General features: G+C 43.8%; 1 protein-coding gene and 1 long non-coding RNA gene across 2 annotated transcripts; both read left to right on the forward strand.

The window, feature by feature from the left end:
• The first annotated feature begins 13,028 nt into the window (after positions 1-13,028).
• Positions 13,029-27,468, forward strand: LOC134094507 (uncharacterized). The gene is made up of 13 exons (XM_062548429.1): positions 13,029-13,103; positions 13,557-13,698; positions 14,162-14,170; positions 14,853-18,169; positions 18,505-18,550; positions 19,991-20,105; positions 20,448-21,486; positions 22,342-23,307; positions 23,643-23,688; positions 25,129-25,243; positions 25,586-25,794; positions 26,128-27,327; positions 27,434-27,468. The coding sequence occupies exons 1-13, from the start codon at positions 13,029-13,031 to the stop codon at positions 27,466-27,468; spliced, it is 7,314 nt and encodes a 2,437-aa protein (XP_062404413.1).
• A 2,309-nt stretch (positions 27,469-29,777) lies between these two features.
• LOC134075198 (uncharacterized) lies at positions 29,778-39,621 on the forward strand. Its single transcript, XR_009938027.1, has 4 exons — positions 29,778-29,907; positions 38,674-38,806; positions 38,900-38,980; positions 39,141-39,621. It is a non-coding gene; the product is annotated as an uncharacterized LOC134075198 (long non-coding RNA).
• The last annotated feature ends 32,468 nt before the right edge of the window (positions 39,622-72,089 follow it).

Consider the following 72,089-nt stretch of genomic DNA (forward strand, 5'->3'; position numbering starts at 1 on the left):
GGTAACACTTTACGGTAAGGATAAATGAGTCATCATGAATTCATACATGAATTCTTTCATGATTTATGCATTACTTAATGCCTTAATATCTCATGAATCATCAGGAATTGACATGAGTTCACCATATGTCATTCATGACCTCACGCATAAACAACACATCAACTAAAGCATTAAGTATGGTGGGTACATCACTATGAATTATGGTTTATTAACCATGATCATGTGACCTATTATTTTTTTAATTTGAAATCCCCTTTTTCAAATATAAATAGTAAACTGTAGGTTTAGTGTTACTGCCAATTAGAAACACTAAGATAGATCATGTGTTGCCATATGGCAACACCATGCAAAAGAGGGTTAATGTCACATTGTCACCTCAGATGTCCTTCCTGATTGGAGTGTACAGACCACCATCTGCTAAAGCTGTATTCCTAAAGAAATGACAGGTAATACTTAGGGAATGCAATTTAGGGAAGGAGATTATCATAATGGGTGATTTTAACATCAATTGGGAGGACAAACTGAGTAATAAAGCATTCAAATATACTAGACTAGAATACTGTAATAACCAACTCTTCAAGAACCCAAATAGATCTGGTATTTAGTAATAAATCTGAGAGGGTGACTAGATCCCTTCAATCTGGTTACAGGTCAGTGACCTCAACCTAACCCTTATAGCCAGAAAACTAACAAAAAATGACTCTACTTACGTCCTAACATAAAGACTGGCCAATTCAGAATATCCAAAAGTGATGTAGGTGAATTTGATAATGCCATTAAGAACATCGACTGGAGTGATTTAATATCTGCAACTCTTTTGTAAACATCATGGATGAGGCAAAGGGAAATCATGAACAAATCTGGGATTGTATACATGAGTTAACAGGGAAGGGACACAACAACACAACAACAGAACAAAACAGTTCTCAGAGATCAGTACTGATGGATCTCTGAGTGAGGGAGCAGTAGAAACAGCAGCACTCCTCAACACCCTTTGTTAACTCTGTGAAGATGACTACACATAATAATCAAACCAGTCCTCTAGATCCACCACTGATTCATACCTCACAACCTGTGTTCTCACTGATGGAGGTCTCTGAAACCAATATCACTTTAATTATTAGCGCTATAAAGACGTCTAAATCAAAAGATTTATTTGGATTAGACTTGTCGTACCCGTTCACAAATCAGGAGATACAACCAATGTGAATAACTACAGGCCTATCAGTATTTTACCAGTTATCTCTAAAATTGCTGAGAAATGTGTTGCTGGGTAGCTCACTATGAGACAGCAAATTGCTACTGTGTGGAAAATGTCAAATTAAGATTGGAAAAAGGAGACATTGTTGGAGCTGTGTTCTTAGACCTCAAAAAAGGCCTTTGACACTGTTGATCATCAAATACTCATCCACAAATTTGCTCATTTTAATTTCTCCCCTAATGTTTTAAAATGGATGGAATATAGCCTATTTATCAGGCAGGGTACAGTGTGTAAAGGTGAACGATGAGACATCACCCCCACTGAGCAATGAGCTGGGTGTACCCCAGGGATCTATTCTGGGACCTATTCTGTTCAGTCTATACATAAATTACTTACTTTCTACGGTGGCCCTGAAGTGCAAAACACAACACAAATAAGACAACACAACACAAATAAGACAACACAACACAAAAAGAGAAAACACGGCCCCGAAGTGCACAACACAACGGCAAATCACACAACACAACACAAAAAGAGACAACACAACGACATTAGCCAAAACTCGCTAGCCTGGAAGTGAATGGGGCATGTCCTTTCGCCGCTACAAAACGCTATTTTATTCCTCTTCCACTGTTCCAAACAACATAACACCTACGTGGTAGTGAGTAGAGGGCCCCTAAAGCCAAACAAAGTATCCCCAGGTCTTAATGTGGTCGGATAGAGAGTCCAGAATGAATTTAATCGAGTCAGTACCTTTCCGGAAATGTTGCTGAACTGTTGCTAAAATGTTTCTCAGCTGCAGCAGTGACATTTCCGGAAAGGTACTGGCTTGATTAAATTCATTCTGGACCCTCTATCTGACCACATAAAGACCTTGGGATTAATTTAATTTGAGTCATCCATTCATTTGTATTTTCTCTTGTCTTATAGTGAAAACACCAGATCACTCCCACACCCACCGCAACAATTTGGTACTTGAGAAGGTCAAAAATGTGAAACTTACGCTTCAGTAATCCCTTTAATGATGGCCTAGTATTTTTCTTTCTAAATTCATTTGGTAAAAATCTATGACGGACTATTAGGGCCACACATGAAGAAAACAAATATTTTTGCCAACCGCAAGATATATGGGTCCAGTTTAATTAAGTTTTGCCATCATTAATACCATGTCATCCATCAATGTTAAGAAGGACCTAGTCACCACTTTAGTTGAGGGGCCACAATCATGATGAACTCATGAGGAACTAATGCTTAGTTAATTCCCTAATAACTCAAGAAGGCTTACATGCATGAATTCATGATAACTCATATATAGAAAAAGAAATAATCATGATCATGCTTAATAAGCCATAATTATGAATGACATATGGTGAACTCATGTCAATTTCTGATGATTAATGAGATAATAGGGCATGAAGTAATGCATAAATCATGAATGAATTCATGATGATTCATGTAGGTCTACCCTTACCGTAAAGTATTGCCAAATAAGGTTTCCAAAATCATATCTCTGTTTCATCACCTCGTAACAGGGTGAACAGCACTTCTGCATTCGCATCGCGGCTATATAACCGCACGATGTAAGTTTACCAGATCGGGTAGCGGATCTGTAGTTCGATGGAATGAGACATTAAAAAACTACACACTCTACCTTGTCTGTGGACATTGTTATTTGCTGGATAAAAAAAGAAGTGTGCGTGCAACACAGGAAAAGTGCTTTAGTGTTGCTTTAAGCAAAGTAGAGAGAGAGAGAGAGAGAGAGAGAGAGAGAGAGAGAGAGAGAGAGAGAGAGACTGAGTTCAGTTCACATCAAGAGACAATGGTTAACACTGCTGAAGGGCAGAGCTGCTGTCAGCATTATCTCATGAATTCACTGACTGTCTTCAGTGCTTGGTCAAGCAGGCACTCAAGTTGAGTGACAACAATAGTCCACTGTCTTGAGATGAAATAGTGGACATTGACAACGTTAAAAACAAGTGCGAACTAGAAAAGCACACAGAGAGCACAGATCTCCACCAAGCGAACACATAACTGCCTCCTGGATCAATCATTTCTTGCTTGGGACATTTCAGACCATTTCATCGAAATCCATCCATAACTTTTTGAGTTATCTTGCGAACAAACAAACAAACAAACAAAAACATACCCCGATGAAAACATGAACCTCTGAATGTTCAATTTGCATCCAATTTTGACCAAAGGTCATCCTTTGAGTTGAACCTGGATCAAATGTTAAGTAAGTATAAAATACTACAAAATGAATTAATCTATGGTTCGAATAATACTGGAAGGTTTGTATGAGTTTTTGCGTTGTCAATATGTGCACATTACAGAAATTGTAATGCAGGGACACTTTCATACACCCACACACCACCATCTTACATCTTAATAGAGCAGTTGTCTATCATTGTTTACATTGTTAAATGGATATTCCACCAATTGGGGAATTAAGCTCATTTTCCACCTCCCCTTTAGCAAAACAATTGATATTTACCTTTCCCCCCGTTCATCCAGCCATTCTGCGAGTCTGGCGATACAACTTTTAGCTTCAGTCGATCGATGTGGCAGCTGTGGAGGGGTGAGGATAGGGAATGCTCCTGACCAAGAGGCATCCGAGATGAACCAACTCCTAATGATCCAGCTGGGTGGTCTCGATGAGGAACCATTTTTTATTTGTTTTTCTTTCCCAATTCAAATCTGCAGGTCTTGCTGTTAGAAATGTTGTTGGTTGTCGGATTTTCAAGAATTCTATTATTGTTTAATTCTTTTTAAATGGAGACTGGAACTCAATGAAACAGATGTGAATGCACGAATGACATGATTTGTGACTTTGCGGTTGAACAAACACTGGATACATCCAAAATGGCCTTTAATCCTTCTTCAAAACATTACTCTCCACTCAGTGTTTCTTCACTCATCACTCCCTCCCTCTTGTTCTCTGTCTCCCTATCCCTCTCTGGGCCTCTCTCATTTCGTCTTTTTATATATCCTATCTTCACTGGCGGCGCCAAAGTAACATGAAGTTGGCTCGAGTTTCTCTTCTTTCTTTTTTTACAATACGATACAATGTTATCCAATATTATAGTTATTATGAAAGTAATAATGATTTGGAATAATTGTATTTATATGTTTGAATATGGTTATTGCATCAACCCGCATCGAGGAGAGAGGTTGAGAAGGGGCCACACAGCTTTCTGTATCTCTCTGTCTCTCGTCACCTTATCCAGGGCAACATGTTTTATTTAGCGCCAATCTGCCCGGCCGGGCTAATTCTATTATGCCTACTGATTCAAATCCCTTTATTGACGTGTAGTTAAGACTGATCATGGAATGACCACATGATTGTCCTTTGGCACCTAACGCCAACGTACAAAGGAATGTGTTCTCTCTCTGGCCAGTGGAAAAATCCAGGACCTCACTAATTTGTTAATGCACAACAGGATTTCCAATTAAAAGGGGAACAAAAATATTTGTTTTAACCTAATTGAGATGTTTTTGCTTAAAGAGACCCTATGCAACTTTTTCATGGTCATAAAATTGCTTAGAAATCGTTGTTTTGCTTGACTGACCAGTTTGATTGAAAACAGTCATATTTCCTCCCGTCCCCAGTGTCCCTATTCGCTATTGCAACCTTGCAGTTTGTGCAGGAGGCGATCGCTCCTTGTTTACATCTGGAAGTCTGAGACGCGTAAGGAACAAAAAGAACCACGCTTGCAATTTATATATATATATATATATATATATATATATAAATATACACGCTAAAGCTGTAGGGGAAGCTCTGCAGAGAAATATGCAAGCATAAAACGAGCGAAAACGAAAACCGGAACCGGAGATGAAATCGCCAATCCTGAGTTTCTCTTTAATCTCTGTTGTTTTGTTAAGTAGGAAATGGAGGACTGGAGACCAGTGCTCTCTTTGCGTGCTGCTACATGCTCCCTTTTTAGGTGTATTTCAGAAGGAAAGAAGTCCATGTTCTCTGCCCCGCACCCTTCCTATCTGAAAGGCACACCAACTCCCACATTTTTAATTTCGGAGGCGGCCAGGCATGTTCTCGATTCATTCTCTTTTTATTATTTTGAGCTACAGCTCATTGAAGGACCAGGTCGGCCTTCTAGTTAGCATATTAAAATGAGTGTGATTGTGAGGGAGGGGAGAGGGTGGAGTATAATGCTCCTGCATGTGCGCTTAATTTCACGTTAATCGGGATGTACAAAGGAAAGCTGCGTGGATTGCTGCGTATATACGCATGGTTTCATACATCTGAATTTGTTTGTGCGTACGCTTCTTTCCAGATTTTCGCGTGCGCAATGTTTTAGTAGGAATTCCACTCAAGTCTTTGTACATGAGGCCCCAGGGCGGCTCTTATCGCTCAGGCTTTGCTCAGCTTCCCCTCCCGGCTCATGAGCCGCCAGAGTCAGCTAGTGCTAATCTAATGTCAGCTCTTCAAGTTCAGATCAAGTTGCTGCTGCTGGTTGAACTAAAGGGGCTTTTTTTTGCCTCTTTTTTTGTTCTATTTTTATTTAGTGGAAAAGTACAAAAGTCACCAGGTAAAAGCTTTTGCAACAGGGATATATTCATATTGCCATAATTCATTGAGATCATATTCCAGCAAAACAAAGCAATGATTCTTCCAATGTAATATTTCAGGAAGTGATGTTGTGAGAGGTCTGGCTTCAAGGGGCTATTATGGCAATGGTGTGCATGCTATAACTGGAGAGCGTGACTAAGTCCTGTCCTCCATACAAATGAATGGCTGAGGCTAGGATAGTAAATCCGGCCAATTCATAGTCAACGCCATATTGAACACTGGAGCTCGGATCCAGCGCCAGTCGGCTCTGACCATGCACCAAATTCCAAAGCTGGAAATTATAAAATGTTATTGGACGTTCTGTAAAAATAGAGTCATCCTCCAGGTGGTTGGAAAAGGAAGGATGAAGTCACTATTGCTAGGTTGAGAATAGGACATACCCACCTTAGTAATACTCTTAGGAAAACATCAGAATGGATTGTGCCTTGAATGTCAACAGCCCTACAACATGTTCTGCCTGTGCGAAATACAATGAAGAAAGGCTAGAACTTATCACAGAACTCAGAAAACTGAGTATGGAAGAAGTGTCAGGATAGTATTTTAGAAATGGGGAACGGGGAAGGGAAAGCCCGCCCACCAACATGTGCGCGCACGAGAGCTCGTGCCCAACACGGATTTTCGTGCACGGAGCTGGTTCTAAATGCCCCATGCGGCGCCATACTTGAAAATGGCGTATGCTAACATGCCGAAGCTGATCTACACGGTCTTGGACCCCCTGATGATGTGCGTCTGCCTTGTGTCTAGGTCCCGCCTCCTACTGGATGGTCACCTTGTACTGTCGGTACAAACAAACATGAAAACAGACATTTTCACCGGCAGGCAGCTACCAGCTCTGGGGGCATGAACATGGGGGCTCATGAATTAGCTCATGACTTAGCCGTTGGCTGCAGCAACTCAGGCTAGGTAAAATGAATCCGTTTTTCCAGTACCAACAATGCTCAGTGACCTCGAACAATGGAGATCTATGTGAAAAATCGCTGGAATTCTCCTTTAAAGAGGACATACAGTAGAATAGAATTGAATAGATGACTCGAGTATGGCCCCAGCCGTGGCGCGACTGGCTGGGGCACCTGCACCGCACGCCGGCGACCCGCGTTCGATTCCTGCCCCATGGTCCTTTCCGGATCCCACCCCTACTCTCTCTCCCACTCGCTTCCTGTCTCTCTATACTGTCCTGTCTGATTAAAGGCATAAAAGCCCCAAAAAATATACTTAAAAAAAAGAATGGATGAATTGTGCCGTGTTAAAATAGTAAATATTTAACTTTGATTTATAAAAAATAGACTCAATCGCAATTTGCATTCAATTGCAATTTTCCAAGCCCAATTGCATAAAACCTTATATTTAGGCTGGGTATTGAAATGGTCCTTCTGACTAAATGGCGCCCTCTTTGGCAACCCCAATTGAACTTCAATGGCTTTGCGATTTTTGACATCACAAGTAGGCTTTGTTCTAATTCGCCCATTTTTAAGTGGCTGTTTCTAAGTTCAAGATTTTCATATAAAGGAGGGCACAACCATGCCTCATGTTCATAATAGCTCTTTGGTTATGCACAACCTCTCCTAATTCATCAAAACCAAGACAAAAATGATTTCCATTCTATGTCACCTTTAAAGCGACCAAACACCTCCATGTTTTCCCTATTAAAAAACAGTAACATGAGTAGTCACACGACCAAGTATGGTGAGACAAAATAAAACGTGGCGCATTTCTAAGCTGTTAAGAGGGATACTTGGTCATGTGACTACTCGTGTAACAGTATTTTAATAGGGAAAACATGGAGGTGTTTGGTCACTTCTAACTTCATCTCTGTTTGGATTCGAATGAATGAACTGGGCTAGCTTAGCGCTATCAAAGTAGCGCCGCATGCCATAGCCAGTTTAAGTTAGAGTCACTGTGCCAGACAGCAGCAGATTTATGGTTGTGTGACATGAGGATGATACTGTGTGCTGCGCTGTGTTGTGTTGTGATAACAGTCACAACACAATAAACATTCCCTTCCCTGTTTTGTGATTCACTTGCTATGCTTTACCCTGGTCTTGTTATGGCTCTGCAACCTGGACATCAAACCAGAGCCATACAAGGGGCCTGTCAAAACAGGCCTTCCAGCTGCCATCCTCCTCAGTGCTGGAATAAGCAGCCAGTATCCAGCACCTAAAACACGCGCCTCTGCCAAGCTCGTTAGTCTGGCAAACATGGCGCCAGCCCTGCAGCCTTGTAGTGCCACCACCAATGGGTCTGCCAAACTTTGAGCGACTTGGTCCAAGAAGTATTAAGCGGAGATGAGACACAATGTTTATTGTCCCTCCGTAAATGTGTTTTCACAGGCTACGATGATTGAAAAGTACATCAGCAGAGCACTCGTTGTAGAAGTGGATTAATTCTGTTTGAATTAATTAATTAATTCAGAGTGGGGAAATCATTGGGGGGGAAATCTTGTGTGTGTTTAAGCTACACTGCCAGAACGATTTATTGGCATCTATCACATGGGTCTTGGGTTCTGCTCTCTACATTTCAACAGACACGGTGCCTGTATGTGGGCTGACTTCATGACTGACATGGATGACTCCCTGGATCTCCCCTCTCTTTCTTCCATCCTCTCTCATATATATTTTCTCTCTCTCTCTGTCTCTCTGCAAGCTACTTCTGTAAATATTGCTCTCCACTTTGTCCTTTTCTGATGAAGCTAACATCCTGTTGGAAAAGTGGAGAAGTTACTTTATGAGTGCTGACTGAAGAGGTCTTCCTTGCTTGGCAGGAGGTGACCATCTTTTCCCAGTCTCGAAAACCCATCCTGAAAAAGACTACCGCTTTGTTTTAAAACAAAATAAGATGGATTATTATCATTGTCCCACATGAGAAAAATTGGTCTTGAGGAAAAAAAAGGACCTAGACCTAGGGTCATGGAGCCAGGTTTCAGAACCAGTCAATGTTATACTGTAATCCTTTGCCGCCCAGAAAAGAATAATAATAATCTGTTAAGCTGCAGTAACACAAAATGTTGCTGTTGTTTTTTTTCCCCAACTGACCAGATCTGTCAGCGATCGGAGTTCCCCTGCAGACGCAGCTCACGTTGGTAACCTCCATGTTTTTATCCTGCGTCTGTTTCAAATCTGTGGGGACCAATCACAAACTGGCTTATCCACCTGGATCATTGGTCTGATTAGTTGAAGGACTAGCCATGCGTACAGTCAAAATACAGAATCCACTAGTCAGTAGTTTTAGGCAGTGCACAGCTTAGGGACTCCACGGCTCCTGGTTACTATCCTACGGTATGTAAAGTGATCCAGGCGTCATGTGCTATTTTATTCTTGCACAGCATTATAGATAGAAATGTGTGGTCAACCGCTATAGGCTTACATATATGTTAGCATTCCAGCGGTATTTGAAAATTGGAACTGCATCCAACTGCTATGTTAATAATCTGTTGGTTCTTAGCCCAAAATGACTTACAATGATAATGAATTGTAATACACACACAGACACAGACACAGACACAGACACAGACACAGACACACACACACACACACACACACACACACACACACACACACACACACACACACACACACACACACACACAGTGTTGTGTGTGAATGTATTAATCTGCAAATCTCTTAAACTTCTATTTAGTTGCAAAAAGGACAGACAACATGTTGAAAATAACAAATTTGAATTTGATACCAGGGACGAGGGTTAGAAAATGCTGGAAAAGTTGTGTAATCATAAAGAAAACAATGAGGAATGGTTTACAACTAATTAGGGTGATAATGCAATGGGGAATTTGTGATTTGCACCCCCCAAAATGCCATATTATATTTAATCTTCAGATGAAATGTTATGAACTGCACCAAATTTTATGTGTATAATTAACCTGACATCCTCTGGGAGTATGCCAAGTTTTGTGGAATTTCATCCATGGGGGGCTATAAAATAAATTCATTTATGTGTACATTTAGTGACTGTACAACCATCGGCCTGCAGATGATGCTATTGAGTGAAGGGTTGCTGGATAGGAATGGTTCTGTTACACTCAAACACATACACACATACACACACAGGTATTGTGCGCACACACAAAAACACACACAGATACACGCACATCCACAGATTACACACACACACACACACACAAACACACATGCACGCACACATACACACGCACAGATACACGCACATCCACAGATTCCACACACTCACACACACATATGCATGCACATAAACATACACTCACAGACACACTCTCTCTCTTTCTCTCTCTCTCTTATACACAAAAGCACACTCACACATGCACACAATCATTTATATACACATGAGCTGCAAGAGTAGGAGACATATGTCTTTAAATTGCACAAACAGGATACAGGACAGTTGACAAGCGTAATTTATTTCTGTGGAGAGAATGTGCAGAACATGTGCAGCGGCGGTTAATCTAGTTAGACATTGGGGATCAATAAAGTATCTATCTATCTATCTATCGATCTACATTCTCTGCTATCTGCTTGAGAACGTGTGGGAAAAGATGAGACTGCACACAAGATGAATGATATTACGCATGCATTATACGTGTCAATCGAGTGGTCAACGTAAACAGGTTTCCTATCAGCTTTCGATTTGTTATCGTTGTAACTCAAAGCCCTGTTTCTCTGTCTATGTTTCTCTGCATGTCTATCTTTTCTATTTTTAGTGGCGATTGATTCTACTAGGTTGGCATGTTCAGGATGGGTGCTGAGGAGGCTAAAGGGCCGATCACATTAGAGGCGGCATGCGCTATGAAACCCATTAATTTCAATGGGTTGAGAGCGCAAAAACGGGTCTGCCGCTGTGCTCAGCAAAGCGCAGCGCCGGCGGCATTTTGCCGCTTTGCCGCTGTTGCGTGTACCGCGGTCAAAGTTGAAATATGTTCAACTTTGACTGCGGCGCGCTGTAAGTGAATGGTCTTTTGCGCGGAGCCCAGCAGTAACCATAGAAATAGGAGCGGTAACAGCAACAAAAATCGTAGAACGTTATCTCAACCAAGAGCAACCTAGCGGTGATAGCAGCGCATGCCGTCTATAATGTGATAGGCCCTTAACGCTCCCAGAGTCACCTCCAAATTGTTGGTGATGATAGAATGAGGCCAGAAGGTGTGGATGGTTCTTGTCAACTCTCCCTGCAAGAGCTGGATGCACTCAAAATACTCCTGACAGCCTCACCAGGTTGGCGGCCTGTTTTTACCAGGAAAGGGTGATCAGTTCTTGTTGCATAGCTGTGGTCTTGGTGTCTTGGACCTAGCAGCAGAACTCTGAAGCCCTGCTGAAGCATCATATTACCCAGCCAGCAATATAGATGAGGTCCTCCTCCAGGATGTAGTCACCAACAGTCTACAAAAGTAAGAAATTCAAAGTTACATTGCTTAACATAATGTGTCATGTGACTTATGACTGGTGTGTGTCTTTGCGTGTCTTTGTCTGCTGTTTTGTATATGTAACCGGCAGAGTCACGGTCTGGGTGAAGTTTGTCCCACTGCAGCTACGGTAGCCCGCTGACGTCACTGCACCAGCTAGCCGCTGAGTGGTTCACAACTCATTGGCGGCTAAGTCAGTTTTCATAAAAAGTGTCTACCGTCAGGCTTTGTTATTTCCCTGTTCAGAGTTCTATAGCCTCGTATGGGTACGTGGTTCCCGTGTGCAACCAAGGTATGTGCAAATGTCTATGTCTATTGTAACGAGCTGGTATGTGCAAATGTTATGTGTTGTAGCAAACTGTGTTCAAGAATGTTCATTTAACATGAAGCTCTTGGAACATAGGTTCAGACTGTTTGCCAGACGCTTCCGGGTAGACTTGTGTTCTACCGAAGGTCTTGGGCCAGGCTCCGGTTGGGTATTTGCACAGCAATAACACGCTCCGTCAGAGGTAAATGTTTATTATGTTACCAGGAGAATGTTAGCGTACGTAGCCTAATGCATAACAAACGAGGCTAATGGTGTAGTTCTGATGAATGCATGTCCGTGTTAATTGTCAACTTTTAATGGAAATGTATCTAATGAATATGCTGTGTGTAACAACTGTTATATAGGATTGCGAAGACTGGTGTAAGGCCATTTTCCCACTGTGATTTCTTGTGGTTTCCGAGTCCATTGAGGTAAAAAAGAATTTGTTATACTCTGTGTTGTGCCTTGTCATGCTATAAAAGTATCTGTGTATGAGTATGTCAAGCACCCATTGTAATGATTTCGTGTTTACAGGCAGATTGCTCCTGCTGCTTTGCTTTGCCTAATTTTAATATTGATCGTTTTGCCTTTCATTAAGTTCTTTACTTTCTTTTGTTTAATTACTTTGCCTTGTCCTCCGTCTAGTGCTCCCCCTCCCGACCAACGCGGTATTGGCTGTTCCAATAGAGTACCAAACTATATCTTGTTCCAATTGTGTATTACTGTTCTGGTGGTAACAACCTCCTCCTCCTTGTCCTCCTCCAGAGCATTAGAGCAGCGGCTCATAAGGGAAGTTCCTGGATCCGTCTTTGTGTACTGCACCGCGTATTGTAGTGGTAACCTGCACCTCACAATATTGATTGAATCACTTGCTTGTAGTGGTCGTGCCTATGTGTGTGCGTGTGTGTGTGTGTATGCCATTGACTGTAGGCACCAGAGTCCAGAGCACCGGTGGTGATCTTCACGCTTATTCCGGACAGGTAACCTACCTTGATAGCCTAGCATTATTGTTCTGTTGCCTTGCAATTACATTGTCCCTGGTAGCAGCCAATACCGTGTCTTCCCCTTTAAGCCAATCTGTTTCCTGGCACAAATTGTGCCTCCAGTATGACGGAGTGACTTTTTAAACTGTTATTTATTAATAAAGTACTGTTATTTTTCCACTAAAAGCACGTCTCTGTCCAGTTCATATACTGTGTATTTGGTATGAACCTGTTTGCCTAGATTGGGTATTCAGCAGTTAACGTTTGTATAATATATCTTGGTGTGTGAGGCACCAGGTGGCGTAGTCAGGTCAAAGTTCACAAGGTCACAATTGACGTAGTCGGCAGGACAAATTGTACACAGAGACGTGCTATTCATTTTTTTGGTTATTTCTTTTCTTCCATTTTTTTTGTCAAATTTTTTTTGGGGTTCGAAAGGCATAGTAATAATAGATCAAGGGCAAAGCAGCAGCGGGCACAGCGTGGGACCTAACGGAACAGGAACAACACTGAGGAACCCGCCACCTCTCCAGTAACACAGGCATTGTTCTGCTGCCGTCATGGCTGAAGTGGAACAGCTGAGAGAACAGATCCGTCAGCTACAGGCAGACAATGACCGCCTGCAGCAGCGACCAGTACAGCCACCTAACAACCCTGCTAACCCTGGTTCCAATGAAAGACTGATTTATTTCCCTAGGGAACGGAAGTGCCCTGTATTTCGGGGTAGGGTGGGTATTGGCATTGTTGAGTGGTTGGAAGAGGTGGAGGCTTGTGTACGTACTAGACATTTGGGTGCACTTGACAAAGCTTACTTCATGGTTGATCATCTGGATGGGGAGGCTAAAGATGAGATCCGTTATAGGCCGAGGGCTGACCGGGAAGACCCGGGAAAGATTGCAGATATTCTCAAAGAACTTTATGGGTGTTCTCAGTCTTATGTTGCCTTACAACAAAATTTCTTTTCTAGGAAACAACTAGATGGGGAGTCTTTACAAGAATACTCACATTCTCTTTTTTCTTTGATGGATAAAGTTAAACAGGTCTCCCCTGACTCAGTGCCCCAGTCTGACATGCTTCTCCGTGACCAGTTTGCAGAGCATGTTATCGACTCTGACCTCCGCAGAGAATTGAAGAGACTTGTCCGTCAAACCCCAGGGATGTCCATGCTGGAGGTGCGTGCTGCCGCCATCCAATGGGAGTGTGAGGGCAGGCCCAGTGACTTCAATAGAGGTAGGAGCCATTCAGTTCCCTCTCTTTGCGCTATGCAGTACTCCAAAACTCAGCCAGGCAGTGCCCCACCCCCTGTTAGTATGGCTAGTTCAGAAATGGCAGAGCTAAGGTCCATGTTGCTGAAGCAACAACAACAGATAAACCACTTAACTAGCGCTTTAACTACTTTACAAGGAGCAGCTCGGCCAGCCTACCCCAATCGCCCCTCTCCAGTCAGTCGCCCATCAGCAGTCATTTGTAAGCGATGTTTAAAACCTGGCCATTACGCTCGAGAGTGTGACAATGAGAGAGTCGTAACTTCCAATCACATCTCCCCGGCCCAAGCCCAGTCTAATGTTGTCTCAGTTGCACAGTCGGAAAACTAGCGCCCTTCAGCGTACAGAGCCACACGCTGAGAGGGGATATGACAGGCTCTCAGAATCAGGACACTCTAAACCACCCTGTAACCTCCCTTGTTGCTCAGTGCCCGAAGGTAGCTGTGAGAGTAGGGGGGGTAGTTGTCAATTGTCTTTTAGACACGGGGTCTATGGTATCTACCCTGGTAGAGAGTTTCTTTGTACAACACTTTAAGGATAAACTCAAACAGTGTAATTGGTTGCAGCTCCGGGCTGCAAATGGCCTAGACATTCCCTATACTGGTTATGCTGAACTAACGGTTGAAGTGTTAGGCAAGATAATCCCCCAACGAGGTTGGCTAGTGGTTAAAAACCCCCCAGGTCAGCTCGAGCCCCCTCCTGTTCCCGGGGTGCTTGGAATGAATGTTATTCGTGAATGCTACGCTGAACTATTTGGCCAACATGGTTCTTCTTTGTTTGACCTCCCACCAGTAGTTCATGCCTCACCCCCATGGCGGCACGCCTTACAGCATTGTCATCAGGTCCAGCTCCGCTCTCCTCCACCCAAAGAGGGAGTAGCTAAAGTTAGAGGTAGAAGGCCCATTCATATACCAGGAGGCACTGTAAAGTTGGTGGCTGCCACCTGCTCTCCTCACTTTTGTGATGTTTCTGCTGTCCTGTTGGAACCTGCTAGTGGCTCGTTACCTAGTGGCCTTCTGGTATCACCTGCATTAGTACGCGTAGAACAAGGTACAGCTTTCATCCCTGTAGTCAATGTGGGGTTGACACGTGCTACGTTATACCCTCGTCATTCGCTAGGGTTGCTGGTTCACGCCACTGTTGAGAGTCTCCCTGTGGAGATTTCTGAAGACTCACCAGAAATGGAAGCTGTTGTGGCTAGCATGCAGGCTCCTAATGTAGAAGGTATACCGAAGTCAGCGAGAGAGCAGATACAGGCCCTTGATTTGTCAGTGCTATTAGAGAATGAGCAAGAACAGGTAAGGGCATTCCTGTTAAAACATGAGTCAGTGTTCTCAGCTTTCGAGGGTGACCTTGGCTGTACTAATCTTATCGCCCATGAGATACCCCTGCTGGACGACAAACCAGTCAGGCAACGTTATAGGCGTCTTCCCCCTTCTGATTATGATGCTGTTAAGGCTCATCTGAGACAGTTATTGGACAGTCAGGTCATACGAGAAAGTAGTAGCCCCTATGCCTCTCCCATTGTCATTGTGCGTAAGAAATGTGGTGGCCTGCGTATGTGTGTTGATTACAGGCAGCTCAACAGCAAGACCAGGAAAGACGCCTTCCCTCTTCCCCGCATTGAGGAGTCTGTGGATGCACTATCAGGGGCTCAGTGGTTCTCCACGCTGGACCTGGCTAGTGGGTATAACCAGGTACCTGTTATCGAACAAGACCGCCCAAAGACCGCCTTCTGCACACCCTTTGGGCTATTCGAATTCAACCGCATGGCCTTTGGATTATGTAACGCTCCAAGCACTTTTCAGCGGTTGATGGAGAGAATGTTTGGAGCACAACATTGCCAGTCCCTCTTACTATATCTGGACGATATAATTGTTTTTTCTTCCAGTGTCGAAGAACATGTACACCGTCTGGACCTAGTGTTGAGCCGTCTCTTGAAGGAGGGACTGAAAGCTAAGCTGGAGAAATGTTGTTTTTTCCAGAAGGAAGTCCAGTACCTAGGCCACCTTGTCTCCCGCCATGGCGTGTCCACTGATCCGGCCAAGGTATCCGCAGTGGCTAAGTGGCCCCGTCCCACCACAGTATCCGAGCTGAGGTCTTTCCTTGGTTTTGCAGGGTATTACAGGCGATTTGTGGAGGGCTTTTCCAAGCTGGCCTCTCCCTTAAATCGCCTGGGGGCGGAGCTGGCCGATACCAAGACCCGGAAGGGCAAAGGGCCACGGCTTGATAAAGCGTGGACAGATGCCTGTGAGACCAGCTTCCAGGCATTGAAGCAGAGATTGGTGAGTGCCCCCACGTTGGCGTTTGCTGATTTTAACCTACCTTTTATTCTCGAGGTGGATGCCAGCCACACCGGTCTCGGAGCAGTGCTATCGCAGGAGCAGCAAGGAAAGATCCGGCCAGTCGCTTACGCTAGTCGTAGCCTCAGTCCAGCGGAAAGGAACTATAGTTCGATGAAGCTGGAGTTTCTGGGGATGAAGTGGGCCATGACCAACAAGTTCCGGGAATATCTGTGGGGCCAGCAATGCACCGTCTGGACGGACAATAACCCGCTGAGCCATCTGGGGACTGCCAAGTTGGGGGCGACAGAACAGCGGTGGGAGGCTGAGCTCGCTGCTTTCAATTATACCATTCGGTATCGGCCTGGTCGTACTAACAGGAATGCAGATGCTCTCTCCCGACAACCTACAGGGCCACCGGGACAGACCACCCAGTCCTCCATTCCAGGGACAGCCATACCAGCTCTGGTGCAGCAAGCAGCCAGACACCAAGACCCATCACTGGCGACCCAGATGACGATCTCGGCCTTCCCCTCCCGCACCCCTGAGGATTTAAAAGGGCTGCAGGCAGCAGACCCCACCATCGGGGCCTTCTTGCCATTTTGGCAGGCGCAGAGACTACCTGACCCGGCCGTGCGGAGAACATTGCCTGGCCCTACCCGTGTGCTGCTGCAACAATGGGACCGTGTTGTTGTGGGAGGTGATGGGCTGCTCTATCGCCGAATCTTCCGACCAGATGGGGGTGAAGAGATGCGTCAGCTGCTGTTGCCTGCATGCCTAAAAGAAGAGGTCCTGCAGCAGCTCCACAACGACCATGGCCACCAGGGTATCGAACGTACCACTGATCTGATAAGACTGCGGTGCTACTGGCCAGGAATGGGAGAGGATATAAAGCACTGGTGTCAGAACTGTGAGCGGTGCACCCTTGCGAAGTCTTCGCAGCCCAGACTCCAGGCGCCCATGGGGCACCTCTTAGCATCGCGCCCAAACCAAATATTGGCTGTGGATTTCACCTTCTTGGAGCCTGCAATGGATGGTAGAGAGCAAGTGTTGATCATGACTGATGTGTTCACTAAATTCACACAGGCTGTGCCCACCAGGGACCAGAAGGCAACGACTGTGGCGAACGCCCTCATCCGGGAATGGTTCTTCCGCTTCGGGGTTCCAGCTCGCCTGCACTCCGATCAGGGACGCAGCTTCGAGAACGCCATCATCTACCAGCTGTGTGCCCTGTACGGGATCCAGAAGACCCGGACAACCCCTTACCACCCTCAGGGAAATGGCCAGTGTGAGCGCTTCAACCGCACGATGCATGATCTGCTCCGGACTCTACCCGTGGACCTGAAGCGCCGCTGGCCAGAGCACCTACCCCAGCTAGTGTTTAGTTACAACACTGCTGTCCATCAGTCAACTGGTGAGTCACCATATTACCTGATGTTTGGCCAAGATCCCCAGTTACCCGTGGATTTCCTGCTTGGCAGGGTACAAGAGCCTGAACAGGGACATGTGTGTGAATGGGTCCGAGAGCACCAGCTGCGCCTTAATGTGGCATTCCAGAATGCCGCAGAGCGCTTGCAAGTGGCTGCTTCAAAGAGAAAAGAACGCCATGACCAGAAAATCCAGTGTGAGCCGTTGACAGAAGGTCAGCATGTCTACATCAGAGATCATACAATAAGAGGCCGTTCGAAGATCCAAGATGCCTGGGGCGCCATGGTCCATCAGATCATTCGTGCACCTCCACCTGGTGGGGTAGTGTACTCTGTGGCCCCAACACAAGACTTAAGCAAAGTGCGACAAGTCCATCGAACCATGCTAAAGCCTGCCCACTTGGATCAGGGCCCACCACCACCCGACAGGCCTGTGGAACTGCAGGAAGACACAAGCCAGCCGGACAGTGATGACACCCCTGGTCAATGGCTCCTTGTCCGCTCCCTGGGAGACATTCCACCCACCCAACTTGCCACGACTCCTCCAGTGAATGCCCCCATGCTGGCTTTGCCTGCCTCCACACATGTTGCCCCCACCACAGGCGAGATGCCGGCTGACTTAGTGGCACCCAGGAAAACCGCTCGGACCAATGCAGGAAGACATGCTAACCCACATCACCTTCCAGTATCAGTGGTGAGTACGGCAGATGGGGCTACGAACTCTCAGGTACAGGGGTCTAGTAGTAAAGTGACGACTGTTTTCCGACCTTGGTTCTAGGTTACCTATTTCTATTTTTTCTGTTTCTTTCCTGTTTTTCTTTTTTGTCTGGGGAGGTGGGTTTATGGTCTGTTAAACTTATCGTCGGGACGCCGATAACAAATGGGGGGGGTAGAGTGTAACCGGCAGAGTCACGGTCTGGGTGAAGTTTGTCCCACTGCAGCTACGGTAGCCCGCTGACGTCACTGCACCAGCTAGCCGCTGAGTGGTTCACAACTCATTGGCGGCTAAGTCAGTTTTCATAAAAAGTGTCTACCGTCAGGCTTTGTTATTTCCCTGTTCAGAGTTCTATAGCCTCGTATGGGTACGTGGTTCCCGTGTGCAACCAAGGTATGTGCAAATGTCTATGTCTATTGTAACGAGCTGGTATGTGCAAATGTTATGTGTTGTAGCAAACTGTGTTCAAGAATGTTCATTTAACATGAAGCTCTTGGAACATAGGTTCAGACTGTTTGCCAGACGCTTCCGGGTAGACTTGTGTTCTACCGAAGGTCTTGGGCCAGGCTCCGGTTGGGTATTTGCACAGCAATAACACGCTCCGTCAGAGGTAAATGTTTATTATGTTACCAGGAGAATGTTAGCGTACGTAGCCTAATGCATAACAAACGAGGCTAATGGTGTAGTTCTGATGAATGCATGTCCGTGTTAATTGTCAACTTTTAATGGAAATGTATCTAATGAATATGCTGTGTGTAACAACTGTTATATAGGATTGCGAAGACTGGTGTAAGGCCATTTTCCCAGAAAAAGAGAATGTGAGTATTCTTGTAAAGACTCCCCATCTAGTTGTTTCCTAGAAAAGAAATTTTGTTGTAAGGCAACATAAGACTGAGAACACCCATAAAGTTCTTTGAGAATATCTGCAATCTTTCCCGGGTCTTCCCGGTCAGCCCTCGGCCTATAACGGATCTCATCTTTAGCCTCCCCATCCAGATGATCAACCATGAAGTAAGCTTTGTCAAGTGCACCCAAATGTCTAGTACGTACACAAGCCTCCACCTCTTCCAACCACTCAACAATGCCAATACCCACCCTACCCCGAAATACAGGGCACTTCCGTTCCCTAGGGAAATAAATCAGTCTTTCATTGGAACCAGGGTTAGCAGGGTTGTTAGGTGGCTGTACTGGTCGCTGCTGCAGGCGGTCATTGTCTGCCTGTAGCTGACGGATCTGTTCTCTCAGCTGTTCCACTTCAGCCATGACGGCAGCAGAACAATGCCTGTGTTACTGGAGAGGTGGCGGGTTCCTCAGTGTTGTTCCTGTTCCGTTAGGTTGAAGTGTTAGGCAAGATAATCCCCCAACGAGGTTGGCTAGTGGTTAAAAACCCCCCAGGTCAGCTCGAGCCCCCTCCTGTTCCCGGGGTGCTTGGAATGAATGTTATTCGTGAATGCTACGCTGAACTATTTGGCCAACATGGTTCTTCTTTGTTTGACCTCCCACCAGTAGTTCATGCCTCACCCCCATGGCGGCACGCCTTACAGCATTGTCATCAGGTCCAGCTCCGCTCTCCTCCACCCAAAGAGGGAGTAGCTAAAGTTAGAGGTAGAAGGCCCATTCATATACCAGGAGGCACTGTAAAGTTGGTGGCTGCCACCTGCTCTCCTCACTTTTGTGATGTTTCTGCTGTCCTGTTGGAACCTGCTAGTGGCTCGTTACCTAGTGGCCTTCTGGTATCACCTGCATTAGTACGCGTAGAACAAGGTACAGCTTTCATCCCTGTAGTCAATGTGGGGTTGACACGTGCTACGTTATACCCTCGTCATTCGCTAGGGTTGCTGGTTCACGCCACTGTTGAGAGTCTCCCTGTGGAGATTTCTGAAGACTCACCAGAAATGGAAGCTGTTGTGGCTAGCATGCAGGCTCCTAATGTAGAAGGTATACCGAAGTCAGCGAGAGAGCAGATACAGGCCCTTGATTTGTCAGTGCTATTAGAGAATGAGCAAGAACAGGTAAGGGCATTCCTGTTAAAACATGAGTCAGTGTTCTCAGCTTTCGAGGGTGACCTTGGCTGTACTAATCTTATCGCCCATGAGATACCCCTGCTGGACGACAAACCAGTCAGGCAACGTTATAGGCGTCTTCCCCCTTCTGATTATGATGCTGTTAAGGCTCATCTGAGACAGTTATTGGACAGTCAGGTCATACGAGAAAGTAGTAGCCCCTATGCCTCTCCCATTGTCATTGTGCGTAAGAAATGTGGTGGCCTGCGTATGTGTGTTGATTACAGGCAGCTCAACAGCAAGACCAGGAAAGACGCCTTCCCTCTTCCCCGCATTGAGGAGTCTTTGGATGCACTATCAGGGGCTCAGTGGTTCTCCACGCTGGACCTGGCTAGTGGGTATAACCAGGTACCTGTTATCGAACAAGACCGCCCAAAGACCGCCTTCTGCACACCCTTTGGGCTATTCGAATTCAACCGCATGGCCTTTGGATTATGTAACGCTCCAAGCACTTTTCAGCGGTTGATGGAGAGAATGTTTGGAGCACAACATTGCCAGTCCCTCTTACTATATCTGGACGATATAATTGTTTTTTCTTCCAGTGTCGAAGAACATGTACACCGTCTGGACCTAGTGTTGAGCCGTCTCTTGAAGGAGGGACTGAAAGCTAAGCTGGAGAAATGTTGTTTTTTCCAGAAGGAAGTCCAGTACCTAGGCCACCTTGTCTCCCGCCATGGCGTGTCCACTGATCCGGCCAAGGTATCCGCAGTGGCTAAGTGGCCCCGTCCCACCACAGTATCCGAGCTGAGGTCTTTCCTTGGTTTTGCAGGGTATTACAGGCGATTTGTGGAGGGCTTTTCCAAGCTGGCCTCTCCCTTAAATCGCCTGGGGGCGGAGCTGGCCGATACCAAGACCCGGAAGGGCAAAGGGCCACGGCTTGATAAAGCGTGGACAGATGCCTGTGAGACCAGCTTCCAGGCATTGAAGCAGAGATTGGTGAGTGCCCCCACGTTGGCGTTTGCTGATTTTAACCTACCTTTTATTCTCGAGGTGGATGCCAGCCACACCGGTCTCGGAGCAGTGCTATCGCAGGAGCAGCAAGGAAAGATCCGGCCAGTCGCTTACGCTAGTCGTAGCCTCAGTCCAGCGGAAAGGAACTATAGTTCGATGAAGCTGGAGTTTCTGGGGATGAAGTGGGCCATGACCAACAAGTTCCGGGAATATCTGTGGGGCCAGCAATGCACCGTCTGGACGGACAATAACCCGCTGAGCCATCTGGGGACTGCCAAGTTGGGGGCGACAGAACAGCGGTGGGAGGCTGAGCTCGCTGCTTTCAATTATACCATTCGGTATCGGCCTGGTCGTACTAACAGGAATGCAGATGCTCTCTCCCGACAACCTACAGGGCCACCGGGACAGACCACCCAGTCCTCCATTCCAGGGACAGCCATACCAGCTCTGGTGCAGCAAGCAGCCAGACACCAAGACCCATCACTGGCGACCCAGATGACGATCTCGGCCTTCCCCTCCCGCACCCCTGAGGATTTAAAAGGGCTGCAGGCAGCAGACTCCACCATCGGGGCCTTCTTGCCATTTTGGCAGGCGCAGAGACTACCTGACCCGGCCGTGCGGAGAACATTGCCTGGCCCTACCCGTGTGCTGCTGCAACAATGGGACCGTGTTGTTGTGGGAGGTGATGGGCTGCTCTATCGCCGAATCTTCCGACCAGATGGGGGTGAAGAGATGCGTCAGCTGCTGTTGCCTGCATGCCTAAAAGAAGAGGTCCTGCAGCAGCTCCACAACGACCATGGCCACCAGGGTATCGAACGTACCACTGATCTGATAAGACTGCGGTGCTACTGGCCAGGAATGGGAGAGGATATAAAGCACTGGTGTCAGAACTGTGAGCGGTGCACCCTTGCGAAGTCTTCGCAGCCCAGACTCCAGGCGCCCATGGGGCACCTCTTAGCATCGCGCCCAAACCAAATATTGGCTGTGGATTTCACCTTCTTGGAGCCTGCAATGGATGGTAGAGAGCAAGTGTTGATCATGACTGATGTGTTCACTAAATTCACACAGGCTGTGCCCACCAGGGACCAGAAGGCAACGACTGTGGCGAACGCCCTCATCCGGGAATGGTTCTTCCGCTTCGGGGTTCCAGCTCGCCTGCACTCCGATCAGGGACGCAGCTTCGAGAACGCCATCATCTACCAGCTGTGTGCCCTGTACGGGATCCAGAAGACCCGGACAACCCCTTACCACCCTCAGGGAAATGGCCAGTGTGAGCGCTTCAACCGCACGATGCATGATCTGCTCCGGACTCTACCCGTGGACCTGAAGCGCCGCTGGCCAGAGCACCTACCCCAGCTAGTGTTTAGTTACAACACTGCTGTCCATCAGTCAACTGGTGAGTCACCATATTACCTGATGTTTGGCCAAGATCCCCAGTTACCCGTGGATTTCCTGCTTGGCAGGGTACAAGAGCCTGAACAGGGACATGTGTGTGAATGGGTCCGAGAGCACCAGCTGCGCCTTAATGTGGCATTCCAGAATGCCGCAGAGCGCTTGCAAGTGGCTGCTTCAAAGAGAAAAGAACGCCATGACCAGAAAATCCAGTGTGAGCCGTTGACAGAAGGTCAGCATGTCTACATCAGAGATCATACAATAAGAGGCCGTTCGAAGATCCAAGATGCCTGGGGCGCCATGGTCCATCAGATAATTCGTGCACCTCCACCTGGTGGGGTAGTGTACTCTGTGGCCCCAACACAAGACTTAAGCAAAGTGCGACAAGTCCATCGAACCATGCTAAAGCCTGCCCACTTGGATCAGGGCCCACCACCACCCGACAGGCCTGTGGAACTGCAGGAAGACACAAGCCAGCCGGACAGTGATGACACCCCTGGTCAATGGCTCCTTGTCCGCTCCCTGGGAGACATTCCACCCACCCAACTTGCCACGACTCCTCCAGTGAATGCCCCCATGCTGGCTTTGCCTGCCTCCACACATGTTGCCCCCACCACAGGCGAGATGCCGGCTGACTTAGTGGCACCCAGGAAAACCGCTCGGACCAATGCAGGAAGACATGCTAACCCACATCACCTTCCAGTATCAGTGGTGAGTACGGCAGATGGGGCTACGAACTCTCAGGTACAGGGGTCTAGTAGTAAAGTGACGACTGTTTTCCGACCTTGGTTCTAGGTTACCTATTTCTATTTTTTCTGTTTCTTTCCTGTTTTTCTTTTTTGTCTGGGGAGGTGGGTTTATGGTCTGTTAAACTTATCGTCGGGACGCCGATAACAAATGGGGGGGGTAGAGTGTAACCGGCAGAGTCACGGTCTGGGTGAAGTTTGTCCCACTGCAGCTACGGTAGCCCGCTGACGTCACTGCACCAGCTAGCCGCTGAGTGGTTCACAACTCATTGGCGGCTAAGTCAGTTTTCATAAAAAGTGTCTACCGTCAGGCTTTGTTATTTCCCTGTTCAGAGTTCTATAGCCTCGTATGGGTACGTGGTTCCCGTGTGCAACCAAGGTATGTGCAAATGTCTATGTCTATTGTAACGAGCTGGTATGTGCAAATGTTATGTGTTGTAGCAAACTGTGTTCAAGAATGTTCATTTAACATGAAGCTCTTGGAACATAGGTTCAGACTGTTTGCCAGACGCTTCCGGGTAGACTTGTGTTCTACCGAAGGTCTTGGGCCAGGCTCCGGTTGGGTATTTGCACAGCAATAACACGCTCCGTCAGAGGTAAATGTTTATTATGTTACCAGGAGAATGTTAGCGTACGTAGCCTAATGCATAACAAACGAGGCTAATGGTGTAGTTCTGATGAATGCATGTCCGTGTTAATTGTCAACTTTTAATGGAAATGTATCTAATGAATATGCTGTGTGTAACAACTGTTATATAGGATTGCGAAGACTGGTGTAAGGCCATTTTCCCAGAAAAAGAGAATGTGAGTATTCTTGTAAAGACTCCCCATCTAGTTGTTTCCTAGAAAAGAAATTTTGTTGTAAGGCAACATAAGACTGAGAACACCCATAAAGTTCTTTGAGAATATCTGCAATCTTTCCCGGGTCTTCCCGGTCAGCCCTCGGCCTATAACGGATCTCATCTTTAGCCTCCCCATCCAGATGATCAACCATGAAGTAAGCTTTGTCAAGTGCACCCAAATGTCTAGTACGTACACAAGCCTCCACCTCTTCCAACCACTCAACAATGCCAATACCCACCCTACCCCGAAATACAGGGCACTTCCGTTCCCTAGGGAAATAAATCAGTCTTTCATTGGAACCAGGGTTAGCAGGGTTGTTAGGTGGCTGTACTGGTCGCTGCTGCAGGCGGTCATTGTCTGCCTGTAGCTGACGGATCTGTTCTCTCAGCTGTTCCACTTCAGCCATGACGGCAGCAGAACAATGCCTGTGTTACTGGAGAGGTGGCGGGTTCCTCAGTGTTGTTCCTGTTCCGTTAGGTTGAAGTGTTAGGCAAGATAATCCCCCAACGAGGTTGGCTAGTGGTTAAAAACCCCCCAGGTCAGCTCGAGCCCCCTCCTGTTCCCGGGGTGCTTGGAATGAATGTTATTCGTGAATGCTACGCTGAACTATTTGGCCAACATGGTTCTTCTTTGTTTGACCTCCCACCAGTAGTTCATGCCTCACCCCCATGGCGGCACGCCTTACAGCATTGTCATCAGGTCCAGCTCCGCTCTCCTCCACCCAAAGAGGGAGTAGCTAAAGTTAGAGGTAGAAGGCCCATTCATATACCAGGAGGCACTGTAAAGTTGGTGGCTGCCACCTGCTCTCCTCACTTTTGTGATGTTTCTGCTGTCCTGTTGGAACCTGCTAGTGGCTCGTTACCTAGTGGCCTTCTGGTATCACCTGCATTAGTACGCGTAGAACAAGGTACAGCTTTCATCCCTGTAGTCAATGTGGGGTTGACACGTGCTACGTTATACCCTCGTCATTCGCTAGGGTTGCTGGTTCACGCCACTGTTGAGAGTCTCCCTGTGGAGATTTCTGAAGACTCACCAGAAATGGAAGCTGTTGTGGCTAGCATGCAGGCTCCTAATGTAGAAGGTATACCGAAGTCAGCGAGAGAGCAGATACAGGCCCTTGATTTGTCAGTGCTATTAGAGAATGAGCAAGAACAGGTAAGGGCATTCCTGTTAAAACATGAGTCAGTGTTCTCAGCTTTCGAGGGTGACCTTGGCTGTACTAATCTTATCGCCCATGAGATACCCCTGCTGGACGACAAACCAGTCAGGCAACGTTATAGGCGTCTTCCCCCTTCTGATTATGATGCTGTTAAGGCTCATCTGAGACAGTTATTGGACAGTCAGGTCATACGAGAAAGTAGTAGCCCCTATGCCTCTCCCATTGTCATTGTGCGTAAGAAATGTGGTGGCCTGCGTATGTGTGTTGATTACAGGCAGCTCAACAGCAAGACCAGGAAAGACGCCTTCCCTCTTCCCCGCATTGAGGAGTCTTTGGATGCACTATCAGGGGCTCAGTGGTTCTCCACGCTGGACCTGGCTAGTGGGTATAACCAGGTACCTGTTATCGAACAAGACCGCCCAAAGACCGCCTTCTGCACACCCTTTGGGCTATTCGAATTCAACCGCATGGCCTTTGGATTATGTAACGCTCCAAGCACTTTTCAGCGGTTGATAGAGAGAATGTTTGGAGCACAACATTGCCAGTCCCTCTTACTATATCTGGACGATATAATTGTTTTTTCTTCCAGTGTCGAAGAACATGTACACCGTCTGGACCTAGTGTTGAGCCGTCTCTTGAAGGAGGGACTGAAAGCTAAGCTGGAGAAATGTTGTTTTTTCCAGAAGGAAGTCCAGTACCTAGGCCACCTTGTCTCCCGCCATGGCGTGTCCACTGATCCGGCCAAGGTATCCGCAGTGGCTAAGTGGCCCCGTCCCACCCCAGTATCCGAGCTGAGGTCTTTCCTTGGTTTTGCAGGGTATTACAGGCGATTTGTGGAGGGCTTTTCCAAGCTGGCCTCTCCCTTAAATCGCCTGGGGGCGGAGCTGGCCGATACCAAGACCCGGAAGGGCAAAGGGCCACGGCTTGATAAAGCGTGGACAGATGCCTGTGAGACCAGCTTCCAGGCATTGAAGCAGAGATTGGTGAGTGCCCCCACGTTGGCGTTTGCTGATTTTAACCTACCTTTTATTCTCGAGGTGGATGCCAGCCACACCGGTCTCGGAGCAGTGCTATCGCAGGAGCAGCAAGGAAAGATCCGGCCAGTCGCTTACGCTAGTCGTAGCCTCAGTCCAGCGGAAAGGAACTATAGTTCGATGAAGCTGGAGTTTCTGGGGATGAAGTGGGCCATGACCAACAAGTTCCGGGAATATCTGTGGGGCCAGCAATGCACCGTCTGGACGGACAATAACCCGCTGAGCCATCTGGGGACTGCCAAGTTGGGGGCGACAGAACAGCGGTGGGAGGCTGAGCTCGCTGCTTTCAATTATACCATTCGGTATCGGCCTGGTCGTACTAACAGGAATGCAGATGCTCTCTCCCGACAACCTACAGGGCCACCGGGACAGACCACCCAGTCCTCCATTCCAGGGACAGCCATACCAGCTCTGGTGCAGCAAGCAGCCAGACACCAAGACCCATCACTGGCGACCCAGATGACGATCTCGGCCTTCCCCTCCCGCACCCCTGAGGATTTAAAAGGGCTGCAGGCAGCAGACCCCACCATCGGGGCCTTCTTGCCATTTTGGCAGGCGCAGAGACTACCTGACCCGGCCGTGCGGAGAACATTGCCTGGCCCTACCCGTGTGCTGCTGCAACAATGGGACCGTGTTGTTGTGGGAGGTGATGGGCTGCTCTATCGCCGAATCTTCCGACCAGATGGGGGTGAAGAGATGCGTCAGCTGCTGTTGCCTGCATGCCTAAAAGAAGAGGTCCTGCAGCAGCTCCACAACGACCATGGCCACCAGGGTATCGAACGTACCACTGATCTGATAAGACTGCGGTGCTACTGGCCAGGAATGGGAGAGGATATAAAGCACTGGTGTCAGAACTGTGAGCGGTGCACCCTTGCGAAGTCTTCGCAGCCCAGACTCCAGGCGCCCATGGGGCACCTCTTAGCATCGCGCCCAAACCAAATATTGGCTGTGGATTTCACCTTCTTGGAGCCTGCAATGGATGGTAGAGAGCAAGTGTTGATCATGACTGATTTCTTGTGGTTTCCGAGTCCATTGAGGTAAAAAAGAATTTGTTATACTCTGTGTTGTGCCTTGTCATGCTATAAAAGTATCTGTGTATGAGTATGTCAAGCACCCATTGTAATGATTTCGTGTTTACAGGCAGATTGCTCCTGCTGCTTTGCTTTGCCTAATTTTAATATTGATCGTTTTGCCTTTCATTAAGTTCTTTACTTTCTTTTGTTTAATTACTTTGCCTTGTCCTCCGTCTAGTGCTCCCCCTCCCGACCAACGCGGTATTGGCTGTTCCAATAGAGTACCAAACTATATCTTGTTCCAATTGTGTATTACTGTTCTGGTGGTAACAACCTCCTCCTCCTTGTCCTCCTCCAGAGCATTAGAGCAGCGGCTCATAAGGGAAGTTCCTGGATCCGTCTTTGTGTACTGCACCGCGTATTGTAGTGGTAACCTGCACCTCACAATATTGATTGAATCACTTGCTTGTAGTGGTCGTGCCTATGTGTGTGCGTGTGTGTGTGTGTATGCCATTGACTGTAGGCACCAGAGTCCAGAGCACCGGTGGTGATCTTCACGCTTATTCCGGACAGGTAACCTACCTTGATAGCCTAGCATTATTGTTCTGTTGCCTTGCAATTACATTGTCCCTGGTAGCAGCCAATACCGTGTCTTCCCCTTTAAGCCAATCTGTTTCCTGGCACAAATTGTGCCTCCAGTATGACGGAGTGACTTTTTAAACTGTTATTTATTAATAAAGTACTGTTATTTTTCCACTAAAAGCACGTCTCTGTCCAGTTCATATACTGTGTATTTGGTATGAACCTGTTTGCCTAGATTGGGTATTCAGCAGTTAACGTTTGTATAATATATCTTGGTGTGTGAGGCACCAGGTGGCGTAGTCAGGTCAAAGTTCACAAGGTCACATATAGCACAGATAACCTTCACTCTTAAAACTAATGTGTTGGACACAACACAAACTGTGTTGTCCCTATCTGGACACGGAGATGTGTTATTAAGAAAACAACACAAGTTGTGTTATTTTCACCACATACAGTGACTGTGTAACAAATAACAAAAGCATTGTGTTGGAAACAACTCAGACTGTATTGTCCCTATCTGGACACAGAGATGTGTTAAGAAAACAACACAAGTTATGTTATTTTCAACACATACAGTAATGACTGTGTAACAAATAACAAAAGCATTGTGTTGTCCCTATCTGGACACAGAGATGTGTTGTTTCCAACACATTCATTTTGAGAGTGTTGTCGTCCACACCACTGCTGTCACACGTCTGACACCAGGTCAGTTCAGCCTCCATTGGTTCTGCTGTAGGTGACGGAGGTCAACGAGGTGGTCGGAAACATCAGCGGACCTGTGGTTGCTGTGGTTTCTGAGGTCGAGGGAGTCGCTCCATCAGATGAGGTAGTCAGAAGTGTGACTCCCATCATCCACCTCACAATTAGAAGTGAGCGAAGAGAGGACAGGTATGATACAAGCAAGGTCAAGGTCAAGGTCAAGCAGCCCTATCGATAGTGTGGAAAGCAGTCAGAGAGCTGATAAAGGCTGTTCTTAAGAATCTGATTCCAATATATGCGGTAGCATACCCGTAATTTCCCGACTATTAGCCGCGGCTTATACATTGATTTTGCTAAATTTCTTCAGCTATGAGGTTAATACAGGGGGGCAGTTAATATGATGTTAATATGGTTTTGTTTCTTTTAACTTGCATAAAACACAGTATGAGGGAAATTACTGTATGTCTCATTAGATCCTCCAAAATATCCTCTGCCATTATTTCTACAGCCACCAGACTAGGCGTGCCCAAACATTTGGTTGGTAGTGCATAAATGCAGAAAATATTTAAGCAATTGGGAGTGATCCGAATCACCGTCTGGATGCAGGTGGCGGTTATGTGTTCGCCTGGCAGAGATTTGCGCTCTCTGAGTGTTTAGACAGATAGATAGATAGATACTTTATTGATCCCCAAGGGGAAATTCAAGAATTTAGTTGTACACTGTCATAACTGTGAATGTGACAAATACATTTCTCTGAGTGCTTTTATATAGATAGATACTTTATTGATCCCCAAGGGGAAATTCAAGAATTTAGTTGTCCGCTGTTATAACTGTGAATGTGACAAATACATCTCTCTGAGTCTCTCCCTGGGCCTCCGAATCTGAACCCCTGCCCAGGCATCTGATCCAATAACATAACCTCATGTTGAATTCATATGATTGATCGCCTGTGTCATGGGAGTTGGCTGCTACTACTGTTCTATTGTTTTCAACATGTGTGGGTGAACATACAGTTAACCAGAATCTGTGGGATATTCCGAGTCTAAAAAAAAGAAAAAGAAAGAAAAAAGAGGCTGGCTGATGCAGCTCTAAGGACAACCCTCCTTCTAGTAGTGCTCCACCAGGGAGCTACCCTGCGAACGGCAGTGCCTTCTAGACGGCAACAGTAGTAGTGGCCACTTCAAATCGTGTCTGCATTGCAATGGCATTCACAGCCAAAACACTCAGTCTCCTGATTCTGCTGTTGGTTGTTTTCCATAGAGACCAAGGTAAGGAATGGCTTTTTACATGGATTGATTATTTCAGCATTCTTCAGTTGTGCAGAATATGTGCTGCGAATAGCATAGCAAGGACTTCTGAGTTCGCTGGGACTGGGACTATGATGACAGATGGTCTGTTTACTTCTCTGCTATAAATACTAGGAGTAACAGTATCTGGTGGTCGACACTATACGCAGTCATGTCATGTACATTTACATTGAGTACAAGTGCACAGTTCTGTATAATGTCCCTTTTACTCCCCATTTCTGAAACCTGATAGTCAAATAATTATTTTCAGTGGGTATGTCTCTGCATGCCCCTTTCCTTGCTTTCAAAAGAGGTGTGCATGTACTGTGTGTGGTTGGTGGTCATACTTTTCATTGGCCCTCTGAAAATGACATTCAAAATGGGGAGTAAAGGGGCAAATTCAGAACTGGGTACTGGTGTTCAGTCTTCTCTGTACAGTACATGTTTTCAGGTATGTGTGTGGGCTTTACCAATATGTGCTTGCATTTTCAATAAGTGTTTCCCCAATGATAACAGGAGATTTCTTTCTTTTCTTTTTTTTTTTTTTTTTTTTAAAGGTGTCTAATGTAGAATGCTGTGTATTGCAGTGATTCACAATAAGTGTGTTGCAGAATTGCAAACAATGTGCAAAGCAGAGAATGTGCCTAAGCTATGTTTACAGAGTGTTTAAGGTATGCTAGAAATTTAGGCATTGAGGCTTTGGTCTAAGCATTCGTTTTTATTACAGTGCATGCAAATGCACTGTTCTGTTCTTCCTGGGCTTCTTCTTATTACAGTGCATGAAAATGCACTGTACTGTTCTTCCTAGGCTTCTTCTTCTTCTTCTTCTTATTATTATTATTCCGCTTACCAAATTCATTTTTTCTATTCAGCTTGAACCGTTTAACTTAGAAACTTCATTCAAACGTCGCAACGTAGGTCTTACTGTAAATAGGGGAATGCTGCTATGTATTTTTCAACTTTATAACTTTTAGACTTTTTAAACTATAAATTAAAAACTATTAAAAATGTCCCCATAGACTTAACATTGGCCTCTATGACATCACAATCGGATCATTAAGCAATTAGAATCTTATGCCAGGTGGCCAGCTCCACCTGCAGCAGCTCTCTCTCTCAGGCTTTAAGCATACAATCTCTCTGTGAAGACTACATATCCTGTTGAACACTCTTTCCACAACTGTTTCAAAATAAAAGTCCTCACTGCAATAATACACTATTAAATCATTTAACCATTGAAACTACTCAACTATTTAACTGTTCAACCATTCCAACTGTCGGTTATCTTCAACTATGCCTTCAGTCAACTACATGAGACCTCCATAGAGAGCCGAAGTCACGCCCTTCTACTTCCGGTCTATGGGACCTATTTTACGATTTGTTATGCATGGGAGTCAATGGAGAGATAACAATTATTTTTTGGTCCCGTTCGAGTTGGACCGTGCATTTCACATATGATGTGTGGGAATTTAAAAGATAATTTTTCACATTAATAAAGTTCTGTTTTTCATTAGACTTTAAAAGTTATCTAAGTTTTGTGCAAATCCGTTCAGTGGACTACATTTCTCGTCTCAAACGATGCACGTCACCAACTGAGCCACCAACTAGCAAACGAGAGGCTGGCTAGTTAGCTAGCTATTATGCTAGTTAACGGTTACATCTTGCTGCCAGCTAAGTCACTTAACAGTAGTGTTTGTACAGTCTATGAATGAAATACAACTTATCTGATGTGTTTAATCCTCTGACGCATGATATTTTCAACGGCAAGGGGGAAGCTCAAATAAGACCTGTTGCTGGCGCCCGTGGCTGTGAATTGGTCTAACGTCACTAACGCGACTGATGTGTTTGTAGTCGTTGGAAACACGATCTTTCACAATGTTGTAATTCACTAGTTACAACATACTTTTCAAATGTCTTTACATGAAAAATTGTCATTAAAATTGACAAATATCATATGGGTAATTCAAGGCACAAGACAATCGGGACCAGAAAATAATTTATATTTCTCCATTGACTGCCATTGAAAAAAAATCCAAATATAGGTCCCATGGAGGCAATCGGAAGGGGCGGGACTTCGGCTCTCTATGTACATAGCAACCATTAAAATTAAGCGTTTATGACCGTTTCCATAGCAACCAACATTATTTTACTATAGTAACTTCTTTATTCCTGATAGTGGCAGCCATGGAAACCCTATCAACAAATGTTACAAAATAGAAGTCCTCAGTAGCAAGTTAGCTAGTTAGCATGGTTAGCATAGTTAGCATTGTTAGCATTTTTTAGCATAGCTGCTAGAAATGATTTGCTAAGTTAGCTAATCAACCTAGTTAGCATTGTTGACATAGTTAGCATAGTTACCATTTTTAGCATAACTGCTAGAAATCATCAACTAAGTCAGCTAATCAACCTGGTTAGCATAGTTAGCATGGTTAGCATTGTTAACATTACTGTTAGAAATCATTAGCTAAGTTAGCTAATCAACCTGGTTAGCATTGTTAACATAGTTAGCAGTGCTAACATTGTTAGCATTTTTACCATAACTGCTAGAAATCATTAGCTAAGTTAATGATTACCATAACTTAGCTAATGATAACCAATGGTTATCATTGTTAGCATAGTTAACATCTGTTTACAGCATCTGTTTCTAACATTTGTTAGAAATCATTAGTTAGGTTACAACTGGAATGTTTAAGCTTTAAACTGTCTACCTTCACACTATCAGCTTTCTTTAAACTCTGCAACCACCATGTTTACCCTAGCTACACCTTAGTAACCATATCTACATTATCTATCTATATATTTTTTTTGCATTTTCATGCACTGGTAATTCCTTGGAATTGCATTTCTAGTTATTATTATTCTCCTAACCAGGTCCTATTCAGCTTCAACCGTTTAACGTAGAAACTTGGTTCAAACTTTGTTACGTAGGTCTTGAAAATAAGACTAATTGTATGTATATTCAGTTCTGTAAACTTGATACTTTTTGAAATATTAGCAAAATATTTTTCCCCATTGACTTTTCATAGACCTCTGAAGCTGCCCTGTTTGCCCATATAAGGAGATCCGGGAGTTAATTGAAGCCAACTGCCCATATATGGCAAGCTTTTTTGTAGGCGAACTCGCACTGCACTGCTGATTAAGCTGATTTGCACCTGTGTCAAGAGCCAGCTGCTCAAGGCCCTATCAAGTTTAATTGACAGCCAGTTAAATTGAACCTGCATTATCAGCTCTCTCTGTCTACCCATTCACTCATACACACACACACACCTGACTGCAGCACTTCATATATACCACACTTCTCCATGCACTCCACAACATTCTCACCTTAACCTAACCTCCATTTCACTGCATCATAGAAAGCCATGCTCCTTACATCCACACACACACACACACACACACACACACACACACACACACACACACTCACACGCACTCACACTCAGAGGTGGAAAAGTCAAGCTTCAGAGAGTAAAAGTCCAATCACGTATTGGTTCTATCTGTGCACTTAAACACAGGTGATCTCACCAATTAGCTGCTCTGCCTGGCTGAAGAGTTACTACTGAGAATCAGCTGGTTGGTTGGACTTTTCCACCTCTGCCCCTAAGCCACATACATATAACACACTGCCCCCCCCCTTTCCCTCACCTTCCTCTGTCCACAACTGTTTGTAAATTTAAGTTTGTTTCACATTTTATCTTATGTCTTGCTTTTGCATGCACTGGTAATTTCCTCGAAATTACGTTTTCTAGTTGTCTAAGCAATGGGCAAAAACTGTAAATTGAATGTAAGGAAAAGCTCAGACAGGTAAATATACCAGAAACCAGAATATATTGCACACAACAGTACTCCTGAAAACAAAGTTTTTTTAAAAAAAATTCTTCATTCACACACACACACACACACACACACCACAGTCACTGTGCGCATTAGCAACAAGTGTCTTCAATTTGGAGTCGTTGTGTGTAATAAATGACGCCAGGTGTGTTCATTGTGTTCAGTTATTGCTGACTGTGGCAACCATTTTGCATCACATGAGCTTTCATTTGAGAATATGTTTTGCAACATGTGTTTTAGCAAGGAAAAATGTGCTTAGATTTATGAGAACGGAGGCTTGTGTTTTGTGAATTGTGTTTTCATGTGAAATGTGTTTATGATATTGAAAAATTATGGCTAGATTTAGTGAATGTGTTTAAACAACTGGTCATTTGGTTTAGAGGATTGGCTTTTGTGTTTTAGCATTTGAGAAAAACTGTAATACTAATGACAATAATAATACTGTTTATTCAGAGAAATTTGACTGAGATGACATGCAGAAAATTCTAATATAATTCCCAGTGCACATGAGGTGGGTTAGATACGTAGATATAGATAGATACTTCATTGATCCCCAAGATGTAGGGGCACACCACCGCTCAAATATGCGCCACTTCACAGTATAAAGAGACTGGGTTGATGGCACTCTCACACTTTGTATTGTATTGGGTCTGGCATCCCTGCAGCTAATAACACCAAACTCGTGCATGAGTTGTCATCTACCAATCAGCATGTAGAAACTGGTGCCGGACGTTACAACCATGTAACACCATGTTTTCAAAAATGTTGGCGCCAAATGCCATGCTATCTGGCTAAAGCCAGAGCCATAGAAAGAGAGAGTTGCGACACGCTTTGATGTCGCCGCCACACGATCAAAAGTTCCAAAAAACCTGTGCTGAATGGCTGAATCGCAGGAGGGTGAGATGTACTTCTGGATGCTGGAGGGTGTAATCAATTAACTCATTGGCGACTGACCAAGAGATTGGCTGTTAATAGTTCCAAAACTGCCATAACGCGGAATTAGCCTGGAAAAAACGCTGCCATTTTTTCCTATGGAGGTCTATGGGAGTGTCGCCACTCTGTTTTATCTACCGCTCTGGCTGAAGCTAACCCTCCAAATCCTGACCCCCCCCTGCACACACACACTCTCACTCTCTCTCTCTCTCTCTCTGTTACGAGCATCAGGGAGCTGCTATCAATATGCAGGAGACTCTGGATGTCTAGCTAGATAGAGTGTACACAGAATAGAGTAATGTGTCAGTAAGCAGGCTAATAGACCGTGAGCCAGGGCCTCAAATTATGGAAACCGTTAGGTGGCCGTTACGCTAAGGTGGCAAAGGCTACCATACCTTTTCTGAAAGCCTGGAATCTCAGCTTTTCAATGACGTATGATGGCCATCTGACAAGAGTAGCTGTTTTGAGTTATGACACATAATGTAAACTAAGGTTAAATAAATAATGTGTATAAATCAAGCAGAACACTGGAATATTTTATTTTGTTATGTTTGGTATCATTTTAAAGGGGAGACTCTGAGCTTTCATTTAAATCCTTTTGTGAACATTTTGGATAAGTACAGCCAACCCTGGAGCTCTTCAAACCTTTAATCACACACATTTCCCTACCATTTCCCTGCCATTTTTTGTCTTTTAATCCTGTGGCACCTGGGAGCATCAGAGAAACAAAATCCAAACACTGAAATACTGGCATGACCCTAAGGATTCAGGAAATGTATCATTTACCCATATTATCTGATTTGGAGGGGGTGATTTACAGTCTTGTATCAGAGATGGTGTTTTTTCAAAGACATAAACAGTAGTGTACTATTACCCTTAGGCTAATTTGTTGATATGTCGAGCTGAAAGTCTGAGGTAAATATATTTTAAATAATAATTATTGAATAATTATTGATAATTTTGAAAAAGTTGTTATTCAGCATTCTCAGCATTTTTAGATGGTTAAAAAGGTCCTTAATACATATCCACCACATATCATTTATATCAGGTCCCCACTTTCTTGGAATTTACATTAAAAATGTAATGCCTTGTTCTCAGGCAAGCAAATACACGTATACACAGGCTGCGATACTGTAAGTGCATTTGCAGGCCATGGTAAAGTGTTAGCCCTAAAACTTTTTCAGAAGAATTAAAACTTCTTGAGACCTTTCAGAAGGTTGGGGCAGACTGGGCAATGACACCTGAGTTGTATGCAGCCTTAAAGGAGTTCACATGTCAAATGTACAGCTCCAAGTCCAGAATCACCAACATCAATGAAATGAGGTATGCACTTGTTTTGTGCAAAGAAAGGCGTAGAATCCTGGCAGTTAACTCCATGCTCGGATTCTTTCAGGAAGCACGGTCTCAGAGCTAACTATCAAGGTGCTATCTGGAGAAGATGCCTCGAGAACAACCCTGAAGTTCCTTCCCCAGTTGAGCATGGGTGGTCTAGACTGGACCAAGATGGTGACTTGCAGCTCTCCATAGACTGGTTCAATGTCTCCATTGGTCCACAAGCAGTACTTGAGTTTCTGTCCTGCTCATGCAAGAGGGACTGTGTCACTCCTCATGTCAGTGTGTTGCACTGTATAACAACTTTTTAAAAATTATCTGTATCAATAATTATTATTTCAAATATATTTACCTCAGACTTTCAACTCGACATATCAACAAATTAACCTTAAGGGTAATAGTACACTACTGTTTATATCTTTGAAAAAACGCCATGTCTGATATAAGACGGAAAAAAATCAGATAATATGGGTAAATGATACATTTTCTGAATCCTTAGGGTCATGCCAGTATTCCAGTGTTTGGATGTGTTTGTGTTTCTCTGATGCTCCCAGGTGCCACAGGATTAAAAGACAAAAGATGGCAGGGAAATGGCAGGAAAATGTGTGTGATTAAAGGTTTGAAGAGCTCCAGGGTTGGCTGTACTTATCCAAAATGTTCACAAAAGGATTTAAATGAAAGCTCAGAGTCTCCCCTTTAAAATGATACCAAACATAACAAAATACAATATTTCAGTGTTCTGCTTGATTTATACGCATTATTTCTTCAACCTTAGTTTACATTATGCGTCATAACTCAAAACAGCTACTCTTGTCAGATGGCCATCATACATCATTGAAAAGCTGAGATTCCAGGCTTTCAGAAAAGGTATGGTAGCCTATAGCCCTATTCGCACGGGATTAGTATTACCTGTGGACCTCTGGTCATTTTCAAAATATCGCCCCACCTCTGAGAGACTTGCAGCGCATTCGCACGGGATAAGCAAACTCTGTAAATTACTCTATTTTCACTGACATTACACCCGGATATGTCGTATGCTAACGTCCAAAAACAACGCAGAAAGTAGAAAAGATATGCAATTGCAATAGCAATCACTGAGATGCAGATTCGCACGGGATTAGTATTATCACCGGACGTCTGTGTCTGGCGAAATACAGTAGGTAATTTGCGGCGGAATTTTTACTTTACAAATTACAGACATGGCTCATTCGCACGGGACTAAGATCTTAGGCATTCTCCGCAATTATCACAAATCACCAAAGGTCCACAGGTAATACTAATCCCGTGCGAATAGGGCTTTTGCCACTTTTTCGGTAACGACCAACCCCTCTGGCTCACGGACTATGAGTTACTGGCATCACTGGAAATGAGTGACCCTTACTTTAAGTTGAAAAGGGGACTTTATGTTGGATTGTCAAGTTTCGCTGGGCGCGAAAAGGTTGTTCTTATGTTTCTAAAGGCCTATTCGGACGGGATTAGTTTTATAGGGGGACGTAGAGTAATGCAGGTTTATCATATGACCTCTGTAATATAAATGTCCAATTCGGACGGGACTAGATATCGCTGTCATTTTACTTGACATGGGAGGAGTACCTACGTTTACGTTCTGCCGTCACATCTTCGTCGCCGTGCACGTGATACTTTGCGTCAGGTACGTGCGGCATTTCATTTTCAGATTTGAAAGACTACACAAGTTGGTTAACTAGCAAACGTTAGCTTTATGTTATGCCATACGTAGTTTGAAATGGCTAACAATATCAAGCTATTAGGCAAACTAGCTAACGTCCTATTAGGAGCTGCACTGCATGTTATGTTTTCATTCAGACTATGGTGGAATTGTTTTCAAATCAGGATGTGACGAAATATTACAGACATCTTTACATAGGGTTGCGTTCGCACGGGATTAATGTTACCTAAGGTAATTTCTCCGGACCGTTTTACGGAAGGTAAAAGTGTCTGTAAATGTCACCGACATACTCCGTTATGTTTACTTACATGGCGCGTCCGGACGGGACTACATTACCTGGTAATTATTACTTTACCTGATGTCACCCCATAAAACTAATCCCGTCCGAATAGGCCTTTAATCGGTCATGGATGTGCTTTGAGCGTAACATCCTTAAAATCAATGTCTACATCTGTCATTCCCTTTCAAGGTATACTATGCAGGATTGGCGATTTCATCGCCGGTTTCGCTTTCACTTTTCGTTTTCGCTCGTTTTATGCTTGCATATTTCTCTGCAGAGCTTCCCCTACAGCTTTAGCGTGTATATTTTACAAAACTCCTCAATCGGTCAGTCTGCCGTGCCTTTTCATGAGACTTTACATGACACTTCCTGGAGTAGAGCATGGGTGCGTGCCCGAGGTCTCCTGAAGTTGCAAGCGTGGTTCTACCTCTACAGACCACTAGTGCGGCCGGAAAAAAACACTGTTTGACCGGTAATGACTCATTTAATCATATATAACAGTATGGAACGAATTGATTAACTGAAAAACGTTGCATAGTAAACCTTTAAAAATCACTCCCTCCTACTCAACAGGGTCTCTCTCTGGATGGTTTCTCCTTTGTAGAGAGGCCATAGTGGCATCCATTTGAATTGGACAAATTAAATGATAATAAAATATGGATGCTCTCTCTCTCTCCCACTGTAGTATTGGGTTTGTCGGCCTCCGGGGTTGGCGGCAGCTATTGCAGCTGTGTGAACAACGCCAAAAACTTGCCCTGGGCGAAGATAAGAGAATTCAACCTCACTGACAAAAACGATGTATGCAATACCCAGATAACGTAAGTTTAGTCACTGCAGACTCACAAAGCTTACATGATCAGATGGTCATTGACCCACGTCTTGTCACATTACTCAGTGATTAACCATTTCAGAGTCCGAATGGCGTCTGGAGATATGTTTTGTGTTGATCCCGATCAGCCGCTGGGTAAACACTTTCAAACCTGCTGGAAAAGGTAATCAGTGCTTCTTGACCTGAACTTCACATTACTATTGGTATTTCTTTTGTCATTTAAACAGTAGAAACTCAATTTGAAAATCATTTTTTTTTGCTGAAACATCAAATACTCTGTCAGAATGTTAACTAAAAGTCTATGTTTAATTTTCCTCCTCCAGGATCAAACGTATGGAGATATTAAAACCCCGGTGTCTTTTCAACCAGACGAGAAAAGATTTACGTCCGAAGAAGTTAACAAATGTTGGGGACGTTGGGAAGAAACTACAGAAGAAGAACAAAACATCACACAAGAAATAACATGTAACAGTTTGTTACACCTATTGTTGCAAAAGCTCAACACATCGGTAACACTTTACTTGACGGGTGAGTTCATAACACTCATTCATAGCAGCTGTCATAAACTGCACATAAGAATTCAGGACTGTTTCATGAGACATGACTCAACATTCATACCAAACCTTTCATGAATGTGGAAGACAGAACAACGACAACTTGTCAAAGTAAAAGTCCAATAATTGTAAAGCAGCATTGCCGTTTTTGGTCTAAACCTTAGTTTAATCTTTCTAGCCTTTGTAAATATTTAACGAATATATTATGAAGTCTTTATCGAATGTCACTTTACTATGCAAATTGTGACATATTTGATTTTTTTATTAATCAAAAAGTATTTGCTTGACCACGTTCTGTCTTTTTCGCTGTGGACTAGCCCATTGACTTAGATTTTAGATTAGTTTATTTTGACAAGTTGTCGTCGTTCTGTCTTTCACATTCATGAAAGGTTTGGTTCTGTGAGCCATGTGAATGTAAATGTGAACTCACCCGTCAAGTAAAGTGTTGCCTACAATTCTAGTAATAGGTGTATTATCATATTACATTATTTTTGTAATGGGGGCAAAATGTTTGTTTTGACATTTACATAAAGCTTACAGTATATGAAACATATTTTATTATTATCTATTAAACTATTGCAACTATTCAGTGCAGTATTGCTATCACGATATTAATTTCATCCAAAAATGAATAATTCCGTTCATTGTAACCATAGACTACGCAAACAGGTTTGCAATACTGTCTTTGTGAGCATTCTATTATTATTTTGTGATTTGTACTGTTGTGTTTGTTACAAACAAAATCAGGTAACCATGTACACTGACAAAACAACAACAACAACAACAACAACAAAGCTGAATTTACTTGATCTTATTGTGTAGATTCTGTAGAATGAATGTCTAGTCCAGCATTAGTCTTTATAAAATTGATTCATGCCATGGTTTTCCCAGTTTGATCAAGTAATTCCAATGAAATTGTTTGAATTAGGTTTAAATGAAATACGATTTTAATTCCAACATTGTGTTGGCATGAGAGCAGACATTAGGATGTACAGTAGTAGTATTGCAACATCAATGTCAAAGGAGGATCATTTTGATATTAAAGATTTTATCGAAGTTGGAAACATGAGCCATGGAATTATTGACCTTGTGCATGCATGCTCAATACCTAACGCTATCTTGGTGGGCACATAAATTATTCAGCTGAGAGGTCCACACTCCAGGATTTAAAAGACCGTGGCGCGGGACATGTTTTGAAGGCTCTATATGCGGGAGCAAGCGGGATGAGAGAGGGTGCTGGAGAAACAGATGATTCACTGCACTCCGGCCAATAGACATAACATAGGGGCTGCCGTGGCCTACTGGTTAGGGTTGCCGGTTCGATCCCCGACCAGTCCATGGCTGAAGTGCCCTTGAGCGAGGCACCTACTGTAACCCCTCACTGCTCCCCGAGTGCCGCTGTATGAAGGTAAGTAAGTAAGTTACTTTATTTGTCCCCCAATGGGGCAAAATGGGACACGGACACACACACACACACACACACCACACACACCACACAGTTTAAGAGGTTGCCTACCTTGCAGCCATAGTTAAAAAAAACAATACAAATCAGACAGTGTTCCGAGGGCAGCCGAGCAGATTTTTCATCTTCATGTGTGGGTTCTCTCGGTCAAGATTTATAAAATCTTTGTGTGTACCCTAGGGTTGCCAACTGTTCCGTATAATAAGGAATCGTCCCGTATTTGACACCTAAAAGTCTTGTTCCGTATTGAACTAATACTGAACGCTCTTTGTTCCGTATTTTTGAGAAACTGCTCGATGCACACATACTACAATTAAAAACACACACACAAAAAACTCCCTGACACAACGTGGAGCTTGCTGGTCCGCAAGACATGAAGTGAGGTTCGGTGCTTCACCTGATAATTAGCTGCGCAATTGATCTGCATCAAGCAACCGCGGCCCGACAGAAAAGAAAACAAACGTTTCTGCAATCAGGAGGAAATGCTTGCTAGTTTGATGTGATTAAACATAGTCATACAAATAAGTAGGCCTATGTGGTATGAGTGTTCATTGAATGCATGCATGTGTGCGTTTGCACGACAGAAACTGAAACTACACAATAACGTTGTTGGCAAAGCTCCGCTTCAACCTGTAACAACATTTAACAACGTGGATTCTTGCAACTTCCATGGAAACAGAGCAGAGACTGTACAATACATTGTTTAGCATTGAGTATTGTTTAGTCAAATTTGAATATAGGCTTACATGGTCAAAAGAAAGATCTCCAGATAAGTGATTACGCCTGCTCGGCCGTTTACCATAGACAAAAGTTGGTATTATGTTTCCTTGATCTTTACATTCAGGCATTCAAATGAAATTTCATTATAAAGCATATCATTTTTTTCTCCATTTGCCTACCAGAGTATGATGCTTCCATGAGGGAAACATCCCAAAACAATAGCACCCATATAATCGCTGTTGTTTTCAGAAGGATTTCTCATGCAACCATGCAAAAGCAATGAACTATTGTAAATATATGGCTCATGGGAACACAATGAAATGGTGAAACCAAAGCATATGGGTACAGCCAACGATTGTTAAGGTGGAGCAAGAAAATCACAGTTCTATAGAGTTAGGAATGTGAATTCTGGGCACAGTTTCATGATCCTCTAACCCTTCTGACCATTTCAAGTACATTGTTTGTGTTTTTGAGCATTCCAGTCTGGTGAAAATATATCAAGTGTGCGCCTGTTGTTTATTCCAGTGGCGGACCGTCAGGGCCTTCAAGGCCTTCTCTGAAGGCCTAACTATTTCCAAACGAATGAAAAATACTAGTGTCTTTAATAACATTTTACTTAACCATTTATTATTTGCTCCTGCTTCTCCTTCCCCGATCGTTCTCGACTACTACCGCTGTCGGCTATGTGATTTGATTGACAGACTGTCTGAACAAATAGCGAGAGTGTGCGATATATTTTCATCCAATCCCATGAGTTCCCTTGTTAAGGCCCGCATCAGGCCTTCACAAGGAATCTCTGCGTTTACGGTACCTAAGCAACCATTAGAAATCATATATTTGGATTCGGGTTGATTGATGGCTACATCTGACTAATTAGCCAATCAAATCGACCTATTATGGCGAGGTAGGCAGGTCTGACTGCAGCTAGGCCTGCAATGTTCTAAAAGAATACCCGGAATCGTTCATCACAAATGTTAACGCTGTTTGAGGCGTTCACTGTCTATGGCTTGACGTGAGGAACATCTTGTGCCAGTGTCAGAATCAGACTGGACTTCAATGGATAAATAAATGTGTCATACTGACATGACTATGGTTATAGTTATGAATAGCAAATAAACCATTAAGCAAAAATAATGTAGCTGGACTAGCAGATATCGATAGTGCTACACATAACGTCAGCTATAACTCTGCACGTAGCTGGTCACTATGCAGGAATTGGTAAGTTTTGTTTCATGTTTATTTCATAACATAAGACTTGAAATATATGCTTGTTATCTGGCCCTTTACTATATAACAAACGTGTTTTAGTGCTGCTTGGTTACGACTAGATTGTTAGCTTGGTACGACTAGATTGTATGCTAGCTTGAAGTTGTGTGCGAGTTGATGAGACTTTGGTGAAGCTGTCGGGATCGGCATGTCAAACTGTCATTTGATTCCCTGCCCTCCAAGGTCTGGTTTACTGCCAGTCTACTGCCCTGCTAGTTTAGTCCGACTTTTGATCTCTTTGAGTTTTGTGGAAATTATTGGTGAAATCCGTGGCATGGCCATAACGTGAGCTGGCAATTAATGCATTTTGAAGTAGCCAACAAGCAGTGGCAACATTAGGGCAATACGTTTTGTGACTTCTATGTTTAATATCATGGGTGGAGTGACATTTTCTGTTGAGACATTTCTCATAGTGTACCGTGAAGGTTTGGCAAACACTGTAGCAAAGATACTGACTCAGGGCTCAAAATTAGCACCAGCCATCAGCCAAATGCTGGTAAATTTTTAAGTTGGCTGGTAGATTTCAGACAGTAAAAACATTTTTCCTATTGAATGGCTGGTGGATTTCACCAGTTCATCTGTCTCTGGCTGGTAGATATTCACATTTCAAAAAGTTAATTTTGACCCCTGTACTGACTGTAGGATAGCCTAGCCCTGTAGTTCCACATGACTAGCTTTTGAGTAGCCTAATCGGAGCAGCAGCGAAGCAACCTAAAATAATAGCACCGTACACGCTACAGCTAAATAGAAGAGCTCTAGAAACAGTCTGAAACAAGTAAGCCGATGGCCTAAATATTTCAAGTAGGGCCTAGTCTGCTCAAACCCATGCTGCTGATAAGGATAATGGCCAGGTCCCAATAAAGATGTTATGTTTACCATTAAACAATGCGGAATTCAGCTCGGACGTATTTGTTTATGTAACGAAAATAGTGATACACCGACTCGCGTTAGAAAGAGAAAACGTTTCTCTCCCACTGTGAAATGCAGGGAAATTGCACATTTTAACCTTGTAATGTAAAAAAAATCTGCGGGGGGATCCCCCCGCAACGCCCCCCTAATTTATTTATTTTTTGACAAAAAAATAGTCATTATTGAAGGCCTAATTGCTGAACTCACGGTCCGCCACTGGTTTATTCTAATGCTATTAGCCGGTTGCCATGTGTACACTCTACCTCGACAACACATTCGCTGACCAGCTGAACCAAATCCTGCTATGTAAACTAATGATGATCAGGTGGCGCTGCGGTAACTTAATGAGAGCAGTGACATATGTCTTCCTCCTGTTCTGACCCATCATAATTCATTTTGTGAAGGAAACAAGAAAGGAATGCAATGCCGATCTCATCACCATACAATTTTCAGAATTAAATCATGGGAGTTTTACCGGACTCGAGGCGCACTCCTGTCAAGTAGGTTGTTAACTGTAAGTATGTTAGTCATGGCTCAGGCAAATAGTGACATGAGCCGTGTAAAACCCAACCCAACTACTGTACTTTGCCCCTATACCTAACAGGCAGGGGCTATGTGCGGCGCGGAAGGTTTTGCCGCAGTAATGGACACATACAGTACCGTACAATGCAAACAAGCGTCGTGTTCAGCCAGATTTGCACAGCACTGGAAGTCGACCTAAGGTTGTTTGTACTGTCTTCTAACCATTTCCTGACACCATTGACGCTTTCCGGGTGTTCCATAAATGGAACAGTTACCCCCTACCCTCAATATTCAAAGTAATTTTATGCGTCATATTGTTGTGTAGCTTAGACATATTATCTACCATTTGAAATCCTGGACTGTTGAGAATCCATACACTACAACATCTTTCATTTTAAGTGTAACACACTATTGCACAGGCAGCATTAGACAGGTCATTTGCTCAACTTTTTGGGCCTAGTTTTCTGTCAAAGTTTTCTCAATGGATTCCTGGTCAGAACCCCTATTGAAACAGATTAAGACTTGGGGCATGTTAAATTTTGTCCAAAAATTCAAGATGGCCGCCGTATGGGCAATTCCATATCAGTTGGAACAGGTCCGACACCATGGTCCTCAGTTTTTCCTGATTTTTGGTCAAAATGTTCCTCCATGTCTCATTAGAGGAAAACCAAAATTTTAGCTTGGTATCTTGTTTAGTTTCTGAGATATGGCTCTTCAAATGTGGATAGACGTGTCCTAAAAAAAGGCTGAAAATGCCTGTATTTAATGAGCACCACTTTTTTTTAAACCCCTCTCCTGTCTTAAGCCTACCATATTATTTTCTAAAAATTTGAACACTGGGGCAGTACCCTGTTTAGTTGTCCAATATCAAAAAGGAATTATAGTCCTTCCCACCATTGAAGACTTATTCATCGAAACAAACCCATATTTTTTTTTAAAGCAATGAAAAACAAAAAACCTGTTTTTGTTCTCTTATGGTCATAAATGGATAGCACTCACATTTTTAAAACTTTACATATATATAGTCCATGAGTAAGAGAACATGTTGACAAAAAATTGAGATGGTAAGTTTTCGTATGTCGAGGCTATGGGCCTTCAAAGATGGCCAAAATGGTGTTTTTTCCTAAAAATGCCAATTTCATTGCCTTTTTTCAAGGACAAGATGAAATGCAAATCCAACATTTCTTTTCTCCTGCAATAGTATGCCACTTTGTAGACCATGTGAATGTGGTAGATCCGACCTGTCCATTTTAATATCCCCTCAGTACATGTCTGAAGTTAGAAAAAATGAAAAATTGTCTTGGCTGAAGGAGGTGTTGGTTCGATTTTTATGAACCTCCTAGAAGGACAATATGGGGTTTGACCCCATTTTTTACGCTTGAGGGATCAGATTGCCATCTCGTAAACAGGATAAAAATGTTATATAAATGTTGTATAATAAGAAAATAACTGTTGGATTTGCATTTCATCTTGTCCTTGAAAAAAGGCAATGAAATTGGCATTTTTAGGAAAAAACACCATTTTGGCCATCTTTGAAGGCCCATAGCCCCGAAATACGAAAACTTACCATCTCAATTTTTTTCCAACATGTTATCTTACTCATGGACTATATATATGTAAAGTTTTAAAAATGTGAGTGCTATCCATTCATGACCATAAGAGAACAAAAACAGTTTTTTTGTTTTTCATTGCTTTAAAAAAAATATGGGTTTGTTTCGATGAATAAGTCTTCAATGGTGGGAAGGACTATAATTCCTTTGTGATATTGGACAACTAAACAGGGTACTGCCCCAGTGTTCAAATTTTTAGAAAATAATATGGTAGGCTTAAGACAGGAGAGGGGTTTAAAAAAAGTGGTGCTCATTAAATATAAGGCATTTTCAGCCTTTTTTTAGGACACGTCTATCCACATTTGAAGAGCCATATCTCAGAAACTAAACAAGATACCAAGCTAAAATTTTGGTTTTCCTCTAATGAGACATGGAGGAACATTTTGACCAAAAATCAGGAAAAACTGAGGACCATGGTGTCGGACCTGTTCCAACTGATATGGAATTGCCCATACGGCGGCCATCTTGAATTTTTGGACAAAATTTAACATGCCCCAAGTCTTAATCTGTTTCAATAGGGGTTCTGACCAGGAATCCATTGAGAAAACTTTGACAGAAAACTAGGCCCAAAAAGTTGAGCAAATGACCTGTCTACATACCACACTGTGGTACACTCACAAGTGACAAAGAGCAGGCATGTCAGACGTATTGAGTACAGCCTACGCTTTACGGCTCATTCACACTAGACCCTTTGGTCCGGACCCAAGTGCGTTTGGACTGATGGTTCTTAACTCAACGAGAGTTTTGTTATGTAAGAGCTAGTTTGGATGTTGTCGATATCAAAGAGTGCTGTTAGAATGTAAAGGTCACCCCCTCCCCCACTCTGTGTGTGAACTGTGTGGGGAAACGCCTACTTGAATGACTGCACACTCCTTGCATCTAATGCTGTTTTATTTCCCCTTTCCCATCAGAATCTTTCCCGGGAATCGGGAAATAGTCTTCAGATTAAACCCCACTCTGTACGCATTTGGACAGTCCTTCAACCAATCAGACCAATGATCCATGCATTCTTTTTTTTTGCACGATTTTCTTTTTTAAACCCGGAGCTGCAGGGCAAGATCAAATTGCCAGCAGATCGAGTTGGGTTTCAGTGAAAAAAAAAAAAAAAAATGTTTATCCAATGCGGCTGTTTCAGCGCAGCTGTTCATGAGTTCTTTAGAAAATTATCTGACTGTAAATCTTAATGGGACATACTCAACAATACATTTTCCTGTATGCTCTAGGTCTATAGAACACTGTAAGAGCCCTGTAAGAAAGAGCCTCTCAGTAACCATATCGATAGTGTTGACCGACTGATAGATAGATGAATGTATTGATCCATCCTTGTAGGGCTTTTGATGGTGGTTATTACACTCCAAGGATAACAAATGCCCATAAGGGTTAACAAAGTACATGGCAACTAAGCCTAACAAACGGTCCAGCTGTTGATTGATAGTGGACGATTACACAATGGGCCGTTGAGCTGGTGCATGTCAGTCCCCTTCAAGAGAGAAAACAGCTCTGAGTGGAGATAAGGCTTAACTGGTTAACCGTTGGTCCCTTTAGTCATAAATAACACAATGTATATGTTTCTTTTAAGTACCTACAGTATACCTATCTTTCTAAGTACCTGCAGAAAAAAATATTTAGCTAGAGTCAAATTGACCCCAAGGATACAGGATGTCGGTACGATGTGAAGACCACACAAGGGCTAATATAATACCAGAGAGAGCAGCTATAACAGCTTCAACTCTTCTGGGAAGGCTTTCCACAAGGGTTAAGAATGTGTTTATGGGCATTCATGACTTTATGACCAGAAGCTCATTAGAGACTAGCTCTCAGTCTCCGCTCGCATTCATCCCAGGACTATGTGCAGGCTAGTCAAGTTCAGCCACACCAAACGATGTCATACATGTCAGTATGCACCGCACTTTGTGCACTGGTGCATAGTGATGTGGGAACAGGATGTGCCCATCCCCAAACTGTTCCCACAAAGTTGAGAGAATGGAATTGTCCACAGTCTCTTGGTTAATCCTTTCGCTGGAACTCAGCCAGGCCCAACACACAGGACTCCCTATATGCCATAAAAGGGCAATCAAAAAATAGAAACACTTGCTTGCAAGTGGGTGTTAAAGGGAAAATTCCAACAGACACGCAATTGTGCTGCAGCACAGAGAGAAGAAAATGAATACATTGTTGTTTTAGGGAACAAAAAATGCTGCACTGCAACTACTTTGGCAGTGCATCACATAGAAACTGAATACAACATTGTCATTGCTTTTGGTAACAAATTAATGCTAGTGTAAACATGCCGAATGAAAGATCCTTGCACTACAGTTTTGGAAGTTGTAGCGTGTGTATGTGTGTCTCTCGTCCTCTCTCTGCCCCCCGCCTCTCTCTCTCTCTCTCTCCCTCTCTCTCTCTCAGCAACATTGTTACAGTTTTTCTCAATTGTATACACACAATTTCTGGTACTTGACACACAATTCCTGTAATATGTAACTCATGCACCAACCTCCTGAACCAATTATGCTGAACTATAGGCACAATTTCTGCTTTACACTCAAATTGCAGTTCTATAACACACTTTTTTTTGCAACACTATACACACAATTCTCATGAATACAATATCTTGTTTTCATTCAAATTCTAAAGCTAACTGCCCTACTATGCACACTGATTCATCACATGGACAAACACTTGTCACACAGTTTTACAATTAGCAATCAGAGCTTTAGCATAAAAGGCCAACATGGTGAGCTTCCCTGTTTTGGAGCAATGGATGTTGGAAACAGAGGCAGAGCCAGAGGGGTGAGAATGAGAGGAGGAGGACAGGGAGGACAAGGACGAGGAAGGCAAAGGACAGTGAGTCTCAGATGAAATCCGAGCCACTTTGGTTTGGTCTCACAATGAGAGAGGCTGGGCAAAGAGTGCAGTCAAATTGGAGCAGGTTCACTGTAGGTTGGATTCAACCTCACCATGAGACGAAGGAGGGGAAGAAACATCATCGGCCAGCGTGCCATTATTAGAAGTCCCTGGCCAGCGTGGAGGGAACATCACAATGTGCGCAGCAATAACCCATCATGGTGTTATCCATCACCATGCTACCCTCGGCCCCTACAACACAGCCCATCTGCTAACATTCCTGGACACCCTACACAACACACTCATTCCACCAGACCAGATAGACGGCCCAGAGCAGCTCAGGTATGTTGTCATTTGGGACAACGTAAGTTTCCACCGGGCTGCTTTCGTTCGTAATTGGTTCACTGCCCACCTACGCTTCGCAGTTGAATATCTACCTCCTTACTCTCCGTTTCTGAATCCAATTGAGGAATTTTTTTCTGCCTGGAGATGGAAAGTATATGACAGAAATCCTCAAACCCGCATACCCCTTCTCCAGGCTATGGAAGATGCATGCGGTGAGGTAGGAGTTGATGCCTTTCATGGCTGGATTCGCCATGCTAGGCGCTATTTCCCCCACTGCTTGGCCAGGGAGAACATAGCATGTGATGTGGATGAGGTGCTGTGGCCAGGCCGAAATAGAAGACAGGATGCAGTATAGGTTTTTTTTTTTACTAATTTATTTTTTACTGTAACTGTATACAGTATTCTTCTGTTTTGTATTTAGACCACTGTGTGTGCAACTTTTTTTTTTTAATGAAGCTGTATACAGTACATTCTTCTGTTGTTTTTTTTACTGTATTTGGATCACTGTATGTGCCATTTTTTTGTTGGGATGTATACTGTGTACATTGTTTTTTTGGGGAAAATAAAATATTTTGTTGCTGTGTATTTGTGTATCCTAAAATCAATATTGTCAAATATCTTACAACACACATATATTGTCTGTACTGTAACACTGAACAAAAAAAGGCCTTTGTCATTATGATGAATGGAGGAGTGTTTTCCACTCATCATAGTGTTTTACACTGAGCACATCAGTGTTCAACTGGTCCTTAAATGTCTTGATATATGATGGTTTGTGTGTGTCTCTTGAGAACAAAAGAGCATTTTGAGGAGAAATTACATTGTTTTGAAGGTAAAGTGTCATTTTGCAGGAGAATTGTGGAGTTTTGCCCATTGTGTGTGTTGTTTTGGATTTGTGCGTTGAGTTCTGAGAATATGAGGCATGTTTTCAGAAAATGTGTGTTAACAATCGAGAAAAACTGTAAATGCCTTTCTCGAAGTTGCATGAGAGCTGACCTGTGCCATTGTGCTACTGATGTTACGATAGCCTACTGTGGACATTTGGAGTTGATGATCTAATGTTGCCGTGGACTGCTGTGGACATTTAGAGTGGATGACATACTGTGGGCTACTACGGACATTTAAGAGTTGATGATCTGCGTATTCGAACGGACTTCTAGGCATCTTATTGCTTGCGGTGCCGGGTTATAGCCCCTTCCTTGCATATCACAAACATTTGCTGCAGCACAGAGAGAAGAAAATTAATAGAAAATTAATTGTTGTTTTAGGGGAAAAAAATGCTGCAATGCAACTACTTTGGCAGTGCATCACATAGAAACTAAATACAAAATTGACATTGCTTGACATTTTGACATTGCTTTTGGTAACAAATTAATGCTAGTGTCAATGTCACCAGATTAAAGTGTTAGGGCTGCCCGTGACCAGACAGCAATATATATTTTGACTTATTCAGATTCCAGGTGGTAGGCAGCAATCAATGAGGCAAGAGGATTTGAAATATTACACATTTATTCATGATAAAACGGATAAATAACAATTCATCAGCAGCACAGGTCAAATGTACACTAAACACAACAGCTCGTAAGTGGTCCAACAGCACAATACCGTCCTGAGATCCTCCACCGATCATAGGCCACTCAGCGCTCCTCGATCACCAGCAACGCTGAAACACAATGAGACTTTGGGCAGTGTGGGGAACACCACCATACAAATGCAAGTTACGTCATTGGAAGAAAAAGGAGCTACTCACACATCGCCGGGTGCAGACCAAATCTGCCACCCGGGAATAAAGCTTGTGCGCGTTACAATATCAAAATCACAGGGCCTCTCTTCTGCTGGCGGCTACCTCTGGCTCAGCTACTGCAACTGGTGCAGTTCCTTGCCGGCTGGATCCCCTTGCTCCGAGATAGTTGGCCCTGCAAATATAAGACTTCCCACACACCTGCTCCCACTCATTCAATTAAGCAGGCCCCTATGTTCAATTGAGTCTGTTGAGTTTGTTAATTGATTGGAGCGGCAGTCATGGGAGTATATGAAGTCCACGCGTGAAAACACAGCAACCCAAAATCATAACACAACACAAATATCCAGAAATAATCAAAAAGTGCATTAAGACACAACTGTGAAGACACTACATTTTGCACTGCGTGACATCAACATGCCAAATGAAAGATCCTTGCACTACAGTTTTGGAAGTTAGAATAGAATAGATACTTTTTTGATCCTGTGAGGGAAATTTGTTACTCTGCATTTAACCCAATTTAACCGAATTAGTGAACACACAGTACACAGTGAACACACAGTGAGGTGAATCACACTAACCCAGCGCATTGAGCTGCCTTGCCCAACCAGCGGCGCTCGGGGAGCAGTGAGGGGTTAGGTGCCTTGCTCAAGGGCACTTCAGCTGTGGACTGGTCGGGGATCGAACCGGCAACCCTCCAGTCACAAGCTTGAAGCCCTAGCCAGTAGGCCATGGCTGCCCCTTTTGTAGTGTATGTGTGTGTCTCTCTTTCTCTCTCTCTTTCTCTCTCTGCCCCCCTCTCTCTACCCCCGCCTCTCTCTCTCTCTCTCTCTCTCTGCAAGTGTCAGCAACATTAGGCGCGTTCAAGTTGGCTGCGCAGCACAAAAACTGCGCAGCACAAGATGCACGTGGTTAAAAATCTGTCCACGATGGTCTAGATGGGCGTGTTTTCGACTCGGCAGTCGGTATCACATGGCCTCAACTTATCGCGGGAGCAAGGCGTGGCCAGGCGGCTGCTCCTCAAAAGAGCAGCCGGTCTGGAGGTACTGCGGAGAGCAGCGGAGCCTAGACCCTGCCTTCATGACGTCAGGACTTTGCCCTAATTGGCTTTTACAGCCCTGACGTATGTGCTGGCGTTTAGATGCTTCTTCATATCTACAAGGGCCTGTGCCTCTTTTCTACTCAAATATCACATAGTTTCAGTTAAGTAACAGCCATATGGTTGCACATATGCAATAGTCAACATGAATAAACCAATATTATCCTTCATGTACAACACTCCTGAAAAATATGGTGAATAAATAGCTCATTTCTATCATGGCATTTCTAGCGGTGGTGATAGATGAGTGGTTACCTACACTGACTCTCATGCAGACAGTCAGCGGTTCAAACCCCAAGTATTTCACAAATTAGTCTTTACTGTTTGTAGCTCTTTCCTTTCCTGTGACGATATGAATGAAAATCATTCAAATTGTTTCTAGGTAACTGATGGTCCTGTGGTAGTGAATGAGAATGTCATGCAAGGAACTAGGGTTCAATTCCTGCTCTTCTCCAGCACACTCTATAATACTGTTATTGGATATTGCCTGATATTATTGTTATTGACACATAGTGTATCAAATACAGATTAAAATGAAGTGAAATTGAAATTGATTTGTCTATTTTTCTCAGGCCAAAAAAGGCAACAGCAACACTGTGTTGCACCATAACTTGCATGAACTAGCAGCTGTCCTTTAAGACTGTATTTTAATTCTTAGATTTTAAGATATAAAAGACTAATGGAGATAACTATTTTCTGAAGCTTTTTGTTACATAGGAAAACACAGATAACATAGATTATATGCAGTAGTGTTATAACTATCTTAGGTAGAATAAGTGTCCTTTATCATAACGATAGTAGTAACAAATTGCAGTAATTTCCTCAGCTTCTTCATAGGGTGTCAATTGGAACAGGTGTCATTACTTTCGGCATGTACTTTTTAATTGTAATGGGAACCTTCGGGCCTATATAAAGGGCCACAGAGCCCAAGCCCAACATACAAACATGGAGAAAATTATAGAAATTGAAGATTCCCAAGGGAAAATTTGCCTTAAGGTCTCCAATCACATGGCTGAAAGGATGGCAACAGGTGAGTGAGTCAAACATTTTGTGACAGGATTGTATTTTATTCTAAACAAATCTCAAACTAAAACTGTTCTTGGGCTGATTATTTTAAGATCAATCGTACTTGGTCCAGGTGATGAGGGATGTGCGGTCTCATCAAACAACACAAGGTAAGAAAGTTTCCCTTTGCAGAATATTTCATTGTATTAATAATTATATTGATTTGGCCACTATTGCTTAAGAGAAAGATCACACAGTAATGCAGTTCACTTCCAATAAACAATTACTGCACCTTTTAGTTAAGAACAATGTGCCCCATTCACCAATCTCCTAAACATTTGGTTCCTATTCATTCTTTGGGTTAATTAATAAATCTAACAAATCTGTATTATTGCCAAATTGGCCATGCAACAATCAATTGTTTTGCACATAGAGGCCACTCAAATCAAACCCATTGCTGAGTGTGGTTGATTTTGTTTTTGCCAATTACCACATACAATACCAACAAAACATTGGTAAATACTAACTCTTGGGCATGGTTTCAGAACAGATTTCTTTCTATGAATGTTTGGAGGTTAGTAAGTGGTGGAGTCTGTTTGTTTATCCCTACGCGTTCTGAAATGGAATAACCATCAGCTCACTGTGCAGGTCAAAGCTTTGCAGCCTCAATCATGCCCCAGCCCCAGCCCCAGCCCCACACTGCAGCCTCCATCACACCCCAGCCCCACACTGAAGCACAACCAGGTCCCAGCTCCCACTCCTTTCAGGATCTTCCACCAGGTATACAATAAAAGCTAAAAATAGAGGCAGTACATTGAAATGCAAGCACAAACATGACTAATCTCTCTGTACTCCCATTTACAGGTATAAAACACAAAGCTACCCTCCTTCTTTTATCTCTCCAAAAACAATATCACCATCTTTACTGCTCCAACAAAAATCTTTACCACCACAAGATTCACAAGGGCATGAAAAGGCATGGCTACAACCTCACTCAAGACAGCCTCAAAAAAAAGAATAAGCAACATGCTTGTAACATACAAACGGGCAAAGGACCGAAGCCGCACAACAGGGGAGGCAAGGGTCAGCTGGGAGTACTTCAATGTAAGAAACATGTAATTGTCTTGTCTTTCCTGGTAGTGATAATTGTATAGCCTACATTTGTAGTCATTTTTTTTGGTTATCTAAATCAAAATGCTTTCAATACATTAACAATCAGTTCTATGGTAATATTACTGTACATGCCTTTTGTATGTCCACAGGAAATGGACGATGTGTTTGGAACATCTGGGGTGGGCAGTGTCCCAGAGGGCACCGTGGTGTCAACACCTCTGTTTGCTCCAGCCCCACACTCTGAACACCGTACAACACCAAGCCACACGCTTATGCCAGGCCCATCTCCACAGATGCCACCGGTGCGAGCCCCATCACAGGTGCAAACCCCAGCTCCTCCGCCTTCAGTTTCAGCCTCCTCCACCAGACCAAGGCCAGCGACTCAAGAGCCTTTCCTCAACACCTATGCCACGCACGCCGAGAGGAGGACGGTGGTTCTTGAGTCGCTGGTGCGTCCTGATCTGGAGAGGTGGAGAAGGCTGAAAGAGAGGAGGCGGAGGAGCTTTGAAAAAAAAGTCCTCAGCAAGTTATCTGAGATGACTGACCTAATGAGGCAGATCTCAGAAACTCAAACTAGCATGCTAAATGCACTGAATAATTTAAAAGAATAAAATAATAAAATGTCAATATGGATGTGGAGTGGCCTTTTTTGGCAATATTTTGCATGAACACAGGGTTCTCACTGCATTTTTCTTTCTGTGATAGACTAAAACTAAACTAAAAAAGCAAAATTCCTACATTCCCACGACAATATAATTATTGTCATTAAAACCAATCAATATGTCATTTAAATTTTCACATTTTCTCGTTCCATAATATTCCCTGACTGTGTCCAACACAAAATATATAACATTTCCTGACTGTCATGTCTGGAGTGTATTGAAATGCCATGAGCAAAACCCTGACTTGTGCAGTGGTTGGTCAGTCAGTGTCTAAAACAATTTGACTGTACCTCTAGGGACCACTGTTGCTCCGAGATCCCCTGCTGATTTGGCTTGAATCCAAAATAGTCCAATAACAGTAGTGTAATCACCGTACTGCAACACAGCCTAATTTATTTAGAATAGATTTTGTATTTCAGATTAGCTTGTGTTTCAAGCTGGACTACTGTAATTCTCTGTTAGCTGGCCTACCTGCTTGTGTATTAAGACCACTACAGTTGATTCAGAATGCTGCAGCACGACTGGTCTTCAATCAGCCAAAGAGGACACATGTAACCCCTCTCCTAGTTACTCTCCACTGGCTCCCTATAGTAGCCAGAATTAAATTTAAATCTCTCACTCTGGCCTATAGGACACTGACTGGATCTGCTCCCAGCTACTTCAGTTCTTTAATCACGATGTACATTCCCAACCGCCCATTGCGATCTTCTGAGGAGCGTCTGTTATGTCGACCAACCATACATGCTAGGTCAAATTGTAGATCCTATTCTTCAGTGGTTCCGTGTTGGTGGAATGAGTTGCCCAGTGCTCTCCGTTCCAGCAACAGCTTTGGATCTTTTAAGAGGGGTCTTAAGGCATATTTATTTAATATGCACTTAGTCCTTTGAGTTTGTGATGTGTTATGGTTTGTATAATAGTATTGTTTTGTTATAATTTGTCTATTGATAGAATTTGAAATTTATTTTGCTATTGTCCTTAAATTTAGCCATACCATGCTTTAGTTATTATTATTATATATAATTAACTGAGTGACTTATTTGATTGCTATTCTCATTTCACTGTTTTATTTCTCATTAGGTTAGTGTTTAAAATTGTTTTACTGATAATATTACTATTCTCCCTAGTTTGTAATTGTTCACTGTTAATTTAATTTGTATTGTTATTTATTTGTATGTCGCTTTGGACAAAGGCGTCTGCTAAATAACCATAGCCATAGCCATAGCCATAGCCATAGCTGATGCAAAAGAATGCAATACCTGTGTTTCCCACAACATTTTCTGACCCTTGTGACACTTTCAATATGTTAAGTGTCACAAGTCATATTCTACTTCAGGTGCGCGGTTACAGGTTATAGCAGATGGCATCACACTACCCACTTAAACTAATGTCACTAATCTTATTCAGGTAGTTGTCATTTCAAAGAAATGACACAGCTCCGTTTAAAATGTTACCTAGCTAGGCGGCTAGCTAGCTAGCCAGCAAACAGACAGCTAGCCCCTCAAGGGGAGTACGCCCTCGCTGCATTAATATCAATGGGATACTTGTGGAATGTTATCAATAAATTGGTCATTATGGCTTTCTGGATTTGTTGACGGTATTTTGGAATATTTTGTCATAATCTGTAAGTTGTTCCAATCATTTCAAGCCTAATAGTGTATTTTTTAGTGTATGGATCTGTTAAGAAAATAACTTAATATCAGACCATGCTGCTGTTGGTTACTGTCTGGTTGCTGGCTAGCTAGCCAGCCGCCTATCTAAGGTAACATTTTAAACGGAGCTGTGTCATTCTTTGAAATGACAACTACCTGAATAACATTAGTGACATTAGGTAAAGTGGGTAGTTTATACTCAAGTGAACTTGCAGTTTAAGCGGAGTCTTTCAACTGTTAGTGTCCTAGCAGCGCATAGCTATATTGTCATGGTTACTGCCATTCACTTCCATTGCTTTTTAAGCTAGCGTCCGCTAGCTAGTTAGCTCGGTTCACAGACTTATTCATTCCTTGCCCTATGGAATGATTCATTGGTATCATGCATGATTTTATACAGAAATACTGTAATCTCAATTATGTTTGTATGTTTTGTCAGTTTTGTCTGAGGATGAGAGAGTTTTTTCTGACGCTGAGAAAGTTTTGTCTGAGGATGAGAGAGGTTTTTCCTGACACGGTTTTGTCTGAGAATGACAAAGTTTTTTCCGACGCTGAGAAAGTTTTGTCTGACGATGAGAGAGGTTTTTCTGACACGGTTTTGTCTGAGAATGACAAAGTTGTTTCCGACGCTGAGAACGTTTTGTCTGACGATGAGAGAGGTTTTTCTGACACGGTTTTGTCTGAGAATGACAGAGATTTTTCCGACGCTGAGAAAGTTTTGTCTGAGGATGAGAGAGGCTTTTCTGACAGAGGTTTTTCTGACACCTGAGTCTGAGGATGACTAGATTTTTTCTGACGCTGACACAGTTTTGCCTGAAGATGACAGAGGTTTTTCTGACGCTGAGGCAGTTTTGTCTGAGGATGACGGATGTTTTTCTGAGTCTGACACCTGAGTCTGAGGATGTCCTAAAATGTACACCGTACAGCCGATAAGACAGTTACGAGATTATTGTGTCAATTTCACAATGTAGTATGTACCCCGACAATAGAAAATGTTCATATAAAGGCTTAAAACGCTTCAGCTCTAACGTAATTTGATGTCAAAGTGGCGCTTACGCCCCATAGGATTCAATGGAATGGCCAGCTAGCCACGGTCTTCTCGTTAGCATGGCGGCCGCCATACTGTCTACACTCTCAGAACGTTCGCTGCCCCCTTGCAAACACCACAGCTTCTGCCATTTTCATCACGTGGTTGCGTCTAGACTACAGGAAGTCAAAACTGTCCAACTTCATAGCAGCGTCTGCGTCCCCGCCCCTGCTGCCACCGGCAGCTCTCGTTGCTGCAAAAGGTCAGTTGAACTTGAACACGGCTATTGTTCTTAAAGGGATAATCCGGAGTGAAATGCACTTTAGATAAATTTTTCGGACTATTGGGAGTACATACGTTGAGTTGACACCAAAATCATGTCATTGGGATGTATTTTGAGAAAGTTCGAGTTCACCGTTTTTAGCCAAAACTCGTTAGCCTGGAAGTGATCGGGGCAGGTCCTTTCGCCACTACAAAACGCTATTTTTATACCTCTTCTACTGTTCCAAACAACACTACACTTACGTGGTAGTGAATAGAGGGTCCCTAAAGCCAAACCGAAGTATCCCCACGTCTTTATGTGGTCGGATAGAGAGTCCAGAATGAATTTAATCCGGATTATCCCTTTAAAGAGGAACTATGCAGGATTGGCGATTTCATCTCTGGTTTCGGTTTTCGTTTTCGCTCTCGCTCGTTTTATGCTTGCATTTTCTCTGCAGAGCTTCCACGACTGCTTTAGCGTGTATATTTATACATGTAGGCTATATTCAAATATATCAATTGCAAGCGTGGTTCTTCGTCTCAGACTTCCAGATGTAAACAAGGAGCGATCGTCTCCTGCAGAAAGTTGCATAGGGTCTCTTTAAACATCGCCATGGTACATGTGATCTTGTGACGTGCTGTTCCAATCCCATTCATCCCTACCGGGGCCCATGTGTAAATGTACAAACTCACTCACTTAGCATCTGAGATCAATCTGATCAGCATCTGAGTCTGTGAGTCTTTCAGGCTCTTTAGGGAATCCTTAGTCCTCAGGGCTCACTTTGGGATTCAGACACTGTCAATCATATACTCTACATCATGGAAGTTGGCATCACCATGGAGAGCCAAAGCACAGCGCTGCTTTTCAGTTTCGGTCTTTTGTTTATTTTCACAACCCAATCACACTCATCATGGACATTTGTATAATCATCGAGAGCCACACTGTGGCGCCGACAGGAATGCATGTTATGGGCCCAATCCCAATGTCAGCCCTAAAGACTAGGACTAAGGACTTTTTTTTCTTTTTTTTTTTAATTGATTTTAAACAACCAACATTCTTTCAACACATGTATTCAAATATAACAGAAAGATACAGTTTTTACCCACCTCCCAACAAGGACTCACAGACTTAATTGATTTCAGGTGCTAAGTGAGTGAGTGTGTGAGGCCACATGGGCTCAGATAGGTATTTTGGGATTGGGACAGCACTTCACGAGATCACATGTATAATCATTGAGAGCCACACTCACGCGCCGACAGGCATGCATGTTATGGTGTACCCTACCATCTACAGAACCCTGAGATTAGTTTTGAGGTAGTGAATTAGCTTAACAGTGTGTGCTGATAACCAGCAGAATACAGATAGCCGAGTAAAAGAAAACAAGCAGCCTAGTTGCGTGCCTGTGTGTGTATTATCTCTCCTGCTCAAACAAAATGTGTGCATGTGGATATAATTCGGATTTGAACGTATTTGGCGCAGGTTATTGTTAATGCACTGTCAAAGTATTTGTTCCGGCCAGGGACAAAGTTACAGATGATATAACAATACAGTTCTAAACAGCTGTCAGATGGTCTGCGCTCGTGAAAGTCAAGTCAAGTCAAGTCAGTTTATTTGTATAGAGCATCTCACATGCAGAGTGTGATCCAAAGCGCTTCACACACAAGACACACACACAAGACACACACAAAAGACAAACGATGCCGGACGGCGTGGCGTAGTCGCCAGCGTACTCACGACACCAAGACATAAACAAACAAATGTACAGAATAACAAATGACACATGAATCAAAAGATGTCAGATGAAGCGGCGTAATCGCCAGCATACCCGAAACACCTAACAGTAGACATACAAGATAGACATAAAACAAACAATTAACAATACAATAAATAAATAAGAAACAAAGAAAGAAAAGTCTGTGTTAAATGTGAATACTCGCATTGAATTGCTGTCAGATGGACAACAGAACAGTGATAGCCTATCCGTCTTCTGTAGTACAGTGTAGGCTACATCAACTCAAATATTATGTTAGGTTAAAATGTATGACAACCTAGGAAGAACAATACAGGCGGAGGTCTGTGCTCTCTGAGTGCTTTTCTAGTTGTAGTAAACTTATTATCCTACACTGGTGTTTTACAGTAACTGCTGTTTTCGTATTCATGTCCCAAGAAATCTAGAGTCAGGACAAACTCTGTTATCAACCACACAATGCTAAAGTTCGCCACCTCCACTGCAGTGTGATGATGAGAAGTCAGTCAGCTCAGTGATAATGGTGATAATTACAATGATTCTGATTTCTCAACAACAAAACATATATTTCCAAAACTTCACAACTTGTGATTGCATCAGAGACACACAGGGCCAATTGCTCTGTCAGTTAGCATTGCGCTAGCTTTGCTACGATTTAAAACCGTGCTCCTTAAAACGGAGGTTTTGGAGTTTAACACGCAGCTGCGCACAATGTTTAACGTGATTGCTGTGTCAGAAATGAGACAGGATCAGCTGGTTCCTAATTAAACTGGGGTTAAACTGCCTGGAAGCCGGAAGTACGCTGTTTTGAGTTTTACCCCAGCAGATGCAGTCGTAATTCAACAGTCTTAACGCATATTTTCAGGATTTTGACGGGATATGACTCTTGTGGCTAAATGCGCTCTAAGTGCCAAAACACTTTGGAAATGTACAGTACATTTTAATAAAACGCAAATAATGTTGAAATATATCATGAAATAGTCTAGGCTACTTTTGTGGAAATCTGAATCTGAAATCTTATCCAGTAGGCTATGCTATTTATAACATTAAATCAGTCAATCAATCAATTGTCACGAATTAAATAGAACATTACACGGAGGAGCAAAGATAAGCCTTTTAATCGCCACACTTCAGCCGAACTATGGACAAATTATGCTGGGCACTAAACCCACATTCCATGGCTCCGTGCGCATTCCAGCCTTTACGAATCCATGTGGGACTAGGCTACGTATTTTGTCAGCCTAAACAGGCCTACACCATGGCCAGGCAAAATGCATCTGTGCGTTGTAGGCTACATAATGTCACAACTGTCTTTAATGCCTGTGAAATGCATGTTGGTGCATGTCGGATAGGGGCAGACGTTTTCAAATCATACTGCTCCCCGAGCGCCGCTGGTTGGTTGGTTCTCTCACGGGATGAAAAAAGTACCTATTCTATTCTATTCTATTCTATTCTATTCAGTCATTGAATGAATGAAAGCGCCTCCCGCAAACAGCGAGTGGAAATCCCTTTCAACGACATGAAACGTAATAGTGAACCTTCAAATATAATAATATTTCAGTGCCCATCAGTCTCTACATTTAGCAACATCACCAAACAGTCCAAAAGTAAATTAAACCCCAAACTAAACTGAAAACTACTGCTTTTAATGGCCTACCGGTGCCGCTAACAAAACGCATGTCTCTCTGGTCTCACAATAAAACGCATGTAACAAAAGTTCTTGCCTGGAAGTCTGCCTCAAATAAATGCTTTGCGCAGCCTAAGTAGCCTAAATAAAGACAATAATCGAGGGATGATGGTACGATCTACCGTGCGTTAGGCTATTTTACGAATAGGCCTACTCGTTCTTTGTACATTTGTAGTTAGGCATTTGCCAACTTAAGCAACTGCTATCTTGTAGCCTTTATTGTAGCCTACTGTGTAATAAGTCCAAACTAGCCAACAGTGTGTGTATGTGTCGGTTTATGAAGCGTAAGCTGTCACCTATCTTGCTATCCTGCAAACTGGTTTAGTCTACCGCAAAACCATGTCCTTTCCGAGATTAGACTAACACGCATTAAATGCGCCCTCTAGTGGGTGATTTCAATTTCCTTGAAGACACAGCAATTGAGATCAAGGTAAAACGCAGCAGCAGCTTAAACCACAGGTGCATATGACACAGCAATGGAGCTTAAGTCGTCACGTGACTTCTTGCGTCACCACCGAGTTTAAAACCGTGTTAAACTCCAAACTAGCGACAGAGCAATTGCCCCACAGTGACTGAGTTCTGTTCAGTTGTAATTATCATGATAAACGTTGAGTATCATACACAGGTGTTTTACACGTACTGATGGTTAATTTCATAATATCAGATTTAATATGTGTGATGTGATGAGCACAGGCATACAGAAATGCATGTGATATGATGTTTGTTGTCTATATTTTATTTTTTTGTATACATATTATGCATATTATACATACAATATCTGGTGACGGCAAGTAGGGGAGAGGAAATAAGTTCAAGAGTAAACCTAGAATGCATCATCAGGCTATAGCTCCATCTGCTGGTGATCAACAGTAATGTCACCATCAACATGGAGCAAATAGCCTACCACTGGGAGTACCGATGGTAATTATCCATTTAAATACATTTAGTTCTGTTTGTTGGAAAAACTCATGACTCTTACTGTACACATGATGTAGATTTACATGTTTGCTATGTACTCTGTATTCAAAGCATGTCTTGGAATGCAAAAATGCTAATTTGTCGTGCCAATAATAAAGCTCACTTGAAACTGAGCTCTCGCAACCACACAGGACGCAGGAAAAGGTGAGATTTAAAAGGACCTGAAAGTTAACATGATAGATTCCAATCAGCATTCATTTGAGTCCCTACAGACTGGCGGTTAGTTGCTAAATAGAATGTGATTTAACTTAAGGGTCTTTGAAAACACTGGTCATCATCACACACAGTAGCTGTCCCTTGACACGATAACATTGGATTGGCTGCTGTGCCTTCTCCTTTCTTTTCGTCATTTCTTCATCACTTTCTTTCTTTCTTTCTTTCTTTATCTATTTTGTACAAATTCCTCCAGGATATATCCTCATTCCATCTGAAGGAGCCCTGAGACTTTGATTTGAGGCAGCTGATGCTCAGACCGGGGTGACGTGATTGATCTGACAGGCGAAGGAGGAAGTGGATGTCGGCCGCTGTCAGTGGATTCCATCTCATGCTTCACATGAGACGAAGAAAAGGAGAGAAAAGAGAGGAGGAGTAAGAAGATGAGAAATGAAAGAGTGGAGAGGAGGATGGGGAGAACAGAGGGAGGGCAAGAGGGAGGATAAGGGATGACGAGAAGCAAGGGACAAGGTAATAGAAAGTGAAGCAGGTTAGAAAAGAGGGGGATGAGACTGAAGAACGAGGGAGGAAAGGAGAGGTGTGGAAAGAGAGGCCAGAGGAATAAAGAGGAGAGGAGAGAGAACAGGTGGAATATGAGAGAGAGAATGAGAGACAAAAGGTGGAAGAGAGAGATATAGAGAAGGTGGAATAAGAGGGAAAGAGCCAGTGGAAGAAGAGAGAAAGAACAGGTGAGAAAAGAGATAGAGAGAGAACAGGGGGAATAAGAGGGAAAAAGATAGAGAGAGGACAGGTGGAATAAGAGTGAGAGAAAGAACAGGTGGGAAAAGAGATAGAGAGAGAACAGGGGGAATAAGAGGTAAAAAGATAGAGAGAGAACAGTGGGAAAAAGAGGTAGATACAGTAGATAGAGAGAACAGGGGGAATACGAGGTAGATAGAGAGAGAACGGGGAATAAGAGGTAGATAGATAGAGAGAGAACAGGGGGAATAAGAGGTAGATACAGTAGATAGAGAGAGAGCGGTGGGAATAGAGAGGTGGACAGCCATGGATGAAGATGAATGAAGAGACTGGGGAAAACGTTGGAAAAACAGACAGGACAGAAGCACACATGGAAAAAAAAGGTGGATAGTGAGTGTTAACGATGAAAAGAAAGACAAAGAGAGAATAAGAACGAGAGTCCACAACACGGTTCCCTCTTCTGACGCCTCTGGTCCTGAGTTGGTGTGTGTGTGTGTGTGTGTGTGTGTGTGTGTGTGTGTGTGTGTGTGTGTGTGTGTGTGTGTGTGTGTGTGTGTGTGTGTGTGTGTGTGTGTGTGTGTGTGTGTGTGTGTGTGTGTGTGTGTGTGTGTGTAGATAGTGCGGGCTCTCCCAGTGTGTATATGGGAAGAACGCTCTGTAGTGCGACGTACAAAAGCTCACTGTGATGTTATTGATCAAAAGCCTGTTAGTCGTGTTTGAAGTCAAGCTGGAGTGTTGTTTTGCTGTGCGACAAGTCATAGCCAGTATGATCGCACGCTTTTTCTGTCTCTCTTTTTTCCCTCTGTGGCATACGTTTATAAACACACACACACACACATGCTCGTTTGAACCTGCACAAATGCATGCACATACTGTACACAACAGACACACACACACACACACACACACACACACACAAAGCATTGCAACCTAAGACCATTATAACGAATTACAAAGCCATGCTGGTCTTTCTTCATCAGCAAGTGACATTTCAGTATTGGCTCAAACCTGAAGACATGCAATCAAATGAGAAAAGGAATATCCTTTATGTGAATTCTGAAGATTTGTTTTAATATAAAAAAAGTATCTCGTACATTCAAAAATGTTTCTTTATTTAATAAGTTACCCTTTATGTGCTTATGACATTAACATTATGGTTAATGATAAAAAACAATGTCCTGATGTAACCAGTCCACTAGCCACACATCTCCTATGTCTCTTAAGGCGTCAGTTTTCTACCACACCACAACAGCTGCCCACTGTTACACTAATGCCTGCTAAATCAGATGCACAGAGAAGATTCCCTTCGGTGACAGGTTGCAAAACAACAATCTAGGGGCCCCTCTCGTTTGTCTTTTTATCTATCCTCCCTTCCTTCCTCGGTCCTGGTTCCCACTGATCTAGATAAAGAATGATGGGGTGACAACAACAGGATAGTCTATCCAGTGTTCTTTACAGATCAGTGGGAACGAGCCTGAGGACCGAGGAAGGACGGAAGGAAGGGAGGATAGATAAAAAAGACGACTGAGGTTTGTATATGTCTATACAAAACAAACCATACTGCATAATAATCACTTAATAAACTAAGTGCATGTTGAACAGATATGCCGGTTGGCCTTTTACCCGTCTTGAAAGACCCAAAACGATCACAGTAACAGAGAGCATGGAACCACTAAGGAAGTCTTGAGTTTGAGGGAGTGTGAGTAAGGAATCAAGTTACAATCTGAAGCAGTTCCCAGATCTCCAGATACAGTAAATACAGCTGGACTGTTTAACAAAGTGGCAACTAAGCCTAACAAACGGTCCAGCTGTTGATTGATAGTGGACGATTACACAATGGGCCGTTGAGCTGGTGCATTTCAGTCCCCTTCAAGAGAACAAACAGATCTGAGTGGAGAAAAGGCTTGACTGGGACCGTTGGTCCCTTTAGTCGTAAATAACACAATGTCCATATTTTGCCGTGTGATTTTATGTGTGAGATACAGCCAAACACTCCATAACACCTGTATTCCCCTCTCATCGCAAAAAGATAAACTTCTTGTCATTTCTCTCTATTGTTCAGAGGCACTACAGCGGTACAAAGCAGTCGTTAGATCATGTTTGGGTTTGTTCAACTCGAGAGCCACGAGACACGCGTAGCATGAGTCATCCTTTATCATCAGACAAACAACAAGAACGGCGTGTCCGTTTTAAGCACGTCGGAAAGCATTAATGAGTTTGTCTGCCAGTTTTTTTTTTCCTCAAGAGCCACTTAACTGTCGGCCTTTAATTTTTAAACATTTTGCAGCAAAACCGAACAACCCACGGAGAAAGAGGCGGGGAGAGAGAGAGAGAGAGAGAGAGAGAGAGAGAGAGAGAGAGAGAGACGGGGACTTGTCTTTTTACATTTTATTTTCATGGAGTTATGCGTGGTTGGCTGTGCTTTGAAGTTTATATATAGACGGTGAAAAAGAGAGGAGCCGTCTTCCGCGGCATAATGTTCTCCCGCACAGACTTGTGGGTAGAATCAAAGTTGTTTGAGTACTACTGCCACCGCCTCCTGCGCAGTCGAATGAAACCGCGCTGGTCGTCAGAGGCTCAGGGAGAAGTGGCTTCTTTTTTTTTTTTACAGAAACATATTCTTTATCATTTATAACAAGGGGGAAACAGAGAGAGAGAGAGAGAGAGAGAGAGAGAGAGAGAGAGAGAAGAGGAGGAGGAGGAAGAAGAAAAGCAGCTGTCAGGTGGTGGAGGGAAAGTGGGGGGGGGGGGTGGGGGCAGTGAAAGTGTGGATTGGCCTCAACATGTTTGCAGCTATGCAATATTCATCCAGCTGTCTGTGAAAGCGACACAGCTATAGCCATGCTCTTTGTGTCACAGTGGGGACAGAGCGGGATTGGAGGAGAAAAAAAAACTGGACTCGAATGAAAGGAAACCCGCCCGCTGTCAAGAGACTGACAGAGGAGCGCACCCACGATCGGTCGAAAAACAAACGCGCGACCGACGGAGAAAAAACAAAACAAAACAAAACAAACAAAAAAAATGCGCCGTGTGCCACACAGCCACATGCTACGGTCCTGCTCGAGGCTTCGCCCGCGTCGCGTCTCTGCAAATAAACCTCGCCGCTGCCATCGTCTGCTTCTTTATCTTCCCGAGAGGAGACCCGTGTTTTGCGGCGGCTGTTTGTGTGTTTGTTTTTTTTGCGCTCGTTTTTATTTATTTCATTTCATTTTTCATGTGACACCCGGCGGCTCCGTTTCGAAAGGGGAGGTGGATCCTCGGCGTCCCGCGTTGTCAATCACACGGTTTTTGGCGAGGCCCCATAAATAAAGGATGACAAACGATGCCAGCTACTTTAGATTGTGCAGGGTGCAGCTATTCCGGAGTCCCGTGAGCAAAAAATAAATAATAAATAAATAAAAAATAATAATAAATGAAGAAAAAAAATCCTTCACAGAGCCGCAGATGCCACCGCCGCTGCTGCAGCACTTGTCGATGTAAGAGGAGAGCAGAGGCGGGAGAGCAAGATAATGACATGAACGTCAGAGAGAGAGAGAGACAGAGATAGATAGATAGATAGATAGATAGAGAGAGAGAGAGAGAGTGAGAGAAGACGACCCCATCTTTTTTGTTTCGAGAGAGAGAGAGAGAGAAAACAGGTGGAATAAGAGATAGAGAGAGAGGGAACAGGGGGAATAAGAGACATATAGAGAGAAGAACAAGTCGAGAGAGAGAACAGGGAGGGAGAGCGAGAGTGAGAGAAAGAAAGAAAGAAAGAGAGCGAAAGAGTGTGTCCGTGAGCAAGAGAGGACTGCATCAATCTCTTTTTTGGTTTCGTATTGAGCATGTCTGATAGAAATGAAACGAGACATACTACAGTGCCCGAGTTTCCACAGAACAGCAATGTATGAATACAGTCATTGGTGAATGGAAGCATTGAGTGATACGAAACGACTAAACGCTCAAACCAGCTGAAGTAGGTGGTGTCTTGTCATCCCATACACAACATATCAGTGAGGTGTGTGTGTGTGTGTATCAAAAGGTCAATAGCCAGTCGCTGCGAGGGGAAGCACTCGAAGACAACAACATTATATTTTAACGTCCTCGAAATAAATACGCAGCATGTCCTCAAAAGCAAAAGTGCAACCTTTTTTGTTACGATAACAACTTCCGATGTCAGATTTTGATAACATCTAAACCACAGGTGTCAAACTCAAGGCCCGCGGGCCAGATGCGGCCCGCCACGTCATTTCATATGGCCCGCGAGAGCTTTAAGGGTCTGATACAGTATGTGGCCCGCGAGAGCTTAAAAGGTCCGATACAGTTTTTGCGTATAGGCAATACACTGCAATACAATGCACGCATGTGAGACTGACAGGGAGGCAACATCAACCACCTTCCTCTATTATCAGTGCAACTGGCTACATCAGATGTGATAGCAACGTGTACGTGTGAAAACAAAATAGACCAGTATTCTAAACTATTTTAGCGAACGGAGCGCCTAAATTACGCGCTCGGTTTAGCCTGCCTGTGAAACGCATGATTGTTTGAAGTGCGTGTGGTTCTTTGAGAGGGGAATCGATGTAAGTTGTAAACTACGTGATACGTTTACGTCTACGTTTAAAAGGCATGTATAATTGTGTGTAGTCCTATTATCCAAAAAATCCAGCTCCAAATCCTTGCTAATCGAGCAAGTGATTGTTTGGCCAAAAGCGAAAATAAGCCTATTCTGACCGAGAAGAGGTGCATTCATATCAGGCAAGCAGAGGTATGCTAGAAGTTTTTAGTAATCGCCCTGTTGCTTTGCATTTTCATTTCAGTTTAAAACGAACAACATAGAATCCACACAACACCTTTCAACTTTAAAACTTCAAAGAAAAAGTCCACCGGGACCGTTCGCTTCTACTGTTTGTGTATGGAACGGTGTAGGCTAGTGACGCATTTCATAAGGATGCACTTTTTGACATGACAGTTAGCCTACTTGTTTGCATCACTTGCTAGATGTAAAACTGCATTTCGTTACTGGTATTTCACTCGTGCAATGACAGTAAAGTTGAATATACTCGAATCTAAAAACTCAGAAATATGGAAAAAAAAAGAATCCATGGCATGATCTCTTCCTGACTGACCAGTGACCCTCATTGAAAAGTCAAACTGTATGGAACTGACAGTGGTGTTTTGTTTTTACAAAACATAACAATAATAAAAAAAGAACATGTCATGCTGATACTTTTTGCTCTTCTCGATTTTAGAAGTTTTACCGATGCTAAAGATTTTGTGGCTGGTGCTACAAATCTTAGAAGTTACATCTGGCCCTTTGAGGGCAACCATTGGGCTGATGTGGCCCTCGGTGAAAATGAGTTTGACACCCCTGATCTAAACAATCTTTTAATCGTTGCATTAAAGTGTAACTGCACCCTAAAATATGTTTTTTTTTTAACTGTTGATTGATTGAAATTACTCATAAGTGGTGAACCACACTATTACCAGGGTTAATATGGACAAATATATGGACAAAAATCTAACATTTTGTATTATTTTGCATTAGAGATATACGTAGCTCTCCGCGCCTTCTACAGGTTGAAACATGCCATGGCATTTTGGTGTAGCCCTGCACTTCTCTGGCGACTCTACGTCACCGGGTCGTCACAAATTAGGAATGAAACGCCCCAACACCTGCTGCCCTGATTACCTGTGATAAGCCATGTCTGCAGTGCAGCACTCATTCCCAGATTGACACGAAATCACCAATCGACAATTCAGCTGCAGCAGTGCCCAGTCTATATCAACGCCCCTTACATCTCCGCCCCTCTTCAACCCCTCCCTTCCAAATTTCAGAACGTCCCGCCCACTTTGAAAGCCTTTTTTCAGAAAATGTGAAGTGGGTGGAGTTATGGGGTGAAGTGACTCTTTAAACGAAGGTCGCGTGGCCCTGCACCACACACACACACACACACACACACACACACACAGACAGACAGACAGACAGACAGACAGACAGACAGACAGACAGACAGACAGACAGACAGACAGACACACACACACACACACACACAAAATGTGAAGTGGGTGGAGTTATGGGGTGCAGTTACACTTTAAACCGAAGGTCGCGTGGCCCAGCTAGGAGCCGCGGTGGTCAGCTAAATGAGACCGGCAGCAGGAGCAGGACCTCTGGGGAGACAGGCTGGGACACACAGATGAAGGGGAAGAAAGAGAGGGAGAAATAATAATGGAAGAAAAAAAGCAGAAAGGGCTTAAGTCAAGCCTGTGGAGACGAGTCTGTTGAGTGGAGTGTGGCGCGGGGGATTGTTCATGGTCACTGATTCGGCTCTCTTGAAACTGGGTGTTGGGGCTCATCAAAGGGGGGTTGAGAGACATCAAGCAGCAAGGGCTTACACACGCAAGCACACAAGCACACACACACACACACACACACACACACACGCAAACGCACACACACACACACACACACACACAGACACACACACACACACACACAAACACACTGTGTCTTTCTCAGACAAATGTCCCAAACACGAAGAGATCAGAGACAACAGGTAGATTAATCCCCCACCAAACTGTCTATCCCTCCCTTTCATCTCCAACACAGTGACAACACAGTCTCTCTCTCTCTCTCTTTCTCTCTCTCTCTCCGTCTCTCTCTCTCTTTCTCTGTCTCTCAATTCAACTCAATTCAATTCAATTCAATTCAATTCAAGTGAGTTAAATTGGCATGACAAATCCACATCCACACATACAGTACACACACACGCACAGACACACACACACACACACACACACACACACACACACACACACACTCTAAGAAGAGATGTGTCATTTTGACACACTTATGTGTGTGCTCAGGGACGACACATTTTGTGTCAATTTCAACACAGCAATTGTGTGGCTGGCTTGGTGAAAAACAGAGTTCAGCCATCTCAAAACAACAAACAGAATGTGTATCTACAAAAATATGTAACTTTTTGTTTTTTGTTTGCTTGTTTATATTGTTTTTGTAGCTACACGGAATTAACACAAAATCGTGTCGTCCCTGAGCACACACATTTTGTGTCAAAATGACACATCTCTTCTTAGAGTGCACACACACACACAAATATGCTAACATGCCGAGCAATCTTGTCCATCACCCTACAACTCTCTTTCTAATTCTCTCTATCTGAAGGACACAGACAGGATACACACATCCACTCACACACACACACACACACTGACAGTCTAACAGAGGACAAGTTTCTCCTTCATTTGAATGCTTTGTGAAGAGACTACAGAGACTAGCCAGCACTTGAGTGTGAGTGTGTGAGTCTCTCTCTCTCTCTCTCTCTCTGCCCCCTCTCTCTCTGTCTCTCTCTATTTCCGTGGCCCTATTTTTCTAAATCTTTAAAGTGGGTTCATGTACAAATTTAGATCTCACATGTTCCTGAGAGCCACTCCGCCACGTCTACATTGTCAACATCACAACATGTTGACTCTTCACTCTTAACAACAACAACAACAACAACAATAACAACACTGGCATCCATCTTAAACTCTCACGCATACCTAATAATGCATGTTCAAGTCAAAGTACTACCTTGTTCATTCTTTCATGACTTTGTCTGCATGTAGGTGCCAGCTCTGTTGCAACAGAGTGGCAACACTGTAAAATAAAATCAGGTCCCCTGCGATGGCAGCATATCCGCCCCTAGGGGGCAGCAGAAGCCCTCCCTACTGATTCTCCTGGTCCTCATCAACATGCTGCGTGAATCAGTCTTTACACACACACACACACACACACACACACACACACCCCTCCCCTGAACCCCAGTGTGGCCACAGCAAGGGATCCAGGCCTTACAGTACTGAATTCATTAACCTTTTTGCGGCACTTTACTTGAAAACACACAGACGCATCACAGCAGCACTGAAAACACTTTAGTGTGAGATGGTGTGTGTGTGTGTGTGTGTGTGTGTGTGTGAGTGAGACAGAGAGAAGGGGGTTCACAGACGCAAGTGTTAAAGGAGGGCGTGCCCCGATTTTCCCCCTATCTGAAAAGTGTCATCTCGCATCAGGCAGTTAGTTATTCAGACGTGCATCGTCGATGTACAGACCGCCCTCCTCCCTCACTTCGCCCCCCACACAGTGCCGCGTCCCCCCCCCCCCCAAGCTTTTGACGCGCACGATGCCAGACAAGCGACAAATTGTTCGAAAGTTCCCCCGAATGAAGGGCAATTACCCGGGGCTCGCCACCTCGGGATGGGCTCCGCGGAGAGTCGCGGGTGAGCCTTCGCGGGGAATCTACGTCAAGCCCGGGCCTCTGTCGAAGACCCTTGGCTCCGTCGGAGGAAGCTGATGCGAGCTGAATCGCGTCTCCGCAACGGAGGCTCACTTTGCGCTCGACGTTAAAAAAAAACGGAGACGGATGCGGACAGAACATTTTTTTCCCGGACCTTGTATGTTCGTTTTGGTCCGCACTTATGCTCGTAGCCATAGAGCTCGCGATTATGGGATGGACGGATGCGTGTATGTACGCAGATGTTAGCCTTTGGAGGCCTGAGTCATTCGGATTCGATCGCGCTGTTAGCTCAGTGTCTCGGGACCCCGAGCAACCGGGGCGCTTGATTAAACAGCTTCACGTTCTTTACAGTCGTCTAGCTCGGGTTGGACATCGCCAACAAACAAAGTGATGAAGTGAAGCGAAACGCAAACAAGCATCAGAACCCCCCCTCAGCACACACACACACACACACACAAACACACACACACACACACACACACACACACACAAACACACACACACACACACACACACACACACACACACACACAAAAGCCACATGCGGATATGACACACAGCCCTCGAAGGTTAAGACCAAGCCCACTTAGTCAGCCTTTATCCTCTAGTGTTCACATGAGCTTGTGTATGTCTGTCTGTCTTTCTGTCTGTTTGTGTGTGTGTGTGTCTGTGTATGAGATGAGAATGACCACTGTCACTCACTATTTTTCGAGTGACTCAAACCATGCGGCTCCGTGCTGGAGACCGAAGGAGCCGCAGGGGGATTGGGGCCGGGACTCTCTGCAGCGGAGGGAGGGAGAGCCACAGGAGCACCTTGTTCACTGAGCAACTGGCAGCGCGGTGGGGGTTTCGCAGCGGTCATGCTGCCAGCGGCGCTGGTGGTGG

The sequence above is a fragment of the Sardina pilchardus genome, chromosome 1 (assembly GCF_963854185.1).
Source record: "Sardina pilchardus chromosome 1, fSarPil1.1, whole genome shotgun sequence".
NCBI lineage: Eukaryota > Metazoa > Chordata > Actinopteri > Clupeiformes > Clupeidae > Sardina > Sardina pilchardus.

Excerpts from the sequence above, each read along its gene's own strand:
- LOC134094507 (XM_062548429.1), top strand. The coding sequence starts at position 13,029 with ATGGCTGAAGTGGAACAGCTGAGAGAACAGATCCGTCAGCTACAGGCA. Across the intron at positions 25,244-25,585 it reads AATGTAGAAGGTATACCGAA|GCAGCTCAACAGCAAGACCA; the intron begins GTCAGCGAGAGA and ends TGTTGATTACAG. Across the intron at positions 27,328-27,433 it reads CTTGGAGCCTGCAATGGATG|TATCTGTGTATGAGTATGTC; the intron begins GTAGAGAGCAAG and ends ATGCTATAAAAG.